At 44.5% G+C, this 72,089-nt stretch overlaps 1 protein-coding gene and 1 long non-coding RNA gene across 3 annotated transcripts in view; one reads left to right on the top strand and one right to left on the bottom strand.

Annotated features, from left to right (window-relative positions):
• Nucleotides 1-31,712: 31,712 nt before the first annotated feature.
• Nucleotides 31,713-46,500, top strand: LOC310701261. Of its 2 annotated transcripts, none has more exons than XR_014522960.1 (3): nucleotides 31,713-31,791; nucleotides 41,860-41,997; nucleotides 46,233-46,500. It is a non-coding gene; the product is annotated as an uncharacterized lncRNA (long non-coding RNA). The 2 variants fall into 2 exon arrangements; XR_014522961.1 differs by lacking the exon at nucleotides 31,713-31,791 and adding an exon at nucleotides 36,035-36,254.
• Nucleotides 46,501-63,026: 16,526 nt separating this feature from the next.
• The window catches only part of EN1 (engrailed homeobox 1), an 11,355-nt gene continuing 2,292 nt past the window's right edge, over nucleotides 63,027-72,089 (bottom strand). Inside the window, exons 3-4 of the mRNA XM_083512057.1 lie at nucleotides 69,596-70,633; nucleotides 63,027-64,245 (exon numbers count right to left, since the gene is read on the bottom strand). Of these exons, the coding sequence (XP_083368183.1) occupies nucleotides 63,929-64,245; nucleotides 69,596-70,424 (1,146 nt within the window). The 5' untranslated portion in view covers nucleotides 70,425-70,633 and the 3' untranslated portion in view covers nucleotides 63,027-63,928. The remainder of the gene's footprint in view (nucleotides 64,246-69,595; nucleotides 70,634-72,089) is intronic.

Genomic DNA, 72,089 nt, shown 5'->3' with positions numbered 1-72,089 from the left:
ATCCTATGCGTGTGTACTTGGAAACAAGGCCTACTAAATTCAGTGATATTTTCTCAAAATAAAATGTGCATAGAATTACAACAATCCTAAACTTACTGACTAGGAGGTAAGGCCCCTTGGACTTCATAACCATGCATAGGCTTGCCTTGTTAATGGTATATGCATTAACCATGTAACTGTCTTAATACTTCTAACAAATATTAATCAGTTGGGCCACCTGGGTTAGCAGGTGTTATTTGCATTAAAACTTGAACAAATCTGACTAATGATAATACATTCAGAGTCCATTTAAAGCCTAGACATGCTTCAAGGACACCTGCATGCTAACAATGCACTACTGTCATCTTCTCAGTACTATACTATTAACATCCAGAAGTGTTGCCCAGCTGCAGCAAAAATAATAACCTAAAAACAATAACAATAGCCCCAAAGGCTAACACTATCGCTCTAAACTCCGAGGCTTTGGGGAGTGACTCTTTCCTCTTCTGCTGGACATCCAGGGTCATGCCAGATCCCATCATTTATTTATCTTCCAGTACCTTTAAGTCCCAACCTTTTCCATTCATATCTCTCCTAGGTGATTGTGACTTTATTCCCATTCATTTTTCTCCCCCCCCCCTTGTTTCTTCCCCTTTGAGGCAGTTCAGAATGCCTTTGTGATTCAGTTGTATCCCCCCTGCCTTTCCATCCTAGATCTTGAAATGATCTCTTTCAGCTTCTGCCTTCTGGAAGAAGGTACAGGGTTATAAAGACTAGGACTAGCCGTCTGAGAAACAGTTTCTATTCAAATGTGATTTTGGTTTTAAATATAGTGTAAGGTAGTCTCTATGGGAGTATATTGTATTTAATTATGGGGTATCAAAGTTTTTGGGGGGGCTAACCAGGCTGGGATACTTGGGATAGCAGGCTTGTTGGTTTCTGAATGTCTGATGTAGATTTTCAGTTTCGTTGTTCTGTATGGGACAATGACAATAAAGATTATTGTATCGCAAAAGTCCACGTAGCCTTCACATTTGAGGATTTTTACCCCTCAACATTGATCAACTCCCACCTTGATAATGTTTGTATCCTTCACCCTTCCAGTGGGATGGCCTTCCCAGGTGATTAAAAAAAGCCTGCTAAAACCTCTTAGGGGGTTTTGGCTACCACCAGTCTTGCCAGCAGACTGCTCCTTTTTACAAAGGGGGAGGGATGTTATGAGCAGTGGTGTAGAGTGGGTTGTCAGCACCCGGGGCAAGGCAAGTAATTTGCGCCCCCTAACCCATGGATTTGCGCCCCTAACCCATGGATTTGCGCCCCCTAACCCCCAGATGTTGTGCCCGGTGCGGCCGGCCCTCCCTGCACCCCCCACGCTACGCCACTGGTTATGAGGAAACGAGTGCTTAACCCTTCCCCCATCCCACTGCTTTTCCACTCACAATAACCTAGCCACTGTTCTCCCAGCTGAGAGTCGGGAGATATAAATTAGAAAGTAACAATAGCTAATTAATAGAAGGCATTTCTGACAAAAAAAAGAGTGTAGGCTTGCTTCCTTAGAGCTAACCGGGGCATTCCCAGCTGTAGTTCCAGGTCCCTGGGGAAAAAAATAGTTGTTTCCATTACTGTTTAAAAGGTGCACAAATCAGTAGCGATTGGGGGGTTTTTTTTGGAAGGGGGACCAAAGAGCATGGCATAGAGTGAACTTGCCAATAGCTATACTATGATCTGTAGCCCACATGACACAACTGCCATTTATTTTAGGGTTGCCATATTTGGAAGGGCAAAAAAGAGAACGGACACACACACACACACACACACATATATATATGTATGTATATATGTATATGGCTGGCTCACCTGGAGATCAGGAGCCTTCCCGCTCCCCAGCTCAGCTCCGCAAAGGGGCCCTCATGCTCCTGCCTCTCACCTGCTACCAAACAAAAAATCCCAGACATTTTGCCAAGTTAAAAAAAAATCCCCCTGGACTCAGATTTTACCCCCCACAAAAGAGGACATGTCCAGGAAAATCCGGACATATGGCAACCCTAATTTATTTGCTTGCTTGGGGGGAGTGGCCAAAACCACTTGTTTCCAGAGGCTTGGTGCAGTTGTTTGCATGCTGGGAAGCTCCCATCTCTAAATGGTATTTGTGCTAAATAAATGATAAACAGTAACCCTTACAGCTGTGGGCAATGTTATGTTAAGCAGGAAGTAGGTGGCATTCTTTTCAACATGCCATACCACATGGATAAGAAGCGTGAGGACCTCCAGTTATTGCTAAGCTATAAACCTGTCCACATTTGAACATTACTTAACTGTTACTCCTCTCCCCTTTTCCTTTGAATTAGACCGGAGTAGTCCACACCTGGACGCATTTAAATTTGCATATGAGGAGCAACTTTGGTCTTTTCCATTTATTTCAGTAGCCATCCCCTTTTCCTTCTGATTTCCTGATTCTAGTATGCCAATTAAGTACTTACAGTGCATGTGCCCACATAGCTGTGTGTGCACCTTGCTTTTTAAAAAAATAAATAAATTAACATCTCCACCCAGCACGCTGTCAGCAATTGTAAATTCTCAGCACACCATTTTTAACGTGGCTTGCTTGTCCAGTTTTCTGGTTTTGTGCAAATCTGTGGGATCAAAAGGAAAATATGCATATAAGACTCCGCTCCGTTCAGATGTGTGCTGGGAATAGTTATGAGCACAGGCAGGAAAGAAATGAAAGCATTGTGGAAGTAATGGGCATGGAAAAGGGAGCGGCAGAAAGTGGATGATTGATCCACCCACATCCAAAACACTGAAACAAATAATCTACAGCCGAAAGTAGAGCAGTTTAGAACCCAAATTTACAGGAGGAAGTATCATGTTCGGTGCTGTTTGAGGGTAATGTCCTGTGGACTATGCAAATTAATTGGGAATGCAAACAGCTGTAAACACACAGTAAATGATTGTAAAGGCTACAGCTAATCCTAAATTTAATGAGGATTTTATAGGGGGCAAATGGTGCCTGATTCTAAATGTGATCAACTTGGCTAACTGGAAATACAAAAGATCACTCAGTTATCTTCAATAGTATTTTCCTGGTTGTTGCAGGATATCTGTTACTGTAATCTTTTGTACATGTATTCACTTTGTTGTACATTTCACTGATTGTTTCCATTTCTTTACTTGAAGTTTAGTTAATCAATTTCTCTGTTTTTCAGAGCCTCATTCCAAGGTGCATGGGCAACCTTTTCTAGCAATGCGTGGTTTCGGAAGACAGAGCAGACACAGAAATGCATCTCCCTGTTGAGCTCCTGCAAGATCTCACGGGGTGGCAATCATCCCATGGGATCTTGCAAGAGGGAAGGAGGGAGGGCAGAGACTTTTAAAAGGCTTTGCCCACAAGAGTTCAGGGCTATTTTGCCCTGCAAGGTTGTTTATTTTTGTCAAATGAGCTTGGCCAACTCAGGAAACAACCCACAAGGCTTCTGCAGATGATCTAAGTGATCAAGCTGAGATATAAGGTTTTGACGGTCCTTAAATTACCTTGGGCCGAAGTTGTTCAGGGCTTTAAGTTCTCCTTCCCATCTTCCTAATGTTTACACAAGCTTCACAGTTTTTTGAATTTTAAAAGAAGCCCCAAACAGTTCGGGACCAGGATACTTGAAAAACTGCATACTCTCACACTAGCCTGCCCACCCCACTGCAATGTCGTCACTTGATTGTCACATCCTGTTGCTCCCAGAGCTGCCCCCACCTTAAGGCAGAGTGAGGGACAGGAAGTGGCCAGAGCTTTGTATGCTGCAAAACCTCCTGCATTAGATTGGTGCAGTAGAGGACACTTTCCTGTGTTGAAGGAAGAGTAAACTGGCAGTCTGTTCAGCTACTATTCTTGTGGTTGTTATTTTGTTTATTGACCTGATTGCTTACTACAAAAGGAAATCTCTAAGCAGCTTACCAAAAGGTTAAAAGCCAGAAAGGCATAACATCATAGCTGTCAACGTTTCCCTTTTTTAAAGGGAAATTCCCTTATTCTGAATAGGATTCCTCGCAAGAAAAGGGAAAAGTTGACAGCTATGCATAACATATGCAACAATATATTTTGATAAAACCACTCGAATGATCAACAAACATCGGCTGAACAGCTATTTGAAAGAGAATGCTAGGGCCAAAGGCCTTTGGTCAGATCTGACAAGAATCTTGTCCTGAAAGAGATTTACCATGGCCGGAACTTCAACAAGATCCCAAAGCTTTTGTGAATGGAATAGGAATGGCACCAGGAGTGCCAACTTGGCCCCATGACTGTGGGTGCCTGGGGCCGTGGGTGCCATGCAGCGTGCATGACCCTGACATCAAAATTTGTGGATGCCCCACTACATCATGGGGGATTTTGTGAGTGCTTGGTCACCCAGAGCCCCAGGGAGTTGGTACCTATGCAAGGCACCATCTTTACCTTCACCTCAGGCAGCAAAATGGCTTTGGCTAGTCTGAGTGGCTGGGATTCAGGGACAGGGCATTTTCTGTTGTGGTGCCCAGTAGTGGAACTCTGTTTCAAAATCCTCCACTGACCTCTGCTTATTGCCGCTTTATCATAGGCCCCAAATGCACTATGTATTTAGAGAATTATTATACCATTAAACTGCCATGGCTCCACCCATAGAATCCTGGGAATTGTCATTTGTAAAAGGTGCTGAGCAGGGTTTTTGTTTTTTCAGCTGGAACTTGCCGGAACTCAAGTTCTGGCACCTGTCAAGTGGGCGCCATTGCTATTATAAGAGAACTAAAGAGGCATTCAGGGTGAATTCTGCCACCTCTTTTTCTAGAAAAATAGCACTGGTGCTGAGAGTTGTTAAGAGACCCCAATTCATTTAAGAGAGCTACAATTCCCAACATGTTTTAACTATCAATCCTGCTTCCCAGGGAACTCTGGGAACTGTTAAATACTGTGAAATTGTTAGAGCCTTTTAGTTCTGCCATGCTTTTTATTTTGTTTGGGCTTTCTCTCTCTCTCTCTCTCTCTCTCTCTCACACACACACACACACACACACACAGACAGATATAAACCCATGATTTTAATACCTAGCTGCTGATTTTAATTTGGCTCTTTTAATCAACTGCATATAGTTTGAATCAATATTTGTGAGGGGGGAGGGCTGCTGAAGGCTGGGATATAGACATGTTAATGAACAAGAAAATAAGGAAGAATATTGTGTTGCAGTCCAAACACTCTCAAGAGTCACTTTTTCAAAAAGTGCTTTTTTAGCCACTCTGTTCATTGTTTCATTTTGAATACATGACAGCAATGGAACCTGAACGACCCACACTTTGGTGATTATTTTAGATCTTATTAGGCTTAACATCAATCTTCATTTTTAAAGTGAGGGAGGGTGGAAGAGGGAGAGTCTGACTTTAAAAACATTTAGAACTGGCAACCCTGCTAGCCACCTGGATGAACCTGAGGCTGGTCTAAAGTCAGCCTTCACAGTTTCCTATAAATGAACAAAAGATGCCAGATGCTGTTGCTGGGGACTCTTACCTTTCCCAGGTCAGCATCTGGAGTTTACAATTTCTCCCTGAAAAAGAATGCAATTAATAAGCTCCTCTTCTCTCTTGTGTCATATTAAGTGGAAAAAAGTATTGCTAGAGAGGTTTTGTATGTGCGCGTGTGTGTTTAAGAATCCTCCCCTCTCTCTCCACAAAACTTTCAGACAACTTCCCAAACAAGAAAAATCTCCCATGCACCAAAGCAGGCAGCCTATAAACATGTGGTTCTGGAGAAGGTCTGTGGCAAATGGGATTCATATGTTTGCTATTACACTACTGCTTGCAGGTGCAAGGGAGAGAATGGAATTCTCTTGTCATCTATCTTTTAAAGCCCCTTGCACTTTAATGCTCCTGGTGCTTCATTTTCATAGCTCTCAGCAGCAGAAAAGTTATCGGCCTCCTTGTTTTCCCAGAAAGGAGACAGAAGAAAAGAGATGTTAATAGTGGCTTCCCTGAACTTACGCAGCTGGCCCACCTGGGTAGCAAAGACCCCGCATCATAATCCTTTGACCACACAGCCACTAACTAACTAACAGCTGAAATGTTGGGAGCAACATAAAATGTGTTCCGTATACAGTGTGTACAACAAATGGTATACAAAGAAGTCATGGGAGCAATTCACAGCCATTGCAAGCATTCAGAGGAGAATCATTAGGAGGAGATGAGAGACATAGCCATCAGCCATCTATGATTCTCCCCTGGAAATTCTCCCCCAAGCAGCAGTTAGTGTTACCAGGGAAATAGATTGGGTACTGACCTTCACTAGTGGTTTAGGTCCTGACTTTAATTCCATGGCACCACCACTGTTCTCTTAGTTGTAGCTGAAAGATGGGCTTAACAACAAAGTTGTGAGAAGGGGGTAAAAATCACAAATCCAAATTAAAGGTGGGTCGCTGCTTGAAAAGCGTGAAGGCTACTGCTCTCTAAAGGTGTGTGAAATACAACTATTTAAGGCTGAAGTTCAGTATATCCACTTAAATCAGAGTAAGCAACACACTGAACTTAATAAGGCATACTTCTGCATAGACATGCACAGAACTGTTAAGTGCAGAAACCCAAAAAAGGTTGGGGAACTAGTGCATATGCATTAGTTATAATCTGATATGATCTATTCCCAGTGGTCTATGTATGCTAGCAAGTGGACCATAGCGGTCTGAAGCTTCCAGGCAGTCATCAAGGGCAGGCCAACATAGAGCATGTTGCAGTAGTCAAGCACTAAGGTTGGGAAAGTGTGAATGATGGCCACTGAGTTGTGCTCAGTTATAAGAGGTCTGAGGTCTCCTCGCAAAATGGAGCCTCCTGGCCAGTATCTCAACCAGGAATTTCCCAACACAGCTGTGGATCTAGTAGTAACTCATAGCTCTGATCTTTAAAGACCAGAGGATGCTGAATACCATTTGTTAAAACGAGTCTCTATCATCTATAAGCGGTTAACTGTTTGTATGCAATATTGAAGGCCTGAGAGTTGCTTTCTGTGTTTTTCTTCAAAGGTCCCTCTGCAAGTCCAGTGAGTGACATAGGGAATTTTGTACCGACTCTCTTTCCCATCAGCTGCTAATCTCAGAGTGTGAACAACTAATTACTGAGAGAAGGGAGGATGAAAGAAGGGGAATATAACAGAAAAGACTAGGAAGCAGGTAACACTTTTGAGGGGGAAATGGGCTGCCTTGCCTTCTCACTCTCCAAAACTCTAAATATCTCCTGCCAACTTTGCTTTTCCTCCAGCTAACTAAGGATAGAAGATGTGGAAGGTAACAAATCACACAAGAACCTTGACACCCTTGATTTTAATCTGTGTGTAGCATTTAGGAAAAGTTTGGGACCTTGGCTCAAAACCATAATCCAATCAATGGAAAATCATCTCATTCTCTAAAGCTATGAGGTCAATATCTGCACATATCAGGAGAAACACTCTGACATTATAACAATGGCGGCACCGTGAACTGTATGCTGTTGTCATATCTGTGAAGGGAATGTGAGAGTCGGGAGACAAACATACTCCAAAAGTGGGAATGGGAGAAAGTTTCAAAATATTGGGAAACAGAATACCTGGAAATGTCCAAAATCACAAATGAGGTTACTATATTGACACCACAATTCATGCTGCTATCTATATTATATAACAAAGATATTAAGAATCAAAAGGCCTGTGTTATTTGTATGAATGCTGAGGTCCAGTTAACAATAGTACATTAGTGGAAATCTGCACATGACTTGTTCCTTGACTTTTTGTATAAAACTCTTTGGAACATTAAAAAGCACTTCCTCACCAAATAAGAATGCCAAGGGGAGTCCAGAATAACGCAGACTCTTTGTTTGGATAGGTTTGTTGTTTACACAGATAAAGCAGATTTCCAAGACTTCCTCCAGCCCAGAACGCCCAAATCGGGGGGGGGGGTGGCTATGCAAAAGAGCACCAAGCACTAAATTCTAACAGAATGAGTTGTTTCCCCTCCTCCTCCTTATCTTGATTTATTTAAGACTCAAGCATATACATATGGAAATGACAGAAAATGTTCAAATGTACTGTACCAAAGACAACTTTTGGGAAATATGGTGCTTTTTTTTCATTGTGTCTAATTAAATACAAAAATATTTTTTAAGGAGAGAAATGTATGTGATTGATGATAATCATTCCATTTCTCACCTATGTATGGTCTGTACTACAGATTACAGGTGAGAGCTCACATGATTGAATGTTTCTCTGTAAACAGTATATGTATTTTAAAATAAAAACAAGCACCCTGCATATAGAAGACTAGCATGTCAGGAAAAATAGTGCTAAACTGGTTTTCTATGTGCAGCTTTTATTTTTTACGGAGGTACATTCAGTCAAGTGACCCTCCACCATTCGTCTGAAGTTGTGTAGCCAGATGCAGAATTGCCATCTCTGTAAGAACTAGGGAAGGGTTAGACACTTTTGTAGGCATTATAAAGCACACGGTAGAAAGCATTTTGTTTCTCAACTGTTCATGCAGATTTTATGTCCAAAAGTAGAGGATGCTGATCCCAAGAAGCTCATGTTCATTGCAGCCATAGAGGTGGGAGGTGTCCCAGATTTTCCTCCGATATTTCCGACAAGTTGGCATAGCCTTCTCTGTAATGGAGAGAGGCACGCTGGGAAGAAGTGCAGTATCCTTTACTTACAAAATTTTGACATGAAAGAGGGGTGCTCTGTTTTCAAGAGGATGGTATACTCTCCTGTGTTTCCCTAATTTGTTTCCAACATAACTAGACAAGCTGCTGGAACATATTGGATTTAAAATTCATCTTCTTAACCCAAAGTAACTGCAGGATCCAGCAAAGGCCAGTCCAAAATTCACATGCACTCCCAGTTTTCACAGACTGAAACAAAAACTGGTAACATCCGCATTCTCACATCAAGGTTCGCTGCTCAAGGACTTCCCCCCACAACCCGCCATCACTTCACTATTAATGAAATGTCTATTCCATCCACTGCATGCTGTATTCTTTTACTCTACAATAGCCTTGCGCTCTACTGATTTGGAAGCCAAGAAGGTGCTCCTTGGGTTAAAGAAATGCTGCAGAGGAAACAACACAACTGTCTTGCAAAAACGGTTTCCATCTCTGGTATATGGTTACTCTGAAAAGAGGCATATAGAAGGCTTGCTAAAATCGATCCCAGATAAATAGATTCAGAATATATTATGTGCTATAATTTCAATGAATTTGATCTCTGGTGACTCTGAAAAGAGAATGTAGAAATGAAAATTGTTGGTTTTGTTTTAAATGCTTGATGTCATATTGGGCACAGAAATGTTCGTTAATTTATGGTTCTTTGGTAACAGAGAAATCTCCAAATAAATCTCTCTCTTTCTTTAAATGCTACCTCTGCAGCTTGCTGTGTGAGAATTGCAAGCTCCACATTGAACATGGCCTTAATGTTCATGCATGCACATTTGAATATATGTGCATTAGAGAAAAGACATGTGTGCGAGCCATTTAAATGGGAAAGACCACTTGAAGGGAGCTGAAACTTCCACATATACATGTGGGATATTAAATGGCTGAAGAGGAGAAAACCATCAATAAACATTTAATAAAGCATCCTCAAAAGGGGTGGGGGAGTGGGACAAATACATTAACTGACCAAGAAACAAGGATCAGAAAATGGGACTTTACTGAACCTGGTCAAATAGGGACCATTTGAGCAAATGAGTTCAGCTGGTCAAGTAAATAAAGAGACAGATTGCCAGTCGGTGGTGGTTGCCGTTGTTTTCTTTCCACATCTGCTACCCCAAAGTCCAGTTGCCTAGTAGAGCAACTTTTTTGAAATTTAGAATTATAGCATTTTGGAGTTTCTCATTTTACAGCTATGGCATTATCGTAGGTGGTTACATGAGCTGCCTGGTTCATGCCAAACAATGAACCAATTAGCAATTCATGGCGAAAGCAGTCGCAATGAGGCTCATGATGAAGTGCAATCTTCAATGAATGAGACATGGAACTGTCAATAGAGAAGATTCCTGTGCTCAGAGTGCAAAAAGGAAAAGAAAATGAGAGAAAGGAATGTGAGGATTTCTTCAAAGCTGGTGGGAGAGCGGAATCCGTTACATCTAATTAGGAGTGGAGAACAGGAAACTGCAGAAATAGAATTTGGACATGCAGACTGCTGGTTGGGCAGGGAAATAAAGGAAATAAAGCCAAGTTTTTCCCCCTTCTAACACCACCACTCCCTTCTTTGCTTAACACGAAGAGTTCTGGATAACTCAAAAACTTACTGTTTTGTGACTTCTTCGACAGTCTAATAGATAATAACCTTACTGTGGATTTGGGGATATTTTATATGGGTCAACATGACCACCTTTGCTTTTGCTGATCTCTTAAAAGGAAGGTATCTTTACATCCAGAGGCTCATTCAATGTTGAGGCATCCAAAGTTCTTGAAATATTCTGTGCATCCCTAGAAAGTGTGCATCTGAAAGTGTATTTGTATAAAGACCAAACCAAGAATGCACCGTACAAATACACTTGGAACAATGTCTTTTTGGCCAGGGGTGGGAAGGATTCTTCAAGCATGAGGCATGGAACTTCAGAAATATGTACACAGTATTCCAGACCAAATTAAAGGAAGGTAAGCATGACTTTTTCAGGGTTTATTATTTTTATTATTCATGTATTTCAACATAATCTGTTTTTATGACCTCCATGCAGAGTTGGCTATGTGGCATCAATCAAACAGTGTTACACCACGAATGCTCAAAAGTGGAGGATTGCAGACTGACCCAACTGCTAGGGAGAGTCCTTCCTGGCAACATGCTTGTCTACACACCCAGATGCCCCAGTGCAAAATCCTGGGTCTCCTTTAAATGCTAACACAATTGAACAGTTGTGACATTTCACCAACAAGATGGTTGTGTTACTTTGCGAAAGTATTTGGGACATCTCCTAGTGCAACAGATTTAAACCACATGACCTTTTAAATAAATAAATAAATAAGTGCCTTTTCCTATTCATATAGCTGAGAACGTTGTTCATTCTGTGTTGAAGGCTTCCGCAGAACTCAAAAATATTAGTAATTTTACATCAGCAGACATCGGTCCTATTGAAAGTGTCAACTTAATCATCCAGAAAGCAGGGGGTCTCAGTTTTGCCAAGTCCTGATTTAACTCACTAACTACCAGATTGTCACCAACATGTGAGGGTGGGGAGATACATTTGCTAATGTATTAAGCAAAATTATTATTGCGAAACCATTCCTTTCTTGAATATTGTTACAACAGAATACATATATCTACGAAAACAGACAAAGCCTGATTGGCCTTCTATTCATCTCCCTATTGATTTCCTCAGGATTAGTCACCCCGACCCCAGGATAATAAAGCATGGTCATCATTCAGAAGAAAATGGACACTGCAGTATAGGAACTGATGCCAGTTAAATCCTAGCTAGTGAGTTGCAATCTAAACACCTGTAGAAATTCTAACGTTGTGAAAATCACTGAGGAGTGACACGGTGTTTCTTTAGATTTGGGGGCTATTGTTTTTTCGACAACGTTTCCCCCATCACATTTTATTGTAAGAGTTGGAATCCAAAGAATGGCACAACATGGCTATGTTGTCTTTTAAACTGCTGTTTTTTAAAATAAACAAAACAAAACAGCTCACCATGTCATGTGTGAAAGCAGTCCAAAAACAGCAAGTTCTTCCAAATAAGCTTGCAATATGGCATGTATTGAGGTGCAGCTGCCTTTGCTGTTCAAGGGGGGGGGGGGTTCAAAAAAATTACTGGACACAGTTCAGCCCTAGCACAAACTTAAAGCAGCAACTTCGTCCCTGGCGATTGTATTCACCCATTTTGCAAGCCTTTAGAAAAGCAGTTTACATCTTGCTTTGCTAAAACAACTATGGCACTGGATATTTTAAAAAAGCATTTTGAAGCCGTTCTAATTTTGTTTGGAGTGGCAGTGCAAGGGAAGGGGACCAATCATCTTTTCCTCCTACACTGTTTTCCTGACCGAGGCCACGCCTCCCATGAGCAACGCTTCTATTTTCTCAGTTGGGACATATAATATAGGTGCCTCCATCATTTGTGCCTACATCCCCTCCTGCATAACAGCGCTTGGATAGGGGATGGGATTTAGACTGGAAAACCGTGGCGTGGGGAGGGCTAAAATCTCCGTCCCCAGCACCATGGATCACACCAAAATTAGGACCTCCCACCCTCATGGGTGCTTTAAGGAAAAACCAATTAGACCCAATCACAGATCTCTAGTGTCACATCTGGTTCACCTCTGGGTATCTGCCAGATAAACACGTTCAAAACACATGTAAGAATCCCCTTGCTTATCACAAGAACTCACCTTGCATTAGTGTGTATATACAGTGTTATAGGGATGCTATCTTAATTAGGAAATGTTGCCTAAATGATCTCATCCTCAGCAGTATATAACTTTTAGCACTGCAATCACAAACATTGCAAAGTTGATGTGCTCTGCATTTTTGCCATTGCTACGGCAGATAATTTCACAAGTGTCGCACGCAATAGCAGATAGAAAAGCATATAACCGACTTAAAAGTGAAAGCAATATTTCTTAAAATGATAATATGTATTTCATGAAGTAATATCAAAATTAAAGGGAAAACATTAATCAAGAATTCTTCTCATATAGTAGTGTTGCATCGATTACCCATAACCATTAGGAATCATTTGACAAGTTATGTTTCATAGATATTTGTGCAACGTTTGATCACTAGTTCTTTTGTTACTACAAATCTGAAAAAGAGTAAAAGAACAAAGAAAATATGACAGATTAGATTAGATTAGATTGATTTGCCTGAAGTGCTTTATAAATTTATTGTGATAAATCCCTATTGGAAGTGGGGGAAATGATTTCACTCAAATTAGGCTAATAAATATTTCGCTCCTCTTTAACAAACTATTGGATGTATTTGCCAGTGCATGAAAACTCTCTCCTGTAAGCTGAAACCATTTCTGAAAGTTGAAAACAAGTCCACTATTGTGTACAGTTTTCATTTATACTGCATGACATTTTTCTAAGCTTGTTAAAGAAAAAAGATAGCCATGACATATTTTTTTTTACAAAGTATACAGCACATACAACAGCATCGACTACTAAAACAGCAAAAAGGAAAATGAAGTCTTAGCACATATTTTGTATACAATGTAACAGAGAAACCAAAAAGGGCTATTCTGGAGTTGATTTTAATGAGACAGTGAGGGTGAACAAACACCCATATGGGAAGACATACAGCAATGAGCTAGATGGTTTTCCAAAAAGCTTGCAACTCAACATTTCAGCTCAGAATCTCTGCCAACTATAGTGCTGCTGTATTACTTGTGTGTCTGTGGGCATCTGTATATACATTAAATCATACACGCATCTGTATATACATTCAAATATAGATAGAAGATAGAAGTGCGGACACATACATACACAAAGACACACATATGATTCTGTTACTGCTACATGCAATGTATTCCATAAATCCCATTTCTGTTGGTTTTCCATTATTCATTTGTTGCCATGAACTTCTTTTGGAAGTCCTTCTCAGCTAAAGATTTCCCCCGAGCGATCCGTCACATATGGCAAGAACAGGGGGGAAAGTTTGAGCTGGCATTGGCAAGCTTCTTTTGTTTTATTTCCTTCGTCTTGTCTGCACAGCGTAGGCTTGGGTTGATGTTGACTCCTGAAGTAGAACTCGCTGAGAAAGCCAGGCAGCTCATGGAATAAACATAGCATTATTATCACCACTTTTGAGAACTCTGTGGCATTGTGATCGCTTTCTCTTCCTCACTCTTTCACAGAGACAATAGAGTAGTTAATCTACATCCTTCAAAGTAAGGCAAGCATAAGCACATTCATGGACTTCCCTGCACTTTCAGTGCTAACGTATTTTATTGATCATTCCAGGGATCAGAAGGAATGCTAATCATTCGGAGTTATGTGACTATTTTTATTACGTATGCAGCCTTAAAACCACACAGTGCTCCATTAAGGATCTGCAGCCTGATGTAAACGGGAGATAGTGCTACATTTACAAAGTCCTATTGTGATGCATAATTCCCCCACCCCTATTAATATTTGCAGAAGCCCTAAAAGAAATCCAAAGACTTCTAACAGAGAGAGGTGAGGCTTGGGAACATAAGCTTAATAGTTCACTAGGCTGGGATATGATATCTTTGCCCTACATTTCAGAAGGATCTACTGCATGGAGTATTTATGGCATTTGAGACCTCAAGATTTCCCCAGGGGTAGTTGGGGTGGGGGTGGTAAAAGGCATTTAATATGGAAAAAGAAGCATTTAATATGAGCAAAACATAGTTTTGTGAAAGGCCAAATTCCTTCTCTCTTTCTCTCTCTGGACAATCTGGGCAATGAGAGATATCTGAGCAATAGCATGCATATATATATATATAGAGAGAGAGAGAGAGAGAGAGAGTGTGTCCCTTACGTTGGAGTTCTCACACAAGCAGAGCGGCTTTTGGAAATACACCATTACAACTCTATATATCCAGTATGTAATTTGTACTTAAGAGAATGATATTTAGGATCATTTGCTCCAGCCCTAAGATTTTCAGCTGCATGGTGGGAGGTAATGCTTCAATGAAACCTTTGTTTTTTTTTAATCTTCTGATACAGTTGCTGAGGCAGTTGGCTGGCTTGAAAATTACATCAGTCTTTTATTATCTGGGGCTCACATGCAGAATTTGGGGCCACCCTACCAAAACATATCATTTCATAGACAGAACTATAATTAACAATGCAGGGTTTCTACCCCAGGTCTCTCTCTCTCTCTCGCTCGCTCTCTCTCTTCTTAGGGAAGCTTCAGGCAAAAGTTGTAAACCGGAGGACGGAAAGAAAGAAACTGCATTGGGGATGGGGAAAGAAAACCATTTTCTTATCAGGGTACAGCGTAGCACAATTACATCCTGCTGACTATGTGCTTCTTCCACACACACACCCAAAAAAACAACTATCAAGAAAATAGATCCAAGAGTCCACCAAGGGGTATGCAACAATAAATCGAAATTGGACAACTGCATTTTTTTTTTAATTTTAAAAAATGTTGTTGTTGTTAATCCATCACTTCAAAGAGCTGCTCCTGTTTGGCTGCGAGGGGAGTCTGGAAAGAGAGCAGGCCCCCGCCGGCCCTCCGTCGTGTAATGCTCAGCCCGGCAAGCTGGGTGGTAATGGGCACATAATATAAAACTGTTGCCTAGTGTTCCACTAAGCTCTGTCCTCCTCTGAAAAAAAAATCCCTCATAATTCAGGCAACAGCTGGAAAGCTTAGCCTAATGGTCTGTGCTTAAATGTGGAAGGTCACAGGGTACTGATCTAAGGAGCTGAGAAGGCTTGCTCACCCGACTGTTGACACTTAGTAAACGGGGAAGGAGGGGCCTATGTGTGCATCTGAGAAAGCCATAGCCCAGCAGCACCAGGGGCAGGAGAAGAAAGAATAGGAAGCAACCTCTATTCACGGCTTGCAGGGGTCCTTGAAGCACTGGGGGTGGGGCGGGGGAGCAGCAAGGCCCTTCGCTGCCTCCGAGTTACCTTGTATTATAACAGGATTAAAGTACATTTAGCTTCTCTATTAGCATACTTTAGCCTCTATTTAGCTCTACTTGATGTTTCCGATGGGCCTTTGATCAGCCTTGCGTGGTGCTGGTCAGCTCAGGACACAACAGTCGAGAAGCGACACTGTGAAATTATCCTGATGCTGAATCTCACACGAGATATTCCTTGACTGTTTTCAGTCACTCATCCCCATTTCCTTTTTCTTTTTCCTCCCCCCCCCCTCAATTCCTCCCCTTCTTCTGAAGAAAGTAATTTCCACTTTGTTAAAAGAGAGAGTGAGGGAGAGAGAAAAGATTAAACGAAAAAGGTAACACTGTGACCGATAATAATTAGTTCCTACACTGAAATCACAATTCCAGTTTACGTGCCAGTTTAGCAGCAGCTCCTAAAAAATACTATAATTTTGACAGTGCCTGCCTTTTTATTGCTTACATTTGCATATAAATTAAATCCATATTGTAGCTTTAAGGCAAGTTCAGCTTAGAATTCTGGGCAGCTCAGGGATCTATTGTTTTACATTCACTTCCTACATTGTGGATAAATGAAGAAAAAGAAATAGGGGAGAAAATAGGAGGAAGTCAGCTTAGTAGTGTTTTTAATTGCTTCTCTGCCAATTATGACCAAATTAATATTTTAGCATTTTTCATCGCTGCGAGAAATTGTTGACAAAATATACTTCCTGGTATACCATGTCTATGAGCCTAGGGCAATAGCGATATTGGAATCTTTGTAGACAGAACTTCAAAAATAATTAAAGAAAAATTATTTTCTTTTTAATTGTTGCAAACTGCATCTTGTTTGTTAAATGCATTTTTTTTAAAAAAAGGAGTTGTAATCATTATTTCCACCAACCAGCTGAAGAGGAAAAAAACCTGCACTGGTCCAAGAAATCTCCCCCAAGAAATGGGGGAGGGAGATAAATGGATGTCATTTCTCTCTCTTGATTTCTTGTTTAAGATTTTGTGCTTTTGGCTGTGAGCAAACTACCTTGGCTCTGAATGGATTTTTGTTCCAGCAAGTTTCAGAAATCCACAGGCTGCTAATGCTAACCCATCAGGGCACAGCCTGGGAAGACAAGCGATGTTTGCAGAGATGAGTAACGAGAAGCAAATGATGCCTTAAAGTATTTGTTTCAAAAATTATTTTATAAGGCACAGTATGTGGGGCGGGGGTGCTTTCCCCACTGCCGCCACCACCCGCCATCATTATTTTCTTGGGCTGTTGCCCTAATACGTACCAACCACTGGGCCGCATTTTAGGAAACAACTAAATCAAAACTGGGGGGGGGGGGAATCAGAGAGATAACAAAATCAAAGGATTAAGGAAGACCAGAAAATACAGCTGGGCTCGCTCTTTCCTGTGAGCTAAGAGTGGCTCTTTAGTCATGAGTCTATTTTTACTAAGTATATTCATCCTTACATAATTTCCGCCTCTATAACTGATGATGGTTATACACATTGCCATTAAGAGTTAGTTACGTCATGCCTTACCTTCTGACTACAAAGTAAAAACCCAACCCTGCTTCATTTGAACTGCATAATGCTTGAGTTTACCCAAACACAGGTTAAAACTAAGCAAAAAAAACCTCCAGAATAACTCGTCCCAGATATTACCCTCAAAGCCCATGTTTCATGGGAATTTGCAGCCTAATGTGTATTCCAGCTGTATCCACTTGCTGATGTCTACTGCATTTTTTCGTTATAAGCAGTTAAATATTTGGAAAGTGAGATGTTTAACACATGCACACATTTATTTACTTTTAAATCTCCTACCTCAATCCTACTGCCCAATGTGCAAAGCAAAATAGCAGAAGGTGACCCAGGGGGCTGTTGTGCTTCTATGATGCACCCTTCTGACCTGTGGTGTTACACGGGGGCAACAAAGCAACCAGGGTGCTGCCTCTCAGGACAGTACAAATTGTGCTAGCACAGCTAGTTCAAAGATGCTTAGTGTTGATTCCATTTGGAATTTCCACAGGCTCACTCTGGTTGCAAATACTATCCCTCCCACCCCATCCCCACTATCCCTTGATACAGCTCGCCTCGTTTCCTGTTCCTTTTCTGAGATCTAGTCTATGAGTCATCCTTGGTACCCTTTCCATACACCTTGTGAGATTGCTCTGGTCCTGATTTTATATGAAATTATTTGCTTTTAGCAGAGACATTCCAGACATGTCAGCCTTGGCACTCCAGATAAGACAAATCAGCCAGTCCAGATCACGAGCCAAACTTGTGATTTTCTGAATTGTGAGTACTGTCCAATTTTAAAGGCATTATACATGAGCATGAATAAGTCAAAGCCTCTCCAGACTGCTGGGGGTTTTATGCAGGTGCAGTCTGCAGCATGTCATTGATGCAATAATAATGCATTAGGGTTAAATGTATACCGGACCACCCAAAAATCATTCCATTTTATTAGTTGTTCTGCGATGCTTCTCCAATGCTGCCACATGATTGCCCTCTGGAGCAGCACTCTTGCACTGTAGTGTAAAAAAAGCAGGACACACATACACACCCAGAAATGTGTGGCAAAAAAAAGAAGTCACCTGACTTCAGCAAGATATGCATGAATTTGAAACGAAGCAATATGTCCTCCCCAGCACTTTTTCAGGAGCAGACAGTATTGAAAGCAGGGCCATGCATAATCTTACCAATACCAACATGAACACAAATCATCCTGAATGTGCAATAAAAGGGATGTCTGAGGGGCCCTCCATTTTTGCAATGCCCTTCTAAGGTGGCTCAGTGTTACAACTACTAGTCATTTGTATTGTTAAAAGCACAATTGTGCAAACTTCCTAGTTCTCCAAGAAGAAGAAGAAGAAGAAGAAGAGTTTGGATTTGATATCCCGCCTTTCACTCCCTTTAAGGAGTCTCAAAGCGGCTAACATTCTCCTTTCCCTTCCTCCCCCACAACAAACACTCTGTGAGGTGAGTGGGGCTGAGAGACTTCAAAGAAGTGTGACTGGCCCAAGGTCACCCAGCAGCTGCATGTGGAGGAGCGGAGACGCGAACCCGGTTCCCCAGATTACAAGACTACCGCTCTACAACCACTACATTCAAAGAGTTTGAATTTCCCAAGCTGAAGCTCAGAGCCAGGATCACTGCCTGCCATCCTTGGGCAGCTTCCAGGGTCCCAGTGCCCTGGCAGGGCTGTTGGTTATATCTGCCATAAAAGGTAAAGGTAAAGGTAAAGGGACCCCTGACCATTAGGTCCAGTTGCGGACGACTCTGGGGTTGTGGTGCTCATCTCGTTTTATTGGCCGAGGGAGCCTGCGTACAGCTGCCAGGTCATGTGGCCAGCATGACTAAGCCACTTCTGGCGAACCAGAGCAGCGCACGGAAACGCCGTTTACCTTCCCGCTGGAGTGGTACCTATTTATCTACTTGCACTTTGACATGCTTCCGAACTGCTAGGTTGGCAGGAGCTGGGACCGAGGAACAGGAGTTCACCCCGTCGTGGGGATTCGAACCGCCGACCTTCTGATCGGTAAATCCTAGGCTCTGTGGTTTAAACCACAGCGCCACCCAAGTCCCTTGATATCTGCCATAGGTTCCCTTTAATTTCCTTTTTCCTGGGTTGGCATTCAAAACAGCACTAGGCAGATGGGTCAAGCTACCCTTTTAATGTCACACAATACCTCCAACTTCATGTCACCTTAAGACACTGTTGTTTGTTGCCCCGTGCTGCTTGAAGCATTGCCATCGCAACTCGGTAAGCCCACCAGGGGCCACTGACAGAAGAAGAGGAGAAGGAAGCCTGAGAGGTCACTTTCCCCAGGATCCCCTCCAATCAGAAGGCAATCCTAGTGAAACTAAAATAAATCAGCTCAGACAATACAGGTCATCTTTGTCAAAGTAGGGAGAAGGAAAGAGGGAACACCATCCATTCTCAGGTAATTGAAGAGGGAAAAGTGGAAACAGCTCATGGAAAACAACTGGGGCAGTCAGAATGGATGTAGGTCAATCATGTTGGTGGTTGAGCACCATAAATCGAGGCATGCATGAAAAGAGGGGAAAGGGGAAGGACCAGATGCCAAATTTTGTACAAAGTTCTGAGAACTCTTAACAATTGGCTTGGTTAGACTGTGCTCACAGGGTGAACTAAGCAGTAGGGACTGGCCAAATCATCAGGCCTTTGCATGTGTGAACATATACAAGGAGCATCTCTATCACACATTACATTCTTCATCACATCTCTATTAGCCACATACTCCAGATGATCCCCACACACATTTCTTTTGAAGCATTCTCCAATTTTCCTGGATTGCAGCCAGAGAAATATGAGCCAAATATACTTAGCTTCGTGTCCTTCGTGCTGAGGATTTTCATCCGCAAATCATTCTTTAAAAGTAGAAGTTTTAAGTCCCAATTATTTCAGTGGGAGATATTTAAATTTGCACTTAACTCTCCCACTGAGATCAGTGAGACTTAATCAGTCCTTTGCTTCTGGCTGGATTGCACCTAAAATATTTTGCACAAGACTATCGCATCAAGTTTACACAAAGTTGCAAACAGTAATTGGCTTAATTGGTAAATCTATCTGTTGCAGCTTTAGAGCAGGGATGGAAAATTTGTGGGCCTCCCAATATTGTTGGACTGCCAACTCCCATCAGCCCCAGCAAGCATGCCTAATGGTCGGAGATAATGGGAGTTGCAGTTCAACAATATCTGGAGGGCCATAGGTTACCCATCACTGCTTTAGGTGATTAATCAAAGGTAACTGATGAGGGCAAATTTTAAATGGTTCTGTAAGTTAAAGGTATACTTGTCTATTCTTTAGCCTATTTTGGTTTTCATGTGTAATTGTGATAGGGAATTAAAAAGAAAATGAGAACATGTCCTTTCCTTCTAAGAGGTTGTGGAGGCCTTAGATCATTAAATTGTAAATTATATTATGCTTTCTTGACTATCCGAAAAAAGGCTCCATTGCTGAGATTATCATAAGCAAATTTATTTAAATTTAATTGATTAAATCTATCTGTTAAAGGACAGATGGAAATCAACTAAAAAATCCACAATTGGTCAACAGTCCTCGTTTCAACCCAAGCTTGGCAAGGAGTATATTTACGTTATTTCCTGTCAGTAAGCTCCATTGAGCTCAATGATACCAACTTCTAAGACATGTATAAGATAACACAATTTCATAGGTACTGTTCGCTTTTTCAAGTCCTTGAATGAATTTAGAAAACATGTTTGGGTGCAATCGGGCACCTATTAGTTTGACTTTTCTATCCTGATTCATCTCCCATTGAGTGATAGTGTGATATAGCATAGCCAATCCAAATTTGTATTTATGTGTGCATTCATTGGCTGGTCACTGCATGCAATGGTACTCTTCAGGGTTCAATAACATTCGTCATCAAACACACACCAGAACTTTCTGTATGAATGCAGTGTTAATGAGGATTTGCACTTTTAAATAAATCAGCTTAAATTGGAGATACATTTCATCAACATAACAAATAAATGAGCTTCATTTCTCACCAAGCACTTGCAACAGTGGGGAAATGGAGCAACCCATTCTTTGCAAGATAAAGCATAAATGTAAATTCCACAATAAGAAAAGAAACAATTATGTGTCATGGAAGAAATTGAAGTATAATGGCTAACAGCGACTTACCTATTCCACAACGCCATCAGTACTTCTAAACACATAAACCTCTGCTGTCATTGCAACTGCTCCTATAGTTACTAATATATCTTTGCCATTCTCCATAGCTATAGCGAACTGTCAAGACTTTTGGGGTCCAAGTGTGTTTACCTCTCAGTTAAAGTCCTCACAGCTCCCTAAATTAATATAGTATATTAGCCTCTCCTTGGGATAGTGCTATACCTTAGCATTCACGACAACTTGTCTGTTGTTTTATTTATTTCATTTATTTATCGCTTTCCACAAAATATCCTGAAGCAATTTAACAACAGAAACATTGACAATAAAAAAAGAAACCATGCTTCAGAACCATTGCAAGTCTAATACAGACACAGACTTTCACACAAATCTCCACTTAAAGGGCTTGTTGTAGAGGAAGGTCATCAATAAGTCCTAGAATGGCAATAGAGAGAGCACCTGTCTGATATGTAATGGAAGAGAGTTTCAAAGCGGAAGTGCTAACACAACAAAGGCTCAGTTCTTACATTGTATGAAACAGACCACTTGATAAGATGGTATCTGCACGAGACCCTCACCTATAAAGCACAATGATGGTTGGAGGGAACGAGGGGTGAGGGTATCTTTCAGTACCCTGGGCAGAAACTGTTTAGAGCTTCGTACACCTACACCAGCACATTGCATGTAGCCTGCTAGCTGACTAGCAGCTACTGCAATTCTTTCAACAGCAATGTCATGTGCTGGCAATATTCTGCCCAGGCGAGCAGTTGAGCTGCCACAATTTTTCACAATCTGCAGCAGCATCCTTGAAGCCCTGGTTGAACTGGTGTTCTTAGGTGTCCCTGGGCAAGTACATTTGAGGGCCTTACATATCCTGCTCTCCATTTAAGGTGTTCCGTATCTCCTTACTCCTGTTAGCAAATAATCTCATCCAAGGAGTTTTCTAGTTTTCAAAATGGGTCGGCATTACATAGAATGGCTTTAGAGTGTTGAGCTAGGCTTTTGCTTTAATCATAATTAAAAATGGCAGTGCTGAACATCAAAGAAAGATTCTTCAGTATTAAGTAATACTGGTCCTGGAAGTATTCTTCAATATTGACCAATTCAACCTGCAGAGGGAGGGCCATAATTTTGGTAGCAGTGCACAGACTTTATAAGCAGCAGGTATTAACTTTAGTTTCTGGTATTACTGGCTGAAAAGATTTGAAAGAGCTGTTTCCGGGGAACCTTCCAGAGGCACAAGTGAGTGGAGAAATACATACTAATTTTAGTGTTAAACAGTTGACCTGTTTCTATAGATACTCACTCATCCCTCTCAGGCAACCAAAACTATTATTAGAGTTCAATGACATATTCTGGCCAGGCAAAAACACTTAAGGAGGGTGAGGAAGGAGAGTCTCTGACAGAAGTTTGGAGGCCTTGCCTCGGCAGATGGGCCTAAACTTTCCCACCAGTGAAGTAGACCAATCAGAGACTGAATCGGGGTCAAACTATGCATGACATGTAATTTGCAGCATACAGCTATCTCTCTGGATTTTCTTAAATTAATTATAGGCTTGGGGGTATTTTTTTTATCAGAATTGCAGCATCTGGGGAAGGGAAGTTTATCTCTCACTTTCCCACCAATGACCCCTGAAAATTGGGGGACCCATACAGATATGAGATTGTGAAAAGTGTCTCATTGGAACCCTCATTACTGTGCAGGGAGCAATTTGGTAGGGGTCACAAAAGTGGAGGGAAGAGAGTAATGCTGCAATCGTGGTAACAATTCCCTTACCCCACGCACCCAATTAATTGGGAGGGTGCAGAGACATCACTGCCCATTTTACATTAAGCATAGAATGAAGTTTGGCCTTAGCACAAGGCACTTCATTATAGATGCTGCAAAATAAACTTGCAGTTTTATGGGATAAACTCTGGGTTGGGACCAACAGTCGGAACACTCTTTGAAATCCAATATAACATTATCTCAAATGTGTATAATGCTCTGTGTGCTTCTACAAATAATTACCTTCAAAAAGAAACAAATGAACCTTGTCAAATGAGTTGAACTGATCTGTTTACCTGCAGAAAAACTTCAATAAATCAAAGAGGAATTTGCAGGTTTACGCCAAGGACTGTTTGAAAATATGCTTATAATGATGCATCAAAACAATTCAGCTATTCTACACGCACCCAACCCCATCGTAATTCCCTAGACACTGAGAAACACCCTTCACTTTTCAAAAATTGTTTTGCATTTGGGTACACATTTGGGTCCACAAGTGCCACATGAAATATGAACATCCTATGCACGTTATGGGGTGTTTTCAGGGAAAGGATTGGTGACCTGATTAGAGGTATTTGGAAGAGGGAAGCTGTAAATAATAAATGCTCTTCTTATTCATATTTTGTGTGATCTGCATGTATTTTGCATTCAGTTTTGGGCACCCAAGTACAAAAAGTAGCATGAGGAACATCTGTCAGTAGTTGCTAGGATTAAATGTGCATGGCTCCAGATTTGTTACAAAATAATTGCTGGAACCGGTGAAAAGGATTTTCCTGGGAAAAACTCCAAGATATACAGGAGGGAAAGGGCATGATCAATCTCTTTAACCAACTCTATAGACTACTTGAAGCTTGTGATCATGGGTGCTGACCTAGGTGAATGCAAGCACATCAGAAGTCCCCATGGCCCTCTGTTGAATTCAAGGATCTCCTTCTCATCCTGAGCAGACAGTAGCATCAGAACTGTCATCTCCGATAGCTTATTTTCCCGAAAATAAATATTAATCATAAAAGACAGCACAATTTTAAATGCTTACGGAGGCTCAGTTTTCCCACTCCAAATTTAACCATTGTGAAACTTTACATACATTTTAAAATAAAAAGTGATTACATTGTTATGCAATCCCATGTACTTACCTTAGATGCCCTAAGCTCTGACATCTAATTACATACTTGCTTACATAAATACAAGAATTTTTATTTTCAGATATTGCGCCATTTAAAAAAAAACCTATTTAAAAAATTGTTATGAGTGAAACAGATTGCCTTGGCTATTTTGAAGCCCTTTCTTGAAGAAACTGACCCACTTTGCAGCAAACTTTTGAAATTCATCAGGACAAATAAACACCACCACCACCACCCTTGGGCAGGGATGTGATATAACATTGCAGCAAATGAACACTTCCCCACCAACCTCAGTCTGCTATCAGCTGCCCCACCCCTTGCCTTGTTAGTTAGAATCTGACCTGCCATCACCATTGCTACTGCAGCTTACCAGGGAGGAGAGGGGAAGGGATGAGGTGATGGCATGGTCAGTGCGGTGCAAACACACTGTCAGAGCCAAACCAGGGCATCTGCACCACACCAACCTCGCCGCCACCTTGGCTCTTCCCCCTCTCAGTAAGTCACAGCAATACTGGTGGTGGGAGGTCAAATAAGCAGAACTGCTCCCACACCAGCCACTGCCAGATTCCAGTTCCTATCCCCCTCATTGTACTGCCTGAAAATGGTCACTTCCCTTTGCTGTGTGGGCCTTCTGCCTCTGCTTCTTCCTGCATTCCCGGGGGCTTCTGCAATTCTCTCTTTAAATTGCAGCTCCACGCGCTGTTTCAGATCAACCACTTTGGGGAGTCCCTCTTTTCAGGGACACCTGTAAAGCTAAATGGAGAGCTAAGCTGAGGAGGACAGCCTTAACAGCTCTGGGAAGTATGTGGGAATTCTCTGCATGCAGCAGCTTGGAGCTCAGCCACATAGATCGGGTTGAGCGCAAGCTGAGAGAGAATGATACGTGCATTTATTTATGGCAAAGGCTGCACTAAACGCTAACTCAATCTCTGTGTTAGTTTGCATTGCTGGTGGCTCCTTAGCATCTGGCCACCTGCTCCTTCCAGCACACCTGTGTTAGAAGCGTATCAGGTGTCCATATACATGGGGCTATTCTGGGGTAGCGTTCATAGCATTGCAGGTTTGGTGTCTAGATTCTAGATAGAGAAGGAAATATATATCAATCATGCTTGTATGATTGACATGCATTGCATAATTGTGCATTTATGGTAGGGGCCACATTGTACTTGTATCTTTCTTTCACATTTGTTATTTACCAGCTAAGAAAACTACATTGCAAAGCAACACAGAATGGGCAAGGGAAGTAATGAGGTCTGTTCAGAAGTGACCCATCTGCAAAATTTGCTTCTCAGCACTTTATACAAGTCTTTACAACTATACACACCTGTCTACAAAAAGTTGATGGGCTCTGTTGACCCTCAAGAATCCAAGAACCCACCAGAGCTCAGGAAGACTTTGTTGCTCTAGCTAGAACAGGAAGCCCTTTCCACTCCTTCCTGCCCTGAAGGAGCCAGCGTCCAACCTGGTTGGATAGAGTCCATCCAGAAGGGCTGCCAGATATAGCTCAGTGATATACTGGCCAGAACAGCAGCATGTCAATTCAGGTGTCCCCCACAATGGTGGAAAGGGAAGGACTTGTACCACTTCTCCACCATCCTCTTTCAGTGCCATCCCCAGCTAAATGTATGAACCTCATACAGCATGTATAGACACTAACACACACACACAAATGAAGTCTTGCTTCTCTCCCCCAGCACTATTTTGTTAGTGAGCTAACTTTGTAGAGAGCGAGGCCATGTGTCCTCCTTTATCTGAGAGTGGTCCTCTCCAGTGCCGGGTTTACTTATAAGCTAAACAAGCTATAGCTTAGGGCCCCACTCTCTTGGGGGCCCCCCAAAAAAATTAAAGGGAAAAAACTGGGTGTACATTTCCAAAATATAAGATAAAATAAAATAAAACCTACATACAGCAACAGTGTTTTGTGTTGTGTAGGCTCCTATGGTGTAAGTAATGGGCCCCACCTGCTAGCCGGCTCCCTCAAATATCACTGGTTTGCTCATTTCTATATACAGTACTGTACAGGATGCCTACATTCTGCATGTGCAATGGCTTTAGATACCTATTAGGTCCATAAATTACCATATAGCATATATCCAACACAAAAAACAGTGACAATTTGTTGTTGACAAAGGACAGCTGAACATATAAAAGGCCCCATTACCTTCAGTAGCTTAGGGCCTCATCAAACCTAAGTCCGACTCTGGTCCTCTCTTTCCAGGGCTCACTGTCTTCTATTTGAAGGAGCCCCCTGTTTGACATACTGCCTTCTTCCAAGGCTAGGTTAAAGAAAAATAGCCATAATGATAGAGCGGAGGGACCCATCAGCAGCATATGGCCAGCGGGATGAGAACATGCATAGGTCACCGTCTTCCCTACTATGATGAGATCCATATTGCATTCCCATTTAAGTTGTACTAATTCTTTCTATACATATAAATGAGCATTTGAAAAAAGTATGCAAAACTTTGTCCTCCTTTTTGGCTAAGTGTAAGTGGCCACTCCAGCTGCATAGGAAGCTGCATAAGAAAAGGCTAAGAACACAAAGGTGAAGGTCTTTGTGTTTCCCATATTTTTTGCCAGGGAAGGCTGGTCATGAGGTGGGGTAAAGCCCTGACATTTATTCAGCACCCTCAAATCCAAAGCTATAGTCCATCAGTCTTGTCTCCCCCGTACCATTTTCATACATTTCCAATCACTGAGAGGCTCTCCACTCATGCCAAGAGAGACGAAATGATGTATTTGATGCTGACGCCAAGAAATCTGAAATTGACTCTGCCTCCAGTGACCCCCCTGGCTCCGCCCACCACCCCACCGGGTCCAGTGGTTAATAGGTAATATTGGCAGCATCTTCATTAAGGCCTCTGAAACTTTTAGTACTATTTGCTCACCTAGTGCAGAATCTTCATCTCGGCATTGAGACTCGGCCCAAATTGGGATGGAGATAAAGTAGCAGAAGGAATCCTGGAGGATTTTAGAAGTCTAGACAAAAGGGGAGAGTAGCTGGATGTTGTCTTTGTGTATTAAGCTCTCTCCATCCCACCCAGTGCTGGATTTACGTATAAGCTAAACAAGCTATAGCTTAGGGCCCCACTCTCTTGGGGCCCCCAAAAAAATTTAAAGGAAAAAGAATTGGATGTACATTTCCAAAATATAAGATAAAAAACAAATACAATAAAACCTACATCAGCAACAGTGTTTTGTGTTGCGTAGGCTCCTATGATGTAAGTAATGGGCCCCGCCTGCTAGCCTGCTCTCTAAAATATCACTGGTTTGCTCATTTCTATATATAGGGTGCCTACATTCTGCATGGACTGGTTGCATGACAACATGTGCAAATGGCTTTAGATACCTATTAGGTCCATAAATTACAATATAGCATATATTCAACACAAAAAACAGCTACAATTGGTTGTTGACAACAGACAGCTAGACATATAAAGGGCCCATTACCTTCAGTAGCTTAGGGCCTCATCAAACCTAAATCTGGCCCTGATCCCATCATCTCTTTTAGCATGATCCTGACTAGTTTATAATGCTAGAACTAAAACACACACACAAATGTGACTGCAGACTGCGAAGGTAAACATTATCTTGAATTAGCACTACTAACACACTCACTTGAGGTCCCTGTAATGTCATCCAACACTTCTGTTCTCAACATATTCCTTGAAGTAGCTAATTGCTTACATGATCAAATCACTAAGAAACCATCATAGGTATTTGGGTCATCAGGCCTATAAATCCCAAGTGTAAATTTCACAGCCACCTGATGGTGAATGTTTGTTATGTGATCAGTTACACATATACCAATTACAACCTCACCTGGCCTGCTGCCCACTAATATATCAATGGGATTTATTTCACCAGTCTAAATAGCATCAGTAAATCCACAGTTATCTAATCTAGTCTTTCAGATAAATGTTTTGTTTCTTCTAGATAAGAAATAATGTGCCGTGTAATAATAACCCACCCCAGGCTGCCCTCCTCATACCATTTGCTTAGCGGTCATTTTGAAACGCGGGACTCAAGTCACATTCATGGCATACATTTAAAGCGCATGGCTTCCCCCAAAAGAATAATGGAAAGTGTAGTTTGCTAAGGCTACTGGGAATTGTAGCTCTGGGAGAGGGTAAACTACAGTTAGCAGGAATCTTTGGAGGAAGCCATGTGGTATAGATGCGACCTCAAGGACTGTAGTCCGCCTTATTTTGTCCAGAAATCTAGATTCAGGAAAAGTTTTTATAACCATTAGAAAAAAACTACAGGACTAGAAACTGAAGCTTAATGCCCCTATGACCACATGTTACTTGCTTCTCCTACCTGTAATTTCCTTACCTTTTACAACATGAAATTTTAAAGTATGTTTTTAGGTACAGTGGTACCTTGGGTTAAGTACTTAATTCGTTCCGGAGGTCCGTTCTTAACCTGAAACTGTTTTTAACCTGAAGGACCACTTTAGCTAATGGGGCCTCCTGCTGCCGCCGTGCCACCAGAGCACGATTTCTGTTCTCATCCTGAAGCAAAGTTCTTAACCCGAGGTACTATTTCTGGGTTAGCGGAGTCTGTAACCTGAAGCATATGTAACCCGAGGCACCACTGTAATCAGAGGTCCCTTTGACAGATTTAGGTAGAGTACTTTCTAGAGCAGGAATGGGGAACTTTTCCAGCTTGAGAGCCACATTCCCTCATGGATAACCTTCTGAAGGCCGAATAGATAACCTTCTGGGGGATGTGGCCAGATGTGAAAGTGGGCAGAGCAACAGTGATGACTCTTTCCTTTGTATGGTAGGCTGCATTCCATGCAAATGCCAAAGGTTTCCGCATGCACACACCTCTGCAGCCTCCATCCAGGTGAGCAAGAGGCATGAGCAAAGCTCAAGGATACACTCCAGCCAGAGAAAAATACTTAAGAAACTACAGAGCAGGACCCATTAGGGATGTATCCTAGGGACCGCTGCATAGAGAGGATTTGAGAGGGGTGTTGTTGCTGCATGTCCTTTAAGTTCTCTGCCCCTGGTCTAGAGGATGTGGTACACAGCCCTCCTCAGTACTCTTACCTGTAAACATCAAATAAATAAAGTGGAGCTTATGTCAAAACCAGGGCAACAATCCATACTGCTCAAGATCATTGGGGATGCCAGGGCAGTGGTCCTCTTTGGCTCCAAACCAAAGTATCCTGTTTACTTCCCACCACCACACCCAACAAGAGGCTCCAAAATGCATTGGAAACTTATTTCCTATGCAAACCACAGTTTCTTATACCTCCTTCCAGAATGAGACCACAGCAGAGGGCAAAGAACTAAAGCTCCCACCAGGGTCCCAGCCTGGACTGGGGACTCTGTGCTTGCAATTTGCAGATAGATTTGGGGAGGGGGGAGGGCTAATGAAGACAGACCCTGTGGGCCAGATGGGAATCCTCTGCAGGCCATATACAGCCTGCTGACGGGCAGCTCTGCACCATCCCTGCCCCAAATGTAGGGAAAGAGGGGTAGAAGAGAGATAAGAACTTTTCAGACATTTCTGTCAGCAGCAAGGCAAGAAAAGCAAACACTGTGTTTCGTTTTTTGTATTATTGTGTTCAGTTACATGCAGTGCTTTCTTTTCTTAAAAAATGTTTAGGGGTACTCTCCTTTTCCTACCCGTATTGAAATACTGCCCCTCAATGAGGCCAAGCTTAGATTCACAAAATGTTTAAAGGTATGCATACCCCTGCGTACCCCCAGGAAAAAAAGCACTGGTTACATGAATACTAGATGTTATACAAATATCCCATTTGCTCTTAAGTCCAAAAGAAAACCTAATCCTACTTTAGAAGATCATATTTCTCCCACACCCATATACCTTTGAACATGAATCTGAAACTGGAAAAACAAAATCTACAATATATCTCTAGATGAAGCATGCCTTATACTCTAGTTTGGTAAATTTACTCCAACCAGTGCCAAATTTGCATTTACCAATACGTACAGTGTAAATATAGAAAGCAGAAAGGAAACGTTCTCATTACTTTAATCCTTTTCTCCCCTCCCAGTATGCATTTGCCGGATATTCTATGACAATAAATCTGGCTTGATCCTAAATTGTCCTCACATTAATTTTTTAGAGGGGGGGGATCATTCTGACAAGTGCTACCCATTTAATTCTAATGTTTAGCTACAACGGGTAATTGCATTAGTCTTGAAAAGCATTCTGTAAAGTCTACCCCAATCAGATTTTTAATTTAATGCACCATCAGCTGTTTTTATGATAATATTTAATCTGCAGAAACAAAACTGGTGCCCTATGACTATCTATAATATTGGAGAGAGAACGGGGTTTAGCCATTCCTTCCTGAGGGATGAGGAACCGCTCATTACAGTATGAATAATATATGTGGATATATTTATATTTGCCTTACTGTCATGATGCTAAAAATAAGTAATGGGCTGAATATCTCTATCAATTCTTAACAATTAAGTCTGGGAAATGGGCATCGCAAGGAGAGGGAAGCACACACTGTTGTTTTGCCACAACAGTAGTAGTAGCAGCAGTTGTTCTGCATTCAGCCATTTTGTTCAAAAAGGAGGACTATATTCATAAAACAGGGGCGGCTCGTACCGTAAGCAATCTGCTGCACCAGTGCTGCTGAACAGCCTCTGTCCATTTCAGTAGAGCTGCCACAAGGATTTGCATGCAAACTGCTGTCGAAATTGGTCAAAGTTGCTTAGCTAAAAATGCATCCCTCCTCACAGTCTGGGATCAGTACTTATGTACAAGGGCAAATTGGCAGTACTTAGGTCAGCACCGATGGGAGGACGAATAGGAAGCTTGCAGCCCAACCCTCCCTGCCTGCTGACTCAGTAGCGAGTCCCATGGTGTTTAATGAGATTTTGTTCCATGTAAATGTGCACAGGATTGCAGCCTTGATGTTCAGTTAGGAGCTCTCCAGACATCCTTTCTATTATTGGGCATTCAGGATGATTTGTACCCATGGTGGCTGGTGGGTAATAATAATAATAATAATAATAATAATAATAATAATAATAATAATAAATTATTTATTACTTTTACCCCACCCATCTGGCCGGGCCTCCCCAGCCACTCTGGGCGGTCCCAACATAAAACACGCTAAAACATCAAACATTAAAAACTTCCCTAAACAGGGCTGCCTTCAGATGTTTTCTAAAAGTCAGGTAGTTGTTTATTTCCTTGACATCTGACGAGAGGGCGTTCCACAGGGCTGGTGCCACTACCGAGCAGGCCCTCTGCCTGCTTCCCTGCAACCTCATTTCTCGCAGTGATGGAACCACCAGAAGGCCCTCGGCACCATCCTGCTTTAAATATTGCCTGCTAAAGTTTTGGGTGAGCATGTTGCTTCGTTTCCAATCTGAGCTTGTCCCATAGCTTCCCGCTGAAATCCTGTAATTTTTTATACCACAAATGTTCCAGACGGGGGTCTCACTTTAGTTGCCCTATAGCACAAGAATGTCCCTTGAGTGGCAATAATGCACTAACACTGGGGAAGCATTGCAGAATAACTAATCGAGCAGAATCGTGTGTGAACGATCCAATATAAATCAATCACTAATGCCCTATTATTACATCAATGATGTGTTGCGGAATACACCAACAGTCTCTAGGGACCCTGAGCTGCCTATTGGCTGTGGAGATTCCATAACGCAGTGCATGAACACCTGTAGGAATGCTGGAATCCAGGGAATCCAGGTGAAGAGTTGGAACAGGTTGGTTGGATAAATATAGGTAGGGAGAGGCGACAAGCAAATTTGGAAATCCCAGCCAACATCTTGCAATGTGGAGGAAGCTTGAAGGGACATAACATTGCAGGTTGCAAGAAAGTGGGAGTAACTGTTCTGCCCTTCATGGGAAAGATTCCCACTAAATGCCTGCTAAGTGCAGAGAGAGGCAGAATCAGGCCCTAAGTTTCTGTCATCACAGGAATCTGCTGGTGTGTGTCTCCCTGTGTGAGTATGCATTTGTGTTATCTCCTTATCTTACAACTGAATGTCAACTACCTCCTCCGTCCAAATTATGAAAAATATCACGCAGCACCCTGACATATTTACAGTAAGTTTGAACTGCTTCCTGCAATAACATAGATTAATGCTATATGAAATCCCCTTTCATATAACTACAGATATAGATCCATACATCCCCAGAGATATTGGAGTGAGCAGTAATTTATGTTATGATATGTTACGTTCCTATCATCATACCGTATCGTAGATCATGATCCAGGCACGAAACCAAACTTCAGGAAAATTTATGATGCAATAACTAAAATGAAGGGTGAAAACTTGCTTATTAAAGTGAAATCTCTGCTCACTAAAAATATATATTTCCCTTTCACATGCAATCACAAAAGAGAACTAATCATTTTGACTGGGAGCTATGGATTTTTTGTGTTTATTTTATTCTCTTATTGTTACATTTAAAAAAAATTGGACTTGATAAACGTAATGGTTTTGCATTACGTTCCCAATGTACCTCTAAATGCTAACTTGAGCTCCCTGTTATTAATTTAAGTAGAGAGGGAAGAACTGTGGGAATGGAGTGAAAAATAGTAGCAGTTAACTACTAGTAGTTGTAGGCAGCACTGCTGTGCGTGACCCTCCAGGGGTAACCTGTAATGATGATCACATATTTGTTGTCCTTGGCCCTCTGGAAGGTGGAAATAAAGCTTAAATTGTAGTTTCACTAAATGGTGACCCGATTACCTATTTAATTCAGGAAATGCCATTGTGCTATTGTAACAGCTGCAAGTGAGAGCAGCAAGATAACTCAAGTAAAACAAACCACTATTGATGCTGTGCACCCGCCTATTTTTATCCAAACAACTCCTGGGTTTTTTTGTGTTTTTTGTTATCTCCTTCTGTTTGGCTGCTTATTCCCTGGAAACGATGCAGAAGGCTCTTTTTGACTGCTGTGATTAGCTTGTTTGAAAGCTTCCTCTCCTTCTCCCCCCACCCCACCGCCGTCGCCACCCAGCTCTTACCCCTCCTCAAAATTCTCCCTGTCATAAATTTTGCATTACTTGGTGCACACAATAATGCGACATAAAATTAAATAAACAATTTAATTAATTTAATTAAAATTAAATATTAAACATATTGTGTATGAGGATCCCGTGCCTTTGATTTAATTGGGCAGGAGTACCCAAAGCAGTTTGGGTAACAGTGAAAAATAATTAAAAACAACAAGTATGGTTGCCTCTGGGCATGAAGAATAGTCGGGGAGCTTCCTCCTGAGAAAGGTTTACTTAATTAAAACTAAACTAATCTTGCAGAAGAGGAGGGGGGGAAACTTGATAAGCATTTCATAATACAAATCATAATCCCCAAAAAGTGAAGCGCATATTCCTTGTACAGGGCACATGAAGAGAAACTTAAATCGTTTTTGTTCTGCCACAAGGTGCTCTTTGGCCACACATCTGAACACTCAACAGACACACTTAGATGGCCTAGATAAATAAGTTTTTGGTTTTTTAAAAGGCATAGAAGGCCCACTGTCTCGAGAACTGGTGCCTCAGCTAAAACGCTCTTTATTGCTTCTTACCATTACAAATATATAACAACATGCAGGAAAGCGCAGTAATCGTAGTCCCTTTCCTTCCTTTAAATCCACAGCTTTTCTGCCAGCTCCAGTCACCTTATTTAAAAACCAAGCCATGACTCATGTTGGCAGGTGGGCCTTTTGGTTACGTTTCATATGCCAAGAAGAAGAGCTGTGCTGAGCCTTCACAGACATCCCTTAAAACACCTTCCATTCATAATACACCATATTCTTTTCCTTCGCAGAAGGATAGGAGCTGATTTACACACGGCATCCTATCAATACATGGTTTTTGCCAAATACTTGCAGTTATACAATCCACAGCGGCTGGGGTCCGGGGGGGGGAGGCGAGGAATCCGAACGCTATGAAGAAGTTGGATAGGTCCCAAGGTAGCACACTGTACGAGCCAGACATCAAATGGACCCGCTTAGAATTGCCACACAAACCACTGTCCTCCAATGGGCTTACAAAAACGTTGACAGGTTTTATAGCCTGATTCAAAAACAAATGCCTTCTTTTAACACGTTTGGCTGCGGCGACGGTCACAAGAAAATTATCTTAGCAACCTGGTATTAAGTGAATGTATTGAAATACGTCCTAATTAACATTTTAGGTGGATGGTCCCGACATGAGAGAGTCTTTTAAGCTTGTCTTTTAAAGTCACTGTTTTGTCTGGAGGGAGCTTTGTGAAATAGGAATATACAAGTGAAGACCTGTGTCAATTTATGAATGTTTTGGATGTATATACATTCTCGGTGTCAGGGGTGGGAAACCTCAGGCCCAAATGCAGTCCTTCAGGCCCTTTAATTGACCTTCAGAACACTTCCCAAGCCGCACTTCCTCAATGGCCCTGCTTTGCCTGCTCCTGCTGTCCAGATGGTTTTATTTACTTGAAATCTGTCCTTGACTTCTGATAATGCCTCTTGCTTAGCTGGACGGAGGACAGTGACGCATATTTGGGTGTGTGTTGAAAACTGGACTACTGTACAAAAGTGAATTTCACCTTAGTTGTTCTGCATCTGACCCTGCCCACCACTAGAATGTGGCTCTCAGAAGGTTGCCCAGAAGGGAAGGTGGCCCTCAGTAGTGCACCACTACTACTCTAGGGCCCCATTCATAAAATAAACCACAGTGGTGCCTCGCAAGACGAAATTAATTCGTTCCGCGAGTTTTTTCGTCTAGCGAATTTTTCGTCTGCGAAGCACGGTGTCGGGAAAGTTTTGGAAAAGCTTCAAAAATCACCAAAAACCTCAAAAAAGGCTACCACACCGCGTTCTATGAGTTGCTCCTCGAAGTCAAGTCGCAACTGTATTAACGGTGTTAAGAAAAAGGAAACAAACTTGCAAGACGTTTTCGTCTTGAGAAGCAAGCCCATAGGGAAATTCGTCTTGCGAAGCAGCTCAAAAAACACAAAACCCTTTCATCTAGCGAGTTTTTCGTCTTGTGAGGCATTCGTCTTGCAGGGCACCACTGTACTCCCACTATTAACCACACCATTAAACCACTAGAATACAACTTTAAAGAGCCATAGTTTCCTCCAAAGAATTTTGGAAGTTTCTTGAGGATGCTAAGTGGTGCTAGGAGAACCCCTAGTCTGCTCCCAGAGCAAATATTATTATTATTATTAGTAGTAGTAGTAGTAGTAGTAGTAATTTATTATTATTTATACCCCACCCATCTGGCTGGGTTTCCCCAGCCACACTGGGCAGCTCCCAACAGAATTAAAAGCACCATAAACCATCAAACATTAAAAACTTCCCTAAACAAGGCTGCCTTCTAAAAGTCAGGTAGTTGTTTATTTCCTTGACATTTGATGGGAGGGCATTTCACAGGGTGGGCACCACTACCGAAAAGGTTTCCCGTAACCTCACTTCTCGCAGGGAGGGAACCGCCAGGAGGCCCTCGGAGCTGGACCTCAGTGTCCGGGCAGAACGATGGGGGTGGAGACGCTCCTTGAGGTATACTGGGACGAGGCCATTTAGGGCTTTAAAGGTCAGCACCAACACTTTGAATTGTGCTCAGAAACGTACTGGGAGCCAATGTAGGTCTTTCAGGACCAGTGTTATATGGTCTTGGCAGCCATTCCCAGTCACCAGTCTAGTTGCCGCATTCTGGATTAGTTGTAGTTTCCGGGTCACCTTCAAAAGTAGCCCCACATAGAGCGCATTGCAGTAGTATTCTCAGAATGGCTTAACAATCTTTCAAACAATCTTTCAAAAGGAACTCTGATAATTCCTCAGAGCTCTTGGAGGGGAATGGGGTCTCCTAACTGTGGGATAACCAATCTCCTATAACCAACATGCTTCAATCTAATTAATGCACAAATACCATAAAGTAAGCTGTCCTGCCAGGCATAGTGAGGTCACTTCCTGTTACCATGGGAAAAAATGGGTAAGCAAACCTATTGTTAACCTCCCAGTCTACCTGAGAAGTTCAATTAGGGAGGAGGCTTCAGGTTGTTGGTTGCTGGTTGCTCCAGCTCAGACCGCATGGCTCTCATCAGCCACTCTTGAGTTCCGATACCAAATATTTAGGAACTTTCACCATTTTGTAACTAAAACAAGTTTTACTGCCTGTGTAACTTTTTCTGAATGCTATATGGAAAAGCACATGAATCTGACCTTTGGTGAGTTTGTAAGTAAACCATTTTAAACTTCCCTAACATGTCTTTTACTATGCTAGGGGAAGAGGAGAACTTTGGAACTCACTTTAAAGAACAGATTTTAAATGTCTAACAGCCTATATTTTCATGCTTTACTTGCTGCATATATTGATATTTTAAATCTCTGCTGGGGTTCCCTCCCAAAAGAATACTTTCCTCAAACTAGGATCTTGGTATTCAACAATTCTCCTTTTACACCTATTTTCCTTTTGCACCAACACCAGCACTCTTAAAAACATTACAGCTCCCAGGATTATTGAGGAGAGGGGAGCCATGACTGTTCAAAGGGGTATCTTAGTACTTTAAACATATGATGTGAATGTGGCCTATAGCAATTCTCGCTTTATCTTTCCTTAGAGTCCCCCTACCACATTCACACATAAACACACTATAGGCACTCACAATCGAACAGCTGACCTTAACAGGGTGCTCTAGTCTCTTTCCTGCTATGCTCCTTCCCACCAGCAACACAAAGCCTGACATATAGGACTTGAGCTCTGACATATAATTAGCATTCTATTGCACCTGAGCCAATAGACTTATCTTAATGAACAGCAGCAGAAGCTCTAAAAGCCAATAGTCTTTGAGGCCTGAAGGACTGTTCTGCAAGTTGTTGGGGTATTTCGTTTTTGTTCTGCTTACTTTCTGCTGTCAGTTACCATATTTACTTGAATCCAATGCTCACCTTCTTTAGCCAAATTACGTTGTGAAAATTAAGGTGCGCATTGGCACAGTACAATAAAAATAACAAAAACACCTCCTAACCTCAACTCCCTAAGCCATTTCCAGCATGTTTAGGGTTCACAGTGGGGCAAGAACCACTATATATTGGCAGATATGCGTTCTGTGCCCTGCATGTTTACTCAGAACTGTGGTGGACTTTGGGCTTTCAAATTTCAGCGGCACCCTGTGTAACACCAACATTTAGCACCCGCCCCTGCCTCTCACCTTCCATTCTAAGTCATGGTTGCAGTGCCCTCTTGGCTCAGTGCCCAGTGCAGGCAATTCAGTCACACTCCCCCAGATCCACCACTGCTCAGAAGTCCAGCTGAGCTCAGGTAAGTAACTATGTGCATGTGAGTCTGCCATGTTAATTTTACATGCAGTTTATCTCTCAGTGGCCATGATAAGCGCTCTAAATTAACCAGTTCTGGCTTTGCCTTTCCAAATTGTCAAGCAGGCAATTATTGTGTCTTATCAAACTATCTCCACGTGTCTCTGTGAACAGCGCCTTTTTGTCCCAGAGTAAAACCAAAACACATGCACGGAGGGTTCGCTTCCAAAATGAAAGCACTGGAAATAGAAAAGGAAGCAGCAGAAAATGTGTTGCAGACCATGGAAGCATTAAAGAGAAGTGAGGCAACGTGCAGTGCAGACAGGCTCTGCCACCCTTTGCCCTCTTTGCAGCATTAACCCAAGTGCATTTTATAGTCATTAGCAACTGTACTAACGAGAAGTTCTGTAAGGGAGGGGTGCTTTTACACTACTGTGCAGGCCTGAAGCTTCTACTTTGGCCATTCTTACGGCTGAAAGGGTGACATTCGCATCTCCTACCTTTAAATCCTTGCAACTTTGAGAGAGCCATACAATTTTAAGCTCCCTAAAGAAACTTTGTTTGACGCCCTCCTCAAATAAGCAAAAAAGGTTCTGACTTAAAAGCTTCTTGGCCTTGACCATATTCCCTGCCAATTAGATCCATGAGTTGTGTCAGGTTTCAGAAATGAAATGTTAATCCAGACAAGGCAGAGGAGCTAAGACCATAGCTCAATGAAAAAGCACATGGATTGCATGCAAAAGGTCCCAATTTAAACACCACCCCCTCCGCCTCGCTTCTCCGGGTATGACTAAGAATTGGAAAGAAATCTGTCTGAAACCTTAGAAAGCAGCTTCCTGTGTTGAGCTAGATGGGCTTATAGTATCAGGCAGTGGCATGTGGTGAATTTTTTCGTAGGGCAACAGTTAGGGCCAGAGGTGCCAGTTTACAAGAGCAATTGGGGGAGGGGGGCGATGTCGCACGTGTGATGTAGTGACATCCCAACGTCACTGGGCTGAAGTTTCACAGGGTGAAGCTTCCCAGTATCTGACTGGATACTGGAGCCCTCCAGCCTCCTTCCCCAAGCTGGGCAGGCTTTGGGAAGATGGCGGGAGGGCTCTTGGACCCCGTCAGAGCATTCCACTACCTTCTAATTTACAGTTAGGCAAGTAGCATAGTCCCCCCCCCCCGGCCGACAGACCACACATCTCTGATATCAGGTCCCATCAGCCTATTTTAGATGAGGTTGTGCTCCACATGTAGTAACAGGTTGGCAACTCAGGGGTGCTGGAGAAATCAGGCATTAACCGTGCTCATTCCCTAGTCCAGATAGGATTCCTGCAACAACACAGAGAGGTGCAACTGCTGTTCATACCATCTTTCATGACTTAAAGAATCTCAGTTATTTACAAGAGTCTTCAGATTGCCCAAGGTGTACTAAGGGACTGTGCCTAGTAGTATTCTGTTCCATTATAAAATAATATTGTGTCTGGTAGGCTTCCCTGAATACAAAAGTTCTTAGTAAAAATGGTTTTACAGACACACAGAGGGGGGGAGAGGGATGCATACATACATACACACACCAGTGGTGAACTATGCCAGGAACTATGCCAGTGGTGAATTATGCCAGGAAGAAGAAAAATGTGATTGTCAGAAAGATTTCCAAAGTACAAAATAGATGTTAAACTCAGCAAGCAGAACAAAACAAAAATACTAGTAATGTTAGTAATGCTACACCCACAAAACATCACAAATCTATTGCACACCTACGAAGCTATCATACACGTCCTGATCCAGCATGCACAATAAACACAAGAGCATGATTCTGATCCTTTAGAACAGGGTAAGATGTTCTTAGATGACAACTTCAATCATCCCTGATGAATGACCCTGCTGGCTGGGACTGATGAGATCTGGATTCCCACAGCATTTGGAGGGCCACAAGTTTTCAGAGTTGGGGAAAATGTCACAGAATTTAGTAAAAACAAGATCAGAAGATGGTTATTGTTGTTGTTGTTGTTAGCACAACAACTCTTCGGCCAGACCAAAAGCAGTGCAAATGCCTAGGTACGTCCAGAAAGACATGTTTAGTGACACATGGTGAAGAGCTCAAAGCAATTCTTCAATCTAAACACCGTGGGCTGGATCTGATGATCTGTTGCAGAGTCATATCTTCATAACAGCCAAAAGTCAAGCTAAAATTTGAGCGAGGAGTGCCACCCCCAATTAGTGATTCAACTCATTGATGCTAATAAGATAACTCTCCCGAGTAAGTGACGCCAGGTCTGGACAGGCCCTTTTAGAGCTGTCATTCAAAGATTCTCATGATTGCAGTTGCTTGAGCATGAAGAACAAAGGTTTCTAGTTACAGAACCAATGCCATATACCCCTTTGATTTTGCAGAAATATTTGCTGCAAACCCAACATTCAAATTCTTCTAGCATTGGCTGGCATCGTTCGAAGATGCCTATCGTGTAACAGTAGTAACGTAAAACAAATGTCTAGATATTAGATAGGTCTGTTTGGGATAAGCATTCACTAGGTTTCCAGGTTGCTGGGGGTTTTATAATTACAGTTTATTGCAGGACACCAACACGCAGATAGCAATAAATGTGTTGCCTGAAGATGATGTTCTTTGATACATTGGAGGGTTCATAATCCTTTGTAATATACTCTAGCTTGAATCCTTGCTTTCTGTGTGTAAAATATTTCCAGAAAATTCTGGGTGTGCTCCAACCGAAGCAAGGCACTTTTGAGTTTCGCTGTTTTGAATGGGAAGGATGTAAACATATGCTCAGCTCCAAGGGATTATTATAAATATTATTTTATTTGTTAAATTTCTATACCGCCCTTCATCCGAGGATCACAGTGGAACTTCACAGTGGAGCTTAATTATGGCTGCATCATGCCATCCATAAGCTGTAGAAAATGAACTTCCAGCATTACTAATGACCCTGCTTGCTACAGATTTTCTGTGTATCATTCGAGGCAAATCATGGTCCCCACAATAGGTTTAGTTGGGGATAGCAATCAGAGCTGGGTGGAGCCCCAGTGGGAGCTGCCATTTTAGTTTCATACAATCCCCATAAATTGCATTATTCTAGAGCATTGAATGAAATTAAAAGGGTGGCTCCCAGACCCCCAAGGACATTCCCCATGATATCTCCAAGGAACACTGCATTGGGGAACATTGGGGGAAATTAAACAGCAGCCTCCTAGGGCAGGATTCAGTGACGGACACTGTAGCCCTCAAAAGATTATGTGTAAGGACACCAGACCTCTTTGTGATCATGGCTAAACATAAGTGAACTTCAGATATTCAAGACTGCTTTGTACTAGAGCTTAGAGCTGTTGCTTCAGTGGTGAAGTAACTCAGAGTGAGAGTTTATATAGAAGCTGGCTGTTAGGTACCATATTTTTCACCCTATAGGACGCACTTTTTCCCCTCCAAAAATGAAGGGGAAATCTGTGTGCGTCCTATGGGGTGAATGCAGGCTTTCACTGAAGCCTGGAGAGCGAGAGGGGTCGGTGCGCACCAACCCCTCTCGCTCTCCAGGCTTCAGGAGAGCCCCAGCGCCAGCCCCACAAGGTCGGGGGAAAGAGGGAGGCGGAACGCCGCCATCCCGCTGTCTCCCGGAGTGGTTTGGAGGCTGACGGCAGGGAGACCCCGCCGCCAGCCCCGCAAGCTCCGGGGACAGTGGGGAGGTGCAGCGGGTCTCCCCGCTGTCCCCGGACCTGATCTCAAGGCGGGCGGCGGGGAGAAGAGTGCTTCTCCCCGCTGCCTGCCCCACAAGCTCCGGGGACAGCTGGGAGACACAGCGCATCTCCCCGCTGTCCCCGGACCTGATCTCAAGGCGGGCGGCAGGGAAAAGAGCGCTTCTCCCCACTGCCTGCCCCACAAGCTCCGGGGACAGCAGGGAGACGCAGTGCGTCTTCCCACTGTCCCCGGACCTGATCTCAAGGCGGGCGATGGGGAGAAGAGTGCTTCTCCCCACTGCCTGCCCCACAAGCACCTGGGGGGGGAAATTTAAAAAAAAATTCTTTATTTCCCCCCAAAAAAACTTGATGCGTCCTATGGGCCGGTGCGTCCTATGGGGCGAAAAATAAGGTAGATCCTGATTCTGGCAGGTGCTTGCATGCATTTCCTCTTCCTCCTAAGTAGCCTCATAGGCAGTTAACCAGCCACTTTGCCAGCAACTCTGAGGCTCTTGCATGACTCATCATCTCTGTCGCTCCTCTGGTCCCGAAGGTTTTGTCCTTAAGGACTGGTGGCTGTATGTTTCTCTACCTACAAGCTTAAATGTCATGACTTCCTGCAAACAATCTTATTATTATTTCAGCAAGGGTATTGAGAATTCTTACAGCATGAACATAATAAAAACTAAACTAAAAACAGCAACTGCAGCAGCCAACACTGCAACAAATAGACTCTCACATCTCTAAATCCTAAAAGTAGCAAGCAAATGATATAAACAACAAGGCAATATGAAAGCTTGTGCAAATAAGAATATTTTTACTTCATATGTCAAACTTGTGACCACAAGGGCCAGGCATGCAGATCTGGAGAGGACACACAACAGGTGATGTGCCACCCATAGAAAAAGCCAGTTCTCCAGTCCCCACCAGCCTGACCCAGAGATGAACCTTCCCAGATGACTTCAAAGCATGGGCATCATACAAGAGTGAGTGGTCCTTGATTTCAATCCTGATTTCAAATCATATAAGGCTTATCCACATATTACACTGAAAACAGGTAGAAGTTGTCTCTACACAAGTACTAGTGTGGAAGGGTTACAGCTTAGTGCTAGAGCATCTGCTTTGCATGGTTCCAGGTTCAATCCCTGGCATCTCCAGGTAGGGCTTTGAGATAGCCCTGCCTGCAATCCTGGAGAGCCACTTCCAGTTAGTGTAGACAGTACTGAGCTAGACAAACCAATGGTCTGACTCAGGAGAAGGCAGCTCCTTATGTTCTTAGGTGTTTGTGAGAAACAGCGTATATTTGTTGATCTGTGCAGCTCAGTGATTCATGTACACAGACTGTACATTTGTCAAACTTAACATGTGAACACCCCTATAGTGTTTTTGTTTTTGTTTTGGTTAATACCAACATTTTTAATTGTGCCCATAAATACTTGGGAAGCCAGGAAAGCTGTTTCAAAACTAGCAGGATGTGTTCTGCATTTTGAACTAATTGCAGTTGCCAAGAGATCCTCAAATACAGTCCCACTGGCAGCATTCCTAGTGAAGGCTGGGTGTTACTGGAGCATGGATAACCATGACAAAGCTACCTTCTGTCCAGGTGGGGTTGCTCTTGCCGCACCACCTAGGCTGGTGAAAGTGCTTTGTGTCACTAATGCTGTTTAAGCATCCAAAGCACTCCCAGTCTGTCTATCTGATCTTTAAGAGCAATGCTATCCAGAAAATATTGAAAATCCCACATGTAAGGGCATCTTGACGGAAAACTTTTTTTAACGGGGAACCAGCGTGTGTTTGTGTTTTAAAGATGCAGTCTACACTCACCTGCCTACAGACACTACTGCTTTCAAGGAAACATAAGCAGGTCAAACAGACCATCTACTAACAGCAGCCTCATCTTGTCTTGATGTTGAGCCAGCTGTCATCCATATGCTGATGACATTTTACTCCACTCAAAGGGTGGAGTAATGACATTATCTCACTCAAAGGGTTCATGGAGATTGAGGACAGAATGGAGGACAGGATAGATCTCTAGAAAACATCATAGCACAGATTCCATGGTGCAGAGGGCAGGACTAAAAAGACATGGGCATATTCTTATAGGTACACGGTCGCTTGATTGTTCTGTTATTGCTTAAGGGGAAATCAAGAGGGTTCGAGATTATGGGGACATGGACTCTTGAGACTAACAGCATGTTGTTGTTTAGTCGTTTAGTCGTGTCCGGCTCTTCGTGACCCCATGGACCAGAGCACGCCAGGCACTCCTGTCTTCCACTGCCTCCCAGTTTGGTCAGTTTGTAGCTTCCAGAACACTGTCTAACCATCTCATCCTCTGTCGTCCCCTTCTTCTTGTGCCCTCAATCTTTCCCAACATCAGGGTCTTTTCCAGGGAGTCTTCTCTTCTCATGAGGTGGCCAAAGTATTGGAGCCTCAGCTTCATGATCTGTCCTTCCAGTGAGCACTCAGGGCTGATTTCCTTAAGAATGGATACGTTTGATCTTCTTGCAGTCCATGGGACTCTCAAGAGTCTCCTCCAGCACCATAATTCAAAAGCATCAATTCTTCGGCGATCAGCCTTCTTTATGGTCCAGCTCTCACTTCCATACATCACTACTGGGAAAACCATGGCTTTTACTATACGGACCTTTGTTGGCAAGGTGATGTCTCTGCTTTTTAAGATGTTGTCTAGGTTTGCCATCGCCTTTCTCCCAAGGAGCAGGCGTCTTTTAATTTCGTGACTGCTGTCACCATCTGCAGTGATCATGGAGCCCAAGAAAGTGAAATCTCTCACTGCCTCCATTTCTTCCCCTTCTATTTGCCAGGAGGTGATGGGCCCAGTGGTCATGATCTTCGTTTTTTTGATGTTGAGCTAAAATATAGCTAAAAGCAGATGGGAACTTGCTGCAGAAGCAAGAGTTTTAAATAAAGCCTTGATGAACACAAGGATTTGGGTAATGGCAGCATGGCAACTGTCTTGAAGATGAATCTAGGGGTGGGACATGGTGTACTGCATTAGGAGCCTTTTGCTCATGAGGATAGAACAGCAAGACAAGGAACTGGGTTATCACTGAGGAGCAGACAAAGATCTGGGGAGTCAACTAGAAAGGACACCGCAAGTCGGGTGGAGATAGGGAAAGGGGCTAAAAGGCTGTGGTCAGATAGATATAAGTAGCAGAGATATGGGTAAGTTCTGGAATGGAGGAACTAAATGAGTAAGTATGAAGCAAGAAGGACCTGGTGTTAGACACATGAGAACCTAATCATGTGTTTTCTGTTATTTCTTACTTACTCTTCATTTTGTTATAGTTAAATTACGTTACAATAAATATTTAAGAACATTTGAAATTGTCTGATCTATCACTGTTTGGTTCCAGATGTGAGGAGACCCCAGTGAATTCCAGGTTTGCATCTTCAAGCAGAGTTATAGGAGCCTTACTGGCAAGTGTTAAGTGTCACATCATAAAACTTATTATAAAATGAAATTCCACAGCAACAGCTTCTGGAACTGCCTGTCAAATAGGAATGGAAACATCTGGGCATGGTACCACTTAGTCCCTACCTGACTAACTGATCCCGAAGGTTGCTTGATGGTGTCAAGGGCTGCTGAGACATCTAAAACAAGCAGCATGGCCAAATTCTGCCCCCACCCCATCCTTCTTCTGGCATAGGTCAGGATAACCCTGAGGACAACCAAGGCAGTTTTGGTGGCAAGCCTGGATCGAAAGCCACAATGAAAGTGATCAAGGTAACCTGTATTATTTAGGAATGCCTGGAGATGCAGGACCACCAACCCACTCAAGAGAAAGAGATATTAGCAACTGGTTGGGTAGCTTATCCTCCAGTTCCAGGCTCAGCTTCTTCAGGAGTGGCTTCATGATCACCTCCTAGAAGGCAGACAGGCCCTCTCTCTGTCTCTCTCTCTCCAAATGAAGCATTTACAGTCTCTTGGAACCAATCAGTCATCACACTCCTGTCAGATGTTCTAAGCCGTTGCAGGCAAGGATTGGGTAAAACACTGCCAAGTCATACTCCTCAGAGCACCCTGTCCACATCCTTGAGTCACAATAACTGAAATTCATCCATGTGAAAATGACTGTGCAACTACCTAGATGCCATGATAGATATGAGTGGTTTTGTTCTCAAAGTTATTTATTTATTTTAAATATTTATACACCACACACTCCACTAGAAAATTTAACAGGGTGGTATACAGCACTAAAACACAATATTACCATAACATCAGTATAAAAAATATCAAAAACCTAATTTTTTAAACTGGGATCTTTTTTAAAAATGCAATTTAAAATGACTCTTTCTGAATTCCTATTGGCAAGAAGTTCCACATGGCAGAGCCTGATGCACTGAAGGCTCAGTCCCTAATAAAGGCTGGCTGTATCTCAGGAGCAAAAGCATCCCACTGGAAGATCTTGGGGATGGAGGTGGAGCAAAGGGAATCAGGTAGTTCTTAAGATGTTTTGGACTCAGTTTGTTTAGGGCCCTTGTGAATTAACACAAGAACCTTGAACAGGACCCAACAGCAGATTAGCAACCTTTACAAATGGGTCAAAGACATTCCCTAGTTCCCAGGTAGGCAGCATAATGACCCCCAGTTGTTGGACTACTCACAATCACCTCTGACCAGTGGCCATGTTGGCTGGGGCTGCTGGGAAATGTTGTGCAACAATATCTGAAGGGCACAACAGTGACTGCTCCTGCCCTGCCCTTTAGTTATAGAGCTATATTACCCAGGGTTTCCTGGTAAAAGAGAATGACTGTTCAAGCAACTGGTAGAGTAGGTATGCCCAAGTATCCAGTGATATGCATGATGCTATAAGTCTACAAAAATATGTAGATGTGTTATTTTTGTGGCAATGCAAGAGAATAGCTGTGATTTCAGCTTTGGTGGGAACATGAGTAGAACAAAGAGGACTAATATCAATGGGACTGTACAAAAGACCTAACTCCTTTTGGGACCTTGTTTGGATGTCTTTCCTCAGCCAATACTAGTCTTGTTTAGATGCTCGGTTTGGCTTGAACCAGAGTGTCTATAGACCTCTGTCTATTTCCTTTCCCCAGCCCCCCACAATAGTAGCCCCAGGGCAGTTTCACATACTAGGTAACTACAAATCTGGAGGTCCACCACATGTCTACTCATAAGAGAACCTTAATCAATCACAGCTTTTTGAAAAGACTTTGTCACCCTCTCTATCCATGTGTTCAGATGTACACCGAAAAAGTATTTGACTACACCTACCAAAAATGTAATGCATGAAGACGCCTTGGCATGTTGGAGATTATGTTGGGCAGGATTTTGGAAATGACTTTGGTCCTCAGCAAGGAGAGGTTGGAGAGGAAGAAGAAGAAAAAGCCCACCTTTTTCCCCAGTGTCTGGTTGCACCAAAGCCACATTATTTGGGAAGTGATAAAAGGGTGAGGAATGGTGGTGTCTTTAAGCAGTTAAACATTGCCAATAAAGATCTTGCAAGCTACACAGTTTATGTTAACATTAATCATGTTTAACAAGGTACTTATTAGAGCCAAGAAAGCATAGAACAAAAATTGTTTCAGGCTTTTTCTTCACCTTATTGTAATGAAGAATTGCCAAATGTTTATGATTGATTTACTGGAGGGGGCTTAAAAGATGCCTTGTTCTTTTGAAGAGGTGGCTCTCTCATACTCTTAAGTGACATCCTCCATTCTTCCATTTTTCATTACATTTTTTTTAGTCACCACTTCAAAATAATAACAAAGCACTTGGGACAGGCCTGTTGTTTTTATTTCTTTCCTTCTTTTTTTTAATGAATCACTTAATTTCTTTCCCACACCGAAGTTCCTTCCAGGGACTGCCTGGGTGGGCCAAAGAAGCATTTAATGATGGAAGCAATGAAGATAGGGCAACATGGTTGACAAACACATTCTCATTCTGCATCCCAAGGCATCTCCAGAGAAATAGCAGCACCTTAATTGCTTGTCCACTTACACCCTGGGTGATGCTGAAGGAGTCATGGTCCTTCTCTGTTAAATTCTTCCTGCCCAAAATGTTCCATTTAGCTTTGCCTGGTCTGAATCCTCACCTTCATGTGAAGTTCGTGTTCTTCCTCCCTCTGATGAATGCTAATTACAGGCTTACATTAAAAGTTTAAATTAATGCTAATGACAACCATCTTCTTAATACCTTTTTGAGTGGGTGAAGAGGGACCGAGATGCAAATTGGCAATGGGATTTAAAGGCACTCGGATCCTGAAGACAAGCAAGCAAACCCACTTTGTCAGCTGACTTGAGAATGGAGACCTCCACTGAGGTTAACAGGGGCAAGAAGGAAGAGGACAGCACTTCATAGACTGTATCCATGAGTTTACAGTCCAAAGATACACTCCTGTGCACACCTATCTTGCTTCTTAATTGCACTCACTTTGGAATAAATGCATGTAGGCTTGCACTGCAAAGGTATGCATGGTAACCTTTCAACTCAGTGTCCAATCAAGTATGTCCAGAGTCAGTGCCAGCCCTACCATGTGGCAGAGTGAGGCAACCTTATCTCAGGCAGCAAGTGCTCATGGGCTGTTTTTCCTGAGCATCCTGCTCTGTTGCCACACAGCCTGTCCTGGACTTCCTGAATCTACCTGCTGCTTCAGGTGTGGTTAAGTCTGTTGTCCCAACACTGGTACTGAAGCAAGATGCAACTGCCAGTCCAGTCAGCTTTTGCACATGGAACGAGAAGGGGACTGCTCTCTGGTCCTTCTCCTCAGTCAACAAAATATCTTTGGTTGACCGCATTCAAAGTACATGGACGTTAGCCCTATCACCTCCTTTGATGGAACTGTGTGAATTGAAAATCCATGTGCTTTGGCTTAATTGGACTTTGGATCAGACATCTGTCTGCCAACAGGAGGCTGACATGGTTTCTTAAAAGACAAAAGATTTTTGGAGAGGTGTACCCATCTCCAAAGGGGACCCTTTGCAGGTGCATCTGTTCTGGCTGATATTTACTTATGAATACAAAACACTCAGGCCTTTAAAATGTTTATGGCCCCAGAAGGGTTGGGCAATCCCACAACATGTGTAGGTATGTGCCTGTGGGAGTAGAGCCTCTCCAACATTTTGGTGAGGTTCCTGGGTGTATCAGTATCAGTTTCCGTGGTGTTAAGTACCACCTGTAGGTGAGTTTCAGGGTGAGTTCTTTTCTTTTAGCTGAGATTGATTTAAAGGGAGGTTTAGACCACATTCTAGTCCATTGGGTGGGGTTAATTTCATAGCCTATGTCATGCTCCCATTGTTTTTTGATTGCACCAAGGGGGTCTGTGAGATTTTGGAGCAGTATTTTGTATATTGTGGATACTATCACTTCGCCGTGTCCCCCTGCTATCAGGAGAAGGTTTTTGAAGGTGGTTAGGGACCTAGAAATATGCAAAATAACTAAACAGGTATTAGAACTCACTCCAGAACTGGCACTACTGAACATCTTCCAAGATCATAATGACCACTCACATTATACAGAGCTTATAACTCTCAACAGCCAGAAGCCTCATAGCCAGCACTGGAGAGACCTGTCGGGGTGAACGTGGAGCAGTGGTACCAAATTGTTTGGAAACAACCTTACTAGAAAAGCTAAGCAATAAACTGAAACTGACACTGGGACAAATAGAAGAGGACATCTGCACCCCAGGATGCCTCCCTTTATCACATACACAGCCCAACAAGACCAGAACAAGAACCCGCCAACAGCATACCAATCAATCTGGCTTACTTGACCCAGCAAGCCTTCCCCCTACCCCCACAAAGGCAAACAAGCCCCATTGCAGCCAACCACAGACAACCAACCATACCCTGGTTCCCCAACCTCTCTCACTACCAAGGAAACGTAACAAGCGAATAGGAAGAGAACGTATCAAGTTGACGCTGACATGAAACACCACGTGTAGACTGCAAAAATATAAATTTCACCACCTTTCCCCCTCTTCTTCCTGACCTTATACTGTACTCAACACTAATGTCTCATAACAAATATAACTGATCTGTAGAAAAGACTGTGCAACTTGAAAAAAAGAGACAAGGCATGTACTTTTGTAAACCAAGAAAATCTTTAATAATAATATGGCCCCCTTTTGTTTTGTTTTTAAATGAGCATCCATTGATGTTTGAATACCCCTCTGTCACATCTCCAAATGGCACAGCCTTAGCGGGCGATTCCAAACCAGAGAGACACCCACCCACCCCCGGGAAACTTGGGAAGTTTGCCGTCCCGGGGGTGTCACCACTCCGGTGGTGGTATTTGTTGGGTTTGCAGCGCTCCTGGGTTTGAACTTCCAGATCCTTATCTCCTGAAATGGTTTCTGTTAACGTGCTTGCGATTTCATAACCTTGCCCCGTGTCTATACAGCCACTCAACTTCTCCCGATCGAGCTGAGCCTCCCTCCGCCTTCGGGAAGGCGTTCCCCGTAAAAAAATAAAGCAAAACAATACCGACAGCTATCAAAACGTTTTAATAGACGATCTGAAGATTTCGAGAATCTATCTATCTATCAAAACGTCCAAGAAAATATGAGATCTGATCTTCCGAAATTTGTGCCTTCAGCTGGTTTTTATTGTCTTGGTTTTGATAATAATAAGAGAACACGCACACACAGAGGACGCCTTTAATTTTCCTAAGGCTCGCCTTCTGTTCATTGTGGGAGACAAGTAATCAATGTTTTGTTTAGCAGCATTCAGGAAAAGGGCGCAAATGCGAGTGTCTCGCTTCAGAACGAGGATATTTTCGATCATCTGGAGCTTGAAGCAAACTAGGCCTTGTGACTTTCGGGGATAGTTTCTCTCTTCACTACACACACACACACACACACACACACACGTACTGTGGAGGTTTTTTCCCCTTCCTTTTAACATCATGAAATAAAAGCACTTGCTCAGAGTGATCTTGTGCGTGTTTACTCAGAGGTAAAGACTGTATACTTCAGCAGAGTTTTCTCTCTAGTTAATAAACGTGACCTTGTGGGCCTAAATTACCGGCCACACTTTCCGCTCAAAATCATTCTCTATCTAAAAATAAAAATTAAAAAATTCTCTCTCTGTCTATCCCTTCTCGCTCCCCGCATTAAATTATTTGCTCAAATTATCTGAACTTTACACCTTACAGCGCGATTTCCTCCTTCCTAATAAAGTATACTGCCATAGTGCGGTTCTGATATGAGCATCATGCAAATCCATCCCGGAAAAAATAAAGGGAGAAGGCAGACTGGCCCAAAGCTGCGCAGAGATTTATTGGAGGGGGGGGAGGGCCGTTGAACTGGATGGGGGTTACTCTCGCATCGGATTGCAGCCTTCACATTGCGAAGAGCTGTCGCTTGGACCCGCTCATTCTAAAATTACACACACAGGCGCGCGCGCACCTACCCACCCATAGTTGCAGGAAAGTCAAGCTGGTCGTTAACCTGTGTTCTCGAGACTCAAATCAAGTACTCGATGAAATCAAGTACTCCCTGCTCCCCCAAATTGCCAAAACATATTTTAAATTATTTCAAAGTAGTGCATTGGTACTGGATGGGCCGGATAAAAAGTATACTTCTGTCTATTGCACACACTCTCACACACACTTATATATAATATTTTCAGAAACTGGAGCATTTTTTACTTTTCTGGTAACATTAAAACAAAAAACAACCATCCTTGCCACTAGCGATCGCCCCGTCTTTTAATGCTGAAAGCCACCTTTTCCAAAACGATCCAAGTGGCTCTTTTGTATTCCTGGCCCTGCGTCGCTTCCAGCCATCAAAACTTTCATTATGTAAATAATACACGCTCCTTCGAAGGCAGATGGGGAATCGCGCGCTCCTTTTACATGGAAGATTTGCTCACCTGGTCATCATCGGATCTCGGAGCAAATGGCATTGAGTTCCAGCAACGTCTGAGCTCCCCGGCTTACTCAACCGGGGAAAGGCTTCATTAGCAAGTTTGCGTTCACCCTTTTGAAGCCATTTGATTTAGGACCCAATGTACTGCTCCCCGCCCCGCTCCTGACAATTCCAAGAATAAGGGGGGGGGTTGTGTTTAAATATTTTGCTTTAGTTTAACAATTTAGCACAGAAACTTTAAGCCTTAAGAGTACTAGAGAGAGGGGGGCGGAATGCTAAAACGTCCATTCTCTCCTATGTAGCCTTTTACCGACGTTTTCAGGCTTCACTTGAAAACTTCTTTTCAAGCTCATGTCCAGTCAAAATCGTGTTTCCTGTTCGGTGACCGTCGTTGATTGATTCGGTAAAATAAAATTTATTTACAAACCAGCAAAAAAATGTTGCCGGTTGGAGAAGACTAATGGGCAAATGATCTGAATATACAAGGCACGCTTATATATTCTTGTGTTGCTTCACTTCCTGGTGACTTTGCACAAAGTTTGCACAAAGTTGCATTTACACCTCCAAAGTTGCATTTACACCACCCCAATCGCGGCGAATGATTTTTTTAAAAAACTGTGCCAACACCTAATCACTTCGTGAAATCGCTTAACCCGAGCAAACTTTTTTCTTTCTTTTTTTAAAGCGATTCTCCTTATGCACACTCAGACAAATTTAACCTCAGTTTCGGAGATCCAGTGTGAGTGTGTTTTCACCTCTGCCCATCTTCATTACCAGAGGGAAAAAATAATATACAAATAATTCCTTATACAGTGAACAGCTTTTTCCATGACACCGATAGGATAGACAGACAGATAGATAGACAGATGATAGATAGATAGATAGATAGATAGATAGATAGATAGATAGATAGAGATAGATAGATAAATAGATGATAGATGATAGATAAATAGATAGATGATGCTGCATTTTGCAACCTTTTGCAATCAGCTATAGTGCACAAGAAATCAGCAACCATATCATGGTTGTTGGTTTAAAAAACAAAAAAACTCCAACAGCCACCCTTAAAGTCCAGATCTGTTTCCTTATATGTCTGTATATAGGAGGATTTTTTAAATCCTGCAAATAAGGTACAGTATTTACTTGTAGAAAATATATAATCAGGAACGACTTGTTTCTTTGCAAAAAAAGAAAGAAAGAAAGAAAGAAAGAAAGAAAGAAAGAAAGAAAGAAAGAAAGAAAGGTTTATTTTGACATGTCCTCGGGCTCTTAAGGAGCCATCAAGTTTTCAACTTCCTAGGAAATATTTCCTTATCCCTCCCTCTTAAGGAAGCGTATAAATACAGGCTAGAGGTGAAGGTCAACCAGGCAGCTGTTTTCAAAGGCACGGGCAGGGTGGGGCACCTTAAGCAAACAGGGGTGTCATTAGGGATGGTGGCAAAGCGCCGGCCTTCACAACTCGCTCTACCTTCTCGTTTCCTTCCATGTCCCGCTGCAGTAGACCAAGGGACTCAAACTCAGGCTCCCCAGCTCTCTCTCACACACAAACTTTTATTTCTATGATTTTGGGGACTTAAAGGAAATCCTTCCCCCCCCCCTTTTTTTTTTTTTTTTTGCTATCTGTGTTGAGAAACGTTTTTGTAGCTTAAAAACAAGAAACTAAAAAGGAGGGGAAGCTATATTTCAGATTACACACACACACCTTTCCCTCACATTGTTTGGCCATCAAAACAGCCTCCGCGCTCAAGATAAACATCGTTAGCAAATCATTGTAATTGGGACGGTGAAATCTGACCTTTGACCGGGGAAGACAGAGCTCACAATAGTGTCTGCTTTGATTCCTGGAAGGAGGGACAAAGGAACAAGCTCCTTGACAGAAGTCATCGGTAGAGGCACCTCCAGAGGAAGGGGGCAGCGGGGACAAATGAGCGCGTGGCCTTCCCGGGGAAGACCAAAGGGCCCGGCCGAGGCCAGTCAGTCCCCCATCTGAATATGTAAAATAGCGGCGGGCTGGTCGACCTTTGCCATGTGCGCTCCGAGCCACACAGGAACCTCTTACCAAGAAAGGCCGGAGAGCTGAGAGGGAGGAAGGGGGCGCTTGGAGTGGTGGAGACTTGGGCGAGGTGGATGGAGGAGATGGAGGGAGAGACGAGTGATAGGTGTCTTGAAAGATACGTGCAGAGGACCCAATCTGAAGAGGCTCCTAAGAAATGGCTGGTTCACACGTGTAGGCACAACCCTAGACTCCCATGAATGTTGTAAACAAGCATGGGTGGGGGTGGGGCGGGTTTGGCTCCGCCTTCTCCCCGCAGTGCTCGTTTGAGAACTTGCCCTCACGCGGGGAAATACTGAGAAAGATGCTCCTGCAATTGCAATCGGATGCCCACAATCCCACCATATTTATTCGCCACCTTATTTTGCCTAATGTGCAAAAAAAAAAAAGGTTCTTAATCTATGTTGCTCCCAAAAGCACTCGGACTCATCAAATTAGATGGCAATGCTATGCAGTGGTACCTCGGGTTAAGTACTTAATTCGTTCCGGAGGTCCGTTCTTAACCTGAAACTGTTCTTAACCTGAAGCACCACTTTAGCTAATGGGGCCTCCTGCTGCCGCCATGCCGCCGGAGCACGATTTCTGTTCTCATCCTGAAGCAAAGTTCTTAACCCGAGGTACTGTTTCTGGGTTAGCGGAGTCTGTAGCCTGAAGCGTCTGTAACCCGAGGTACCACTGTACTGTGTACCGTTTTAGCAGGAAGTAGAGCCCATTGAACTTGGGGTGCTTCCCCACAGTACAGGGCTGACACATTTCCCTCTCTCATCTGACGTGAAGCGCAAGGTTGGTGGTTTCGATGTTGTAAACAGACGATCTCCTGATTCTAGCAGCCCTCTTCCGTAGGTGGCTTTCTGGAGAGTGAAAAAAAAATAGTCCTAAATAGTCAACAGCAAGTCACCTCCCTAACTTCATAACTTGCAGGTGTGTAGTCTGGGGGTGGTCATGGAACTAGCTATGACACTGAGAGCTTAGTTGCCCTCCGTTGCCAGGATTGCCTTTTTCCAGCTTGTAAAGAGAGCTACACTCATTCCTGGACCGGGATGGCTTGAGCACAGTTGCCCAGACTCTGGTGACCTTGGTACGGTTGAATTACTGCAATGTGAGGAAGGCCCAAAGGCCGCAGCAATGCAAAAAACTGAGGCTAAGCTGCTTGTGGGAACAGACTACTTCCAGGAGCGGACACGTTCCCTGCGGGGTCTGTACTGGTTCTGCTACTGGGCCAAATTCAACATTCTTTTACTAACGTGCAGCTGGAAGCCAGGTTACCCGAGAGACCCCTATAAACCCAGGGGGTCACTGCTTTCATCAGGAGAGCTTCTAAAGTCCCTAAAATATCACAACAGCGGGGTTTTCAGGAAAGCTGTCCCTGTTTGGTGGAAGAGCATCCCTGCTGAGCTGCGACAGACACCCACTATTTGTAATTTGTGGGAACCACCGAGAACATTTCTGTTGCCGCCAGCTTTTCCAGCTGGGACAGAAAGGTGCTTGCTTTTAGGTCTCTGCCTACGGTGCCCCGTTTTGTTGTCTTCAGACTTAATTGTGGCCGTTTTCTGTGATGTTTTTAAACTTCCTTTTAGTTATTTTTACCTTGTGCTTATAAATCGCCCTGAGACTATTCTATTATTATTATTATTATTATTATTATTATTATTATTATTATTATTATTATTATTCCACCCAGTTGAATATCCTGAAAACTCACTGTCTTTGTTTTGAATGGTAGATGATGGTACAGTCAGTTAAAATTCCACCAGCCGCTTTGAGAAGTGATTCTCCTTCAGGCCTTTTCACTTGAGGAAGAAATAGTGTCAGCTTCCCAGTTCACACACAAACACACAGAGCAAATGGGTAGTAGAGGACGGAATCAGCGTGCATTGGCGATGTGGTATTTTGGGGTCTCTCACTCTCAGCTTGCATCGTCACACACACACACACACACACACACACACACTGTTGCTTTTTTGGGGTGAAAGGGGATTAAGATCTCTTGGAAATGATCAGGTATCGGGAGGGGAGGGAGCCCCTCTCCGGAAAGCAAAGACGGGACAAGGCGAGCACAGCGCCGGAGGTGGAAACAGCAGGTGGTTGAAGTTCAGTTGCTTTTACGTGGCTCTTGAGATGTTGCTTGCCTTCCTGTTTGCTTGTTAGAGCTGGCAATTGGGGGAGGAGGTGCATTATTCAAGGGGAAGCATTCCGAAGGTTGCCAAGAGTGAGCCTGGCTCCCTGTGACCCTGAGGGGAAAAGACTGTGGCAAAGAGGGCAGGTGCCTCTCGCTCCCTCCTCCCACCTGCTTGGCTGATGTTAGCAAACGGGACGCCGCCTTCGGCATCAGCAACTGCTTTGCGTCCGCTGCTAAAGTCGTAGACTTATTCTGCTGTGAGAACTATTTGCTGTGAAACTTGTTAACAACTCTCGGGAATGGATTTCTGCGAGCTACAGGAAACAACCCCGCGTGCGTGCGCAGATGGGTGTGATTGATCGCCTGCGGTTGTCCACAGGAACCGCTGGCGAGGATTCACCGGCGGAGAGCCGTGCCCAGCACACATCCCGGGGCTAAAAGGCAAATGCTTCCTCCGTTTTCTCGCCTCGCCTTGCTGGGCGCGCCCTGATCTTTTATTTCAGGCCTCGCCGCTTGAGACAGCATTTGCCTTCTCTCACTAACTTGCCACGCGTAGCGACGGGCCACCTCCGGCCTCCCTTTGCCCTCGAAAGCTAGAGAAACTGCTGCACCCTGTCCAAAGCAAAAGGCCAGCCAGGATCATTTCGCATGAGCAACGCTTGGCCTTGCTTCCCACTCCGGTATCTATTGCGTGTCCTGTGTTCTGTTGCCCTCTCATGGACGTGAGCTTGACCAAACAAGCACGCGAAGCGCAATCGCCCCTTTCCGAATGGCTCCTTGGATGCAACAGTCCTCTTTACTGGTTGACATTTTCGTGATTTATGTAGTGTGTGAGAGCCATGTTTATTGAGGGAGGACAAACACTGGGCTACCCTCCTCTGATTCCGATCACTCACGAACATGTCCATTAAAACCATTGGGATTTTAACATTAAAAATAAATTAGGATGCAGGTTGCACTATTTATTTGTACAGAGGTGTGCTCGAACATTCTTTTTAGCATGCCAAGAGACGTGGCATTTCGATTGTCCTGCGGCCACACTCCGCCTCCCTGCAGTTTTGCACAGGCCCGAGTCGAAAATTCCACTGATCATTTCCGCTTTGCCAACATTCGAGGGTGGAATGTTGGAACTTTACGAACATTCGAACCCGGGGGCGTGTCCCTTTTCAACTGGGCTTTGATGGTTCCTTCTTTTTCCCCTTCCTCCTCCTCCTCCTCCTCAATGGAAACAAAGCTCTCCCCTTTGGTATTCAGCTTTCTGGCAAATTCAGAGTGGGCACAGAGTCAAACCTTGTCACGGTGTCTTCTCAAAAACCTGGTGTTGATCAACATGCCGAGAAACAAGTGGACAATAGAAACCTTTGTTTGCATGTATGCAGGCCACTGCAGAAGAAGAGGGAAGCCCTGCGTGATTAGCACGTTTCAACCGCGATTCACAACAAATGAGTCAACGCATTTCTGCTCCTTGGAGGAGATAGGAGGGCGCGTGCATGGGATGGGTCAGTGGCGTAGCGTGGGTTGTCAGCACCCGGGGCAAGGCAAGTAATTTGCGCCCCCTAACCCGTGGATTTGCGCCCCCTAACCCGTGGATATGTGCCCCCTAACTCTAACCCCCGGATTTGCGCCCCCTAACCCTAACCCCCAGATGTTGCGCCCAGTACAGCCGCCCCCCCCCTGCACCCCCCACGCTACGCCACTGCTAAGGGGACAAGGAACACGCGTGGGGTGGGTGGAGAAGGATGTGGCTAATAATGCAGGAGGGGGGTCTAAGGGGAAAAGGAGCTCGCATGGGGTGGGTGGAGAAGGAGCTTTTCGGAGAGCTGAGCGGGGAGGGGGGAGGGAAAGAGCACTGTTGCTTTAAAGGAGCCAACCGGACAGCAGCCACTTACAGCAGTGTAAGCAGCTCCTTTCCTCTCCCGCTTTGCTCCTTCTCTCCCTCTTTGCTGCTTTACACAGCTAATGGCCCAAGTCCTGCTCAGCGGATCAGCTGAGACGCTGGGAGAATTGTAATTTCCCCCTCTCCCTCATCCCGTGCCCTCCTGTCCCCAGCAGCCTTTTAAAAAACTTTTTTACTGGTTTTCACTGCGCTCGTGGCTCAGAGCCCTCCTGTGCCCTGCCGTCCCTCTGCAGCCTCATTGCTCTGTTTAGAGAGTGCACGGACTTTTGCTAGCTGAGGCTGCAGCAGCTGTTGCTGGCTACGCTTTTCCGGCCCCCTATGGCTCCCGTCTGTCCCTCCTCGCGTGTAAGCGGCTGCTGCCCGCTTTGCTGGCATGGCTCTCCTTCCCTCCCTCCTCCTCAGCTCCACCCCCTCCTCCTGGCTGTAAAGCAAGCATGAGTGCATTCGCTCTGTAACACGCACAGGCATTTTCCCTTCCTTTCTAGGAGCAAAAAACCTCCTCCTCCTCCCGGCTTTGCTGCTGCTGCTGCGCGGCTCTTTTCCTCCACCAACGGCGCGCTGCGCCTTGGAGAGGTTCCCGCTTCCTCGAGGGGGGCTGGCCAAACGCGCCCCCCAAAATGTTGCGCCCGGTGCCGCCGGCACCCCTGGCACCCCCCACGCTACGCCACTGGGATGGGTTAAAAAAGAAGAAGATATAAGCATAAACTTTCATAAGCTGAGTTTATAATTTAAAGTGGGCATTCGCCTGCGTACATTCATGTGCGCATGTGGCTCTTTGGAGAGAAAGATCTATGTTTGTGGCTATGAATATATTTGTCCCTTCTGAAGTCAATAGCAAAATTTTCCCTGTTTAGATACATAAGCTTGCTCTGTTTGAAATCAACGGGCATTTTTTTATGACAACACCTTACATTTTTATGTATCTGCACGCATTAGGCTTGTGTTGGTAACTGGACCTGGCTTGTGACTAAATAAAAAGAAAGTGCATTATCTCCTTCACAGCTTCAGTAAAAAGGCGTGTCTGTCGACAGGAAGAAACTGAGAGCTGGATTTGTAAGGATTTATATATATATCTATATTTTTTAAAAAAAATTAAATAACAAAGTCCCAAAATGGGGAGGGGGGTTTCTCGTCGGCGTTTTAACTACAGCAAGTAGTTATTTTTTCCCCTTTTCTTCCTCTCAGTTCAGCAAATAAAAGGGGAGGTGTGGCAGGTGGGTGGGGCTTACCTTTCTATAAATATCCCTGAGGCTATGAGAGGAGAGAAATAATTAAAGCGCCTGCATATCTCTCCGCGAGCAATAATAGCACCGCCCCACCTCCTATTTGCAAAAGGCCGTCGGTTTTCGTGTGAGCGGGTAGGGCGGCTATTTAAACGGCAAGCAGTGCCAAGCAGCAGCTCCGAGAGAAATTAATATTTGTTACTCTGTTTGTTTGTTTACCCGCATCATTTGCCTTTAATCGATACTGTTTGAACTCCAGACTCCATTTAACTTTCTCCTTCTGTGAAGCGATTGAGTAGGAACTGATGCTTCAGATTCAATTGTTTTATTTTTATTTTTATTTTTAAACCCCTTCATCGCAGTTCTAAGGCCATTGCAAGTGTAAAAAAGAAAACTCCATTCTTTGAGGTTGCTCCGAAGTATTATGTATTTCAAAATTACCTTCTGGGTGACTTTGCCCAATCTCTCTCTCTCTCCATGCAGAGACAGCCTGGAAGCTGGAAGCTAAGAACTGGGCAGCCTCATCCTAGGAGAAGTTATTTAGTTATGATTTAACAAGATTTATATACAGCCAGAGGTGCCAGCTTGAATGAAAGATTGTGGGGGCCTAAGTAAGACCCGCCTCACATAATTGATCACATGACACAGTGCGCACACACTCTCTGAATGGGAGTGGCAATCAACTTTTCATGGGCCCAGCCCCCTCAAATATTTTATTGTGGGGGCCGAAGCCCCCACTACCCCTAGGAGTTGGCTCCTATGTATACCCCTGAAGCAACCACCACAACAAAGATCTAAACGGTTTACATGAATTTAGTCCCGATTTTGAGGTTTACTCCCAAGTAAGTGTGCACAGGATTGCAGTCTATCAGGGCCCAGAAAGAGGAAGCAGGGCCTAACCAGAAGTGGATGTGTTTAGGACTGCAGCTGTGAGATGCTCCTTAAAAAAACAAGGCCCAGACCATGATTAGGAAGCTTAGGTGCCAAATCCATAGAGCAGGGTCAGGGGACATGTGACCCTCCCAGATGTTGTTGGGCTCAAGTGCCACCTGTCCCAGCCAGATTCGCCAGACCTCGGGGATGCTGTATCCTGACCACATCTGGAGGGCGAGGCGTACTCCATCCCTGCCACAGAGAAATGGAATTGGTTCGAAACAAATAAAAGGCAAGAAATTTTAGCATCGTGTGAGTTTAGGCCACTGGCCTTTGTGGGTGTTGTTTGTTTGTTAGTTAGTTAGTTAGTTAGTTAGTTAGTTAGTTAGTTTTTTTTAAAAGGGGGGGGGGGCTAGAAGATCAAACTTTACAGGCAAAGGAGTGGAGTTTCCTACGGGACGAGGAAGCTGGGGAGTCAAATTTTAGTGTATTATTTTCTATGAAGTACAGCGCTCACTGCCACCCCGATGTCATCTGAGACCAAATCTAGCCTCTTCTAAGGTTAAGCACAAATTAGCTAGATGGTGGCCTCGCGGTCCCCCCGCTGAGCCGTGAAATCCGCTGCGTGAGTTCACCAATGGCCATCTCTCGGCCTGACCTACCTTACGCGGTTGTTGTGAAGGGAACATGGCCGGGCGCCCATGTACGTAAACTCCGTGGAAGGAAAGGTTGGATAAGCTTTGACCAGAATCTAAATCACCTCATTCAGATGGGGTCCCCCCCCACACACACACGCGCGTTTACGGGAAAGGTTAACTTTGTTATGGAAGACCTCAAAACTCTCATCAGTTTCACGGGCCACGCTGTCCCCAGCCTTCCTGAACCTGTTGCCACCACTACCCTGCTGCTTTGGATTACAACTCCTATCAACCCAGATTAGGAAGCTGACGGGGCTGATGGGAGTTGTAGTCCAAAGCAACTCAAGGGAGCTATAGCACAAGATTGGGGAAGGCTGCTCTGCGTCATTCTCTGAAGGTAGAGGGTGCCCATGTTTGGAGGGAGAGGGGAAGCGCTGCTGAATCCTTTCGCTTTATTTTGAACGATGGGCTATCCACTCAATTCTCTCCTCTGAATTCAATGGTCCCGCCCGGATCCTATGTGCACTTAACTTGGGAGAAGGTCTCATTGAGCTCAGTGGTGTCCACTCCTGAGTAGACATGCCTCATTGCGTTGCAAGTACTGTACCTTACTTGGAAATATAGCAGAAGGGGGACTGGTGGATCACACTTCTTTGGGCCAGTGTGGAACGGCATGTAAAATTAATGGTGAGCAACAGAGGTGGGGGGGGTGTCAGTGTGTGTCACGAAATAAAATATTTTCCAGCCACGGCAGACACACACACACACACACACACACACACACACACACACACGTGTCTCCAGAATTTCAGTCACTGGACTTTATCAATGCACCCAAGAAACCCCAGTCTGGAGGGGTCGTAGCGGAATATTCGTGGGCTGGGCGCACTTGAATTTGGGCTATAAGCCTTAACACGCTTTGTGCAGAGCGAGTTCCATTGTCCGCAGCAAGACTGTGAGTCAACATGCCAACAGTTCCATTAAACTACAATATTTCCCTTAAAGTTGTTGGGTTTTTTTTTTGGGGGGGGGAGGGTTGATCTTATCTTAAGGGACTAGATTTCGTTGCAACCCAGCGCCGTGACTTTCCTAGTGTGCCAACGTTGCCATTCAGCAGCAACAACAAACATTTAAATTTTTATCTTTTCCATGCGTGGCCCGTGATCAAAAGAGCAGCACGATCCTCTTAAGTTCCTCTGAGCTCGATGGGACTTTCTCCGGGATACACGCGTGTAGTAGCACTTCACCTTCAAGCGCAGAGGCCCTTTGATTTCAGGGGGAGAAATTTAAATAGTTCCTTCTGGAAGGAAGGACATTTAAGTGCCTTGGTGGGGAAGTTCTTTCGGTTTTCTGCGTTATGTCAGAACTGACTCTATGTTACAAATCCCGGGCATTTCAAGGGGAGAGAAATAGACGCTTGTAAACAAAGGGTGGCTTTAATAGCGAAGCATCATGAACTGAATTCCACATTGGACATTTTTTAATATATACATGAATAAATAAAGGAGTGGAAGGGAAGCGACATAGGAACATCGGCAGCTGCTTTATACTGAGTCAGACCATTGGGGCACCGAACTTACTGGCTGGCAGCTCTCCCCAAGGGTATCAGATGGGGGCCTCTTCCAGCCCAAACTGGAGATGCTGGAGAGTAAAACTGGGACCCTCTGCTCCAAAATCAGGTGTTCTACCCTTGAGCCAAGTCCCTTTCCCTAATGCTACGTCCGCTATTCCCGCTGTTACCACCACCACTACCATTACGACTAACCATAATCATACCCACCCAGCGGAATTCAAGCAGCCGTCCTAGCCATGGTTTACTTGAAAGCAAAGCCCACTAAAATCAGGGGACGTACTTTGGAACAAGGCCGCCCAAACTCTCTGAATTGCGAGTCAGTTGGACTCGCTGGTACCTAGGGATCAGTGGTCCACCTAGCTCAGTAATTGTACGCACTGCCTGAAAATTTACCCAGGAGATGCCAGGGAAGGAACTCGGGACCTTTGAGGGCAAAGCATGAGCTCTGTTCCTGAACGTAGTGGGGGGGATGGCTGTGCTTAGGGTGCCCCTTTGCAAACGACTGGGATCCGGGACAAGAAAAGAAAGAAAGAAAGAAAGAAAGAAAGAAAGAAAGAAAGAAAGAAAGAAAGAAAGAAAGAAAGAAAGAGGGCGCCCGGCTTTGAGGTCACGCCCAGATGCCCACAAGGTACTTGACAATTTCATGGAAGAGTCACCAGAACACAAAATTAATACTGAGCTCCTACGACTGCGGTGTCTCCAAGCAAATTAAAAATGGTGTCTGTTCTTAATAATGTTGGCCTGCCAGAGAAGGCGGATTTATCCACCTGCTCGTAACTGTTAGTTCAAGTGGCCGTCCTCATGGGCACGCAGGAACTCTCTTGGAAAGCGAGGCCATTTGCTCCATCTCAGTGTTGGGGGTGGGGGGGGGGAGGAGGAGTTAAAAAAAAAACCCTAACATTAAAAGGCCGAATTTACTTAAACATTTTTAAAAGGCAATGGCTGCTCGAAGAAGGCCGCGGAGGGAAAGCCAACCCCCCCCCGCCCCGCCATTCATTATGCCGCGCTGCTAAGCAACCGTCTGCAAAGTACCGATCATTTCCCCTCCCCTCCTCCCCTCTCCCTCTCCTGCCTCTATTGCTCTTCCTGGCGAAAAAGCGCCTCAGTAGAAATTCAATATGATCTTGGATGCGAGGCAGGAGGCTGTCAGACAAATTTCTCTCCAACCCATCCTGGAACTCGAAGGAGCCAGGAAATTTCATGACATTATTAGCTTTCATTCATTTCATATTCACACACAAACACACAAATATATCATCTCTGGAACCGAAGCACCTATTTCTAGATCTTTGGTGGTGTTCAGTCTTCCTCCACAAATATTATACACTAGCTCAGCCTGAGCATATCCCGTTGAAACAAGTTAGCCCGGAAGATAAAAGTCCCTTCTCTTCCCAAGGGACTTGGGCTGAGATTTTGGGTTGTTGTTGGGTGTGGGTTTTTTGGGGGGAGGGGGTAGGTCCATTGCACTCAGTAAGACTCATTTCTAAGTAAACATGCTCAGAGCCGGGCAGTTAGTAGGACTACAGTTCATTGGATTGGGGCCCTACTATCCCACCCAGGGATCCAACAGCGAGGGAAGAAGCTGAGAGCAAATGAGCAAGGGAAACAAGACGTTGGTTTCAAAAAATAAAATTCTCCCCCCTTAAAAAAAATACTCTGGGAGAGATATATGCCAGATAGTTTTAGAGATAAATGTATATAAAGAAGAAGAAGAACAGGGTATTTTAATATATTAATGTATTAAAGGGGGAGTGGGGTTGGAGAACAGAGAAGAATTACAGAATCGGTATATATCCTGAACACATTCTACACTTTATTTCAGACTACAGATTTCTGAACATAAGAAAAAAATCTTTGGCTTGCAGCAAGGGGTTCAGTCTCGCAGTCTGTGGGTCATAGTGTTATTGTTCTTACTCGGTAGGGTGGGGGGGAGAGAAGAAGGAGGAGGAAGAAGAAGAAGAAGAAAAAGAAACACCACACGCACACGCACGAAATGAAAGAGAGGGAGAAAGGCACACACGAAAACGCGACAGGGAAAAGAAGAAGAAGAAAGGGGGAGCAGGGAAGTCGGGAAGAGCCAGACAAATTCTTTAAAATCAGGAGGCTTAAGGGGGGGCTGGAGGAGTTGAGAGCTATAATTAAGAAAAAGAAGGGGGGGGGAGACCAAAGTGGAGCTGGTGGGCGGGGGGGGGGGGGAGATCAACGGCTGAGCGAATAGAAAAACGCTACACATCATTATCGTCATCATCATTTCTTACCTGAAATTAAATATATACAAGATCATACGATGTTTGGCTATATAGATAACTTTTTGTTTGTAAGTGTTCGGGGGTTTTGTTTTGTTTTAAATCGGAATCCTTATAACTATGAATAGACAATAAATTTGATTCTTTTCTCTCTCTTAAATAGCACCCTTCCAAGTCCCCCACAACCGTGTGTCACTGCAGGAAAGAAGTCCTTTTGTGTTTGTCGTGTGTTTTGTCTTTTCCCAAATTGTCCTCTCGCGCTCTCTCTCTTTTTAATTGTTCCTCTTTGCTTTTCTTTTGCTTTGTATGGTTATTCTTTGTCTTCCCTGGCGATCAGGTTCATAATAATAATAATAATAATATAATTATAATAATAATAATAATATTAAGCATCAAAAAACGAAAAAACAAAATAAACCCGACAAGGTCTGTGCTCTCTGGACGCGCTCACTCGCTGTCCTCTTTGTCTTGCACGGTAGTGGTGGAATGATTGTAGAGTCCCTGCGCCATGAGGTGCAGCGCCAGGCCGTTCTTGATGCCCGTGGCCTTCTTGATCTTGGCGCGCTTGTTCTGGAACCAGATCTTGATCTGCGACTCGTTGAGGCTGAGCTCCTGCGCCAAAGTCTGCCGCCTCTGCTCGGTGATGTAGCGGTTCGCCTGGAACTCCGCCTTGAGTCTCTGCAGCTGCTCCGCCGTGAAAGCGGTGCGAGGCCGCTTGTCCTCCTTCTCGTTCTTCTTCTTCTTCAGCTTCCTCGTGCGGGGACCTACAAAGGGGGGGGGGTTGCGAGGGATGGAGGAGGGAGGGAGAGAGAGAGAAACACACACACGCACACAAAGGGGAAGGAGGAGGGGGTGAGGGGCACGAGAGAGAAAAGGGGACAGCAGTTGCCAGGTCAGAAGCATTCCCAAAACACACACACACACATGCAACACACATAAAGGGGAGCCTGCCATATGGGAGCAACGCCGGGCGTTCCGGGAAATGGGGAGACTCTGTTTTGAAGGAAAGGGGGGCGCCTCCTTTCCCCTTTCCAAAAGGGGCACCCGGCAACCGTGATGGATGGGCAGGGTCAGAACTGATCTGCTTGGATTTTCCCCCAACCCACATATATCCTACGTCTTTTGCTCCACTGTTTAAAACGTGGGTACATTTTTTCCCCAACCCACATCCTTCAGGACGCCTGTTTCCACTACCACCCCCACCCCTGCGCTTTTCAAAACAGTCTAGGCCCTTCTTCGTCCCAAGTTCTGTGCAAGTACACAGAAGAGCAGCATCGCCCACTTTTAGCTGGCGCGAAGGAGAAGACGCCAAGGAAGAAAGGCGAGAGGGGCGAGATGGGAAGCAAAGAAACAAAGGGGAGCGGGGCGGAAAATCCATAGGGAAACGTTTGTCAGGATAGGTATTGGTCAGGCACGCGGATGCTTCTGCTAACTTTTCCCCGTCCGGGCCCAAGCTCCAGTTGTTTGATCGCACCAGATCTAAAGCAGTTTTCTATTGATCACCATCTATCTATCTGTCTATCCATCTATCTATATCTGTGGATAGACAGTTTGAGAAAGAGACTGAGAGGTAGATCAATCAGTTAATTTGGATTTATCAAGTCTGGTGCAGCTGGAATCACGCACACATTTCTAATACACAAAATATACGTATGAGAGAGGCGGTGTTTTGGCCCTCTTCTCCTTAAATGCTCTCATCTCTTAAAGGCAAAGCGTCTTAACTTTACAGCACACACTTTGAAAGTGGGGGAGAAGTCTGACTAATTAGTTATGAGCTTCAGTAAAAAGTATCAGAAAGTTAAAAAAAGAAACAAAAATCCAAATACACACAGAGAGAGAGCTTCCTCAGCAGATGGCTGCGTTAGGGAAGCGGGCTCCTCACTTATGGGCCTTCGCTGCAGTTTATATTCATTTAGGAAAGCGTGGGGTTCCTGGATTTGTTCTGTTTTTAAAAAGCCCACAGATCAAACATACAGCATTTCCGGCGCTGCTAGAGTTAAATGGTACGTGTTAGAGGTAACACCCCAGGAAACCTTTCCCAACGTCATTCACCCTCAACATACATGTTTACTACAAGGACATGTTTGAAATAAATAACGCAAACAGAAAGTTCCCGCTGAATTGTAAGGATAAATAAGCACCGAGGTAAACAGACTTAAAGACTGGACCCAAAACAAACACTGCAAGCGGTTTACGAAGCGGGTTCTGTTGTTGCTGGGCCTGGGCCTAACAGTACCACTAGCAGGCACGAAGAGTAACAGCGCAGGCCTCACCCTGTCTACTCGGGAGCAAGTCATACCGAATTTTATTACGCCCCATTAAATTCGGCAGGATCAGCTTCGGAGTAGAAGCTGCTCAGACGGCGCTGGAGGTTCTTATGCGCCGGGACAACACCGGATTTTAAATCTGTTTTGATCCGCAGCGAGACCCAGACTTTCCACCTCCAAATCAAACCAAGGCGTCCCTCGACAAAACAAGCCTGGGAAGTTGTATATGTGTGTGTTTAATTTATATCTAATATTATAATTTTGAAATTCATTATTTTCTAAAACAAAAAAACACCAGGCAATAAATTTAGGCAAGGCTCTCGGATTATAAATACCTATTTCAATGTGTGCTCAGCTGTAGACTCATACCTCTTTCCCCTCACAGACAGAAAATAAATTTCATATTTTGGGAAACTAAGCCACCCCTATTGCAAGCTGGCCCAAAGGCCTTATTGCCGAACGACTAGATAATACTACTACTAATGATGATGATGATAAGGGAAAATAAATTGCGCGGGGTGCTCATTTTTTGAAGCCTGCCGCAAAAGTATATTCTGCAAACGCAAATACGCAATGCCAGACAAACCCTCATCGCCTACAATGACTGGGGGAACACTTCACTGAAACCGCTGGTCTCCACTCCACGAAAAACCCTCCAATAAAAGCCGCGGATAAATATATTTCCAAGTGGAGGGCGTTCCTACACTATCTTTCACTGAGAGATCTGGCCCAGCCAGTGTCCTCACGTTCAAAATGCACATCTCTTTAAACCAACGCACACGCGCGCAAGGCTGCTTCCTCGAAGTCCGCGCGTTTCTGCTTAGAAGCCCTTCCCAGCAATTTAATATCAACACATCTTGGCCTCGCAGGACTCCAAAACTAGACCCATAGCCTTGGAGGAGCCCTCGGAAATTAAGGCAAATTGTTCTGCATCCCTCCCGTTTCTAAGCGCGCTCTCTCTTTCTCTGTTAAAGGAAATGGGTGGGAAACTTTTTTAAAAAAATTGCAGAAGTGTGGGGGGGGGGGAGAAAGATTGGAGGAAGTAGATCGTCCCCTTAAATAGAATTCGAACACTTGAGGCATCAGCCAAGGACTCCGAAACAGTGTGTCCCGAATAAGTACTGGAATAAATCTAGATATATCCTTGTTTAAGTCGTTGTCGTTCAGACATCGTCTTTCCAAAGCCGCCTTGTTTTTGCTTTGTTGGGAAATGTATTAAATACAAATTATTTTAGGGAAGGAATATATTCATACGTGGGTAAGATTCCCCTCTTCAAAGCAATTTATATCGTGAAGGGGGTTCAAAAAGAGTACCTTAAAACGCCATTTTTTAAAATTACGCAAACACGAATATTTTTTAAAATAGGATACAAAATGAAAATGAAGCCTTTTCCCAAAGATCGCCAACTTTGGGGCCAGTCGCTTGAACGTGAGGAAAACCTTCTCCGGTCAGCAGGCCGCAAAAGTAGCTCTGAGAAGCCTGGCTGCTTTCAAAACCAGGCTTAAAAATATATAGATGAGAGAAAGAGAGAGAGGCGGCTGAATAAACTACAGAAAGGGATTAAACAGAGCCGGCTGAATAAATCTCAAAATATTTCCCCAGTCCCCTCATTTACGGAAAATAACAACAGCCAAGAGAAATTTCCTAGCGGCGAAAAGCTCTTTTGAGGGCTGAGATTTTTGGCCGGGGGATGGATGATCGCTGCTCGGATCTCTCTGTTCAGTGGGGAGCAGATTCTAAAGGAGCCGTTCCCAAGAAGCGGACAGGTCTCGGGTGGGGGGGCGTGAGAAAGCGAGAGGCGGTGGGGGCAACTGCCAGTCTCAAGAGATCAACACCCCCTATTTCACATCCAGGGAAAGGTGGGCTAAGAGGAGTGCTTGGTGGGGGGCCCTAACCGGCTTCGGAGAGGGCCCACCGTCAAGAGCAGCCGCTGCAGCCTCTCTCGAGGAGAGGCCCGTCCTGGCCTCTCCAGGGAGCCGGGGCGCTGCCTTTGCAGGGTGCCGCTGCCGGTGGTGGTGGGGAGCCTTCCTATCAAAACACACTTTGCAAGGCAGCGGCCCTGGGAAAGCAGTAATAAAATCATTGCAGTTGGCCGCGGAAGGTAGAGCTGACAGCTCAATCACTCAATCAATCCGTTTAGTCAATCAAAGTGGCTTTTCTGAGTTCCAAGGAGCGGGGATGTGTCAATAGCGGCGTGATCGAGATGGCTGGCGCTGATAGCGGAGGATTGATCAGTCGCCGGCAGAAAGGAGTTCATAAAGAGCCCCGAGCCGGGGCTGGTGAGGTTGGGGGGCGGCGGGAGAGAGGGATGGACGAAGTGGGGCGAAGAAGGCGACCTGGGAGCGCACCCGGCCGGAGCTCCTTCGCCACCAGCCTCCCATCGCCCAGCTCCGCAGTCTGCCTTGCTCTCTCGGCCCTGAAAGTTGACAGGAGCGCAAAGGCGAGCGGTCGCCCTTTTCGGGCGCTTTCGCGGGCGCTGACCCGCAGCGGCTCACTCGCTCGACTCCTTCGCCCTTACGGGTTGGAGGGGCTGATTCAGAGAGACAGACCCCCCTTTCTCTCCCTCTCCTCTCGTCACTCTTCTTCCCACACCTCCTTTCCCGGAAGGATTTAAACCCTCCCCTGGAAACCGAAGATTCCTCAACCTCCGAGCGGTATCGAGGATTCTGGGGGTTTTTATATTGGGGTGGGGATGTGGGGGGGGCTAGTAGAGGGAGGACACCTTTATTCTCACGGCAGCATCTGGGGCGGGAGGGAGAACCGGCTGCTGGGAAGAGCGAAATGCCGGCCACGGGGTGGGAATTGCTCCCCTCCAGCCGCTCTGGAAGACGGGAATGGAAAAATGAAGGCCTAGGGGCCTAGATTCTTGTGCTCCGCTGCCGGGAGGCCTCCGCGGGTTTCCCAAGAAAGCCCTTTCCTTTTCTGTTCTCTCTCTCTTTCTCTGTCTCTCTCACACACTTCCTCTTTCTTTTTCGGCCCCCGCCAGTGCCAGTTCCTTCAAAAAAGCATCCTTCACACGGCAACACTTGTCTCCTTCACTCCTCAATTGCTCAGCAGCAAATGTTTCTGAACAACAACAAAAGCACTGGTTGTCTGCGGCTACGTCCCACACCGAAATCGCTAATTTTCTCCCAGCCATAGATATATCCGGGAAAAAAGTTTTAGAAAGCACACTATGGTTTCTTCCTCCTTCCTAACTACAGAAAGAGAGAGGCACCCACCCACCCTTCAAGGCCTGAAAAGGGCAGAAAGAGAGAGGAAGACGGCGGCGTGGGCCCTCCAATCTTTCCAGGTTCTGCCTCCACTAGAGACACTTCCACGGACCTCCCAGCCCAGGTTGCGGACATCTCCCGGTCGCAAGCTGCTTCGGGCCGAGGGGGGAATCACCAAGCAGCCTCGGCCCCCCTCTTTTGCAGCCTAAGACTGCAGTCTCTGAAGGGCAAGGCTGGCCGGGGAGGCGGAAAGACGCTCCTGAACACCAGAAGCCCCGCAAACCTCGGAGAGGGGCACCCTAAGAAAATGCAGGGTTCGGGGTCGGGCGAGGGAGGGGAAACGCCGACGCAGCTCCACAAAACTCCTAAATACTATCAAGCCGCCACCTCCCATCTGCTTAATATCCAGCGCAGTTTGGGATCCCTCGGCGCGCTCTGCGCCTCAAGTCTTAGCGCACCGTCAGGGTGGCCGGTTTAAGGGCTTGGCTTCCTGGGTTCGGTGGGATGGTTAACGCTCCCCGCAGGATTACACTCATGTCACAGAGAGATAGATATATATATATAGAAATGGCAGGTGTATATATAAGACAGGGGGGAAGGGGGCAACGCTGAAGGCACGGAAGAGGATTCTTACCCGAGGATGGTCTGTCTGAATACCTAGTGCAGTAAACCCAGGCAGGCCAAACCAGCGGCTGTTGAGAATCGCTCTTGGCAACAGCTCCTCCATTATTGGAGCCCATGAGCAGGATGGCGGGGTTGGCGTGCTCCCCGTACTTCGCCGGGTTAGTTCCACTCCCTTCCGAGCAGGAGGAGGAGGAGGAAGAGGAAGAGGAGGAGGAGGAGGAGGAGATGGGGGGCTTGGCCGTCCCTAGCGCTGCGGCCGCCGCGGCGGGGCTGGCTTTGGAGGCCGTGGAGGAGCTGTCGGGGCTCCCGTGCGACTCCGCGCTAAGGTTGGGGGGCCTGCCGAGCAGAGGGTTGACATTTTCTCTACCTGAGCTGGCCGCGCGGTCAAGGTCCCTGTCCCGGCCGCCGCCCACGCCGCCGCCGGCGCCACCTCCTCCTCCTCCGGCCGCAGTCCCGGCCAGGAGCAAGAGCTGCTCTTTCTTGCAGCCAAAGTCCGGCCTCAGGATGTTGTCGATGAAAAAGTTGGTGGTGCGGTGCTGTTGCTGCTGCGGAGGCGGCGGCGGCCGCTGCTGCTGCTGTGGAGGCGGAGGCGCCTGATGCTGCTGCTGCTGCTGCTGCGGGAGATGGTGCTGGTGGTGCGGAGGGTGGTGGTGGTGGTGCGGGTGGAGAGGCAGGGACACGAGGCACGGCGCGGCCGGGGACAGGGGAGCGTGGCTGCCGGGAGACAGCGGCACGCTCTCGCCATCGCTGCCGCTGGCGCTGGGGCTGCTGCTGCTGGGGCGGCTGCCGGGAGTCGGAGCAGAGTCTCGCAGACTTTTACTGTCCGTCTGCTCTTCCATAGTCAGCTGCCAGCTCCGCAGATGGGCGTCTTGGCTCTTCTTCCACTTCTTCACTCGAGGTCCCCCCCTCCACCTACCACCACCACGCCTCACTTTTCCGGGCGGTGGCAGGGTAGTTGGGTCCTCGCTGCTGCTGCTGCTGCTGCTGCTGTTCTTGGAAAGATGGGGGAAATGCAAAATAAAATCCACTTGTTGGCTCGCCGAGGAATCTAGAGAGAGATATCCAAAGGCTCAGACATTTGGAGCGATTCGCGCTTTTGGGGCAGTTGTTTTATATTTCCTCTCTCGCTCTCTCTTTCTCTCTCCCCCTCCCTCTCTCTCTCACCCCTCTTCCGAAAGAGAGAGGGGGGTGAGAGAGAGAGAGACCAAAACAAAACCAGCCCCCCCAAAGCCCCCCTCCCCAAGTCTTCTCACAATCTACCCATCTTTCTCCGAGCGCCGCAGCTTTGGGGTTTCCCCAAATGTCAGAGTCCGCTTTGCCCACGGATCAGCCTTGGCAGATGCTTTAATCGCCCGCTCGCACGTGCATCTTTTCCTCCCACCTTTCCTTCCCCCACCTCTCCTTTAAAAAAAAAGGAAAAAAGAAAGCAAAAATCTCTGACAGCTCCGATCTTGCAACAAACTCTCCTTAAAAAATCTCTCAGCCACACTTTTTTTTCATTCCGACCGGAAGCACGTGAGGATGGCCCGCACGTGGAAAGAGCCAATCAGCAGCCCGGGAATTCTGTGACGCCCCTGACGTCGGCCAATGAGCTGCATTGGAACTTTGCAGTTACATTATCCAAGGGGCTGGCTGATTCAGAGGGAACGAGAGAGAGAAAGAGAGACCTGGGGAGCTTTGCGCTTTCCATGGCGCATCCTTTCTCGAGTCTGCTTCTCCTTCCCTTTTCCCTCCTGCCTAGGACTTTTCATTTACTTATGCTTCTCAAAAAGCAAATATCCAAATCATCCCCACAAATGACGTGTTGACACTCCACAAGATGACTGTGTATCTTCTGAGGTTCGGAAAAGAAATTCGGAATGAAATCTTCCCTGTGTTGTTTATTATTATTATTTCTAAAGAGTAGATGCTAAATTCTTTATAGAATGCTTTTCTAAATTCGAAACAAAATAAAACACGTTTATGGGGTGGAAGTGTATTCTGAGTATGACTAGTAACCTAACCAATTATGAAATCTCTGTTCCAATCCGAACAGATTTATCAGTACTCTTTGCATGTTTGCTGTGGCAGTTATGGTTTGTGTCCGCTGTTTTTTGTTTTAAACTTTAAAAAAGGACGTAGATGAGCTTTGTCAAAAAGACCATGCAGGGAGTTTCTAAAAGACTGAAAGGGCTCGACCCAACACTTTCCAGATTCATTGATTTAAATAGGAAAGTGGCTGAGCAATCCTGAGCACAGGTGGACTCAGGAATAGATCAGTGGAATTTTTTCCTGGTATGTGTGTGCATAGGATTGCAGACTTAAGCACATGCTCCCCTCTTACTATTTTTTAAAAAACAACAACAACGCACCCAAACCAAACACGATGATTTAAACGCTGACTTTTGCGCAAGCACTCTTGTCAATTCCAGGGAACATTTATCAATATTTCTTTCTTGCAGATAATTCTATCAGCGTGCATATGCCCCCATAATGTCCTCACTCATTAACAGGTGGCATTTAAA

This window comes from Podarcis liolepis (assembly GCF_965112155.1).
Source record: "Podarcis liolepis genome assembly, chromosome: 1".
NCBI lineage: Eukaryota > Metazoa > Chordata > Lepidosauria > Squamata > Lacertidae > Podarcis > Podarcis liolepis.
The sequence above is the reverse complement of the archived record's forward strand: the minus strand, read 5'-3'. Positions and strand labels throughout refer to the sequence as shown.